Here is a 72,089-nt window from a genome sequence, read left to right as displayed (position 1 = left end):
TTAAGCAAGGCGATTGGATGGTTTTTACTGCAATGCATCTTGGGAGTCGTAGTAAATGTATCTTTCAACTCACGGTCCTGCAGCGAAGTTTTCGACTGGACACAAGGCAGATCCTAGCTAGGTAAGTTGTGATAAACTGTGGGTAATTTGCATGTTCACTGAAATATTAATTTCAGTGATATTAAACTGATATTAAACTTGAAATGTTTTCACAGAGCAGTCTGTGTACCAAGAGAACTACTTCTGCAAAAGTTTATTTAATTTTTTTTGTGATGTATTCTCATGTGTAAGACACTTGCTTGGCCACCCAGCTAATGTTAGTACTGCTTGCTCTATTTTAGCAATGTATCTTTTCTGTAATCAATTCAGGTTTTTTTTAACCCTATTCACGTAATTAACTCAATATTAACGACTTTAATCTCGTAATTGATTTTTTTTTTCTAAATATGGTGTAATACTGCCTCGTAATATAAGTTATTTCTTTGGTCATAAATTATTTTTGTAATCGTTTCACCAAAACAGACCTGAAATAATCCCTACATGTTCCATTTTCATTTGCAGAAATGACAAACCCAAAAACCAAACCATGCCCTTCCTGTCAGGCCCCAAACACCTGCAACAGGAAGACATGCAGTGGATGCCTGGGCAGCCTGAACCTAAAGGAGGGATTGAAAAAAAAAAACAAGAACAGTTTAAAAACAGTAACTGGGCTGCCTCTGTTAAAAACAACAGAAATGCGAGCAGGGTGGTTAATTCAGCCCAGTTGTCAGTAAGTTTAAAAGTTCTGATCTAATAAGTGGTTGGTCTGGTAGACAATTCTTTATTAATCACAGTTGTCAATGTTTTCTTGTATATCATGAAGTAAGAAACTAACAAGACATGTATATACACATAAAATATTAATTTATAATAGAGCATAAATAAAAAAGTTATTCACATCAGAATAACATCATCACACTAAAGACATCCAACTAGAAAAAAACTTGTTAAAAACTATTTTTATTTAAGCTACTTCTGATTTTTAATTTAATCGGCTATTAGACAAAACATCAAGATGGACTTTATCATACATTTACAGGTTTGGTCACCATAAATACTTTTTAACTATCGACAACAATAAAACAACAAAGATGTGAAACTTAAAGATTTGTTATACATCAATTTGCTTTTTTTTTCATTTTTCATTTTCAATTTTCCACCCTGATTTACGAATAAATTCTTTACAAATCCTACCATGTGAATTCATGGATTTTTTTTTCACATTCTGTCTCTCACAGTTGAAGTGTACCTCTGGTGCAAATTACTGACCTCTGTCATCATTTTAGGTGGGGGAACTTGCACAATCGGTGGCTGACTAAATACTTTTTTGCCCCACTGTATTCTGCGCTTATATAAAACAGGTCCGCGGCTCCGAACCGTAGTAAAGGGACCTCTTGCTAATACGTTGGGTTCATGTTGGGCTTGTAACCGAAAACTAACTTTACTTTGTTGTCTCGGTCAACTTTGCTAGCAAGAGACCGAGAGAGGCGTTGAAAGTCTGCTCCAACGGAACTTATTGTATCGGAGGAAAATACGAACACAGTGTACAGTCAAGTATTAGTAGTTTACTTGACTTGGCAGTTCATTCTCCCTGCAGCACAGACTACACTGCCCATGAGGCTACATTCTTTAGGGCTATGGGTGTAACACTCTACATATTGCCTTCATATTAAATTTTTTATTCTTTTTTAAATTATTCTCATCATCATGCGGGCCGCAGTAGAGGTGACATGGGTCCAAAGGCATGGAATTACCAAAAATAGAGAGGGCATAGCCTAACATATGAAACATATATTCTGGTCTTTAGGATGGGGTAAAATTAGATATCATGTTATTAGTTGACAAAAATAGGGTTCAAATCCAGAAAAAAATGTGTGAAAATCTAAGTACAACCCATTTGATAACTTAAAGGAGGACTTTTATCAGCAATAGATTGCTAAAAAATCATACAGAAAATTATTAGTTCAAATTACTTTCATGTCTTTCATGTTGTTGCGGAACAATTTGGCTCAGTCTTCTGTACTATATCGCCTCAGTTCATTGAAGTTTGTGGTAATTTGTGCACAGGTCTTGCAATGTCCCGTTTCTGCATTTCCATCAGGATGAGGTTTGGACTTTGACTGGACAATGGCAACTCCATAACCCTTCTCTTTTTTAGTCACTCTGGTGTAGATTTCCAGGTGTGCTTGGGTTAAATGTCATGTTGCATTACTTTGAATTTGTTGAACAGAAGGCCATATATTTACCTCTAGAAAACTTTGGTATGAGGAGTTTATAACTTGAAGATGCCCAGGTCATGTGGCTGCAAAACAAGTCTAAATCATCACCATTCTTAAAAGCTAGTATGAGATGTTTTTGCTGTTATGCTATGTTTGGTTGGCACTGGGCATGTAATAACCTATTCACTTTGGTCTTTGTTGTCCAAAGGACATTGTTCCAGTAGTGTTTAGAGCAAAAGAGCAAAGGAGGAAAAAAAACTATCAAAACAGTGTCACATTTGGTAATATAGATACATTTTTTCAAATAAGCAGGTCAGGGCACTCCTAAAAATGAAAATTTAGTGTGTCCATGTTCAGTCAAATTTTATAGCTTGTTGAATTAATTAGGTTCATAGCCATTACTCTAACCACGCTTTCCCAGTAGCTGCTTGAGTTTGGAGAAGAGAGGAATAAGTGCATAATTGATAAAATTATGAAAAAAGAAAAGAAAAAAGAAAAAGAAGGAATTATGAAATACAAATACATTTCACATTAACAATATTGCACACAAAAATGAGCATGCCGCAGACTGAATGAGAAACAAAGCAAGGAATTGTTAATTAATTTTGTTGATGCAGTGTTTTCCTTATTACTCCAAAAACAGCACTATATAACAGGTAACAACTGCTTACATGAGTAGTTACCACATGTCTATAGGGCTTTGGAGCGTGATGTCACGGGGGTGGGCGTGGAAAGGATTTTGGCCCGATCCGCCATTTTGGGGGTCTAAGTGAAAAAGGAGCGAAAGCATAGCCATGGTTCGTTCTTGCTGTGTGGTCGGCTGCAATGTTCGATCGCACGACCGGCACGGGAATAAGCTTGAAAAGGGTTTATCTTTTAATTCTTTCCCAACCTGGAAGCAACATGAGGCAGCTCGTGTATCGATGTTACCAAACGAAGGCGTCCAGCCTGGATAGCAGCTGTGAGACGAGCTGATATCCAGCTCTCTTCCATCTCCAAATATCTGTTGGTGCTCCAGACATTTTCATTCCGGTAAGTTCTAAATATGTTCATATCACTCTTTATAGCCTATTAGTTTTATTTTTGATGCGCTCTGAGCTCATAGCAAATTTTTTTTTTTGTCCCGTTTGGATCTATAGCCATCAGAATTGTTGTCTTGAGGCCAAGAAAGATGCCAAGCGGATTTATTTTACCAAGTGGATCATCATGGCCTTGCCATATTGGTCCATTTGATTGACCTTTATTATAATTATGAATTTATTTTATTTTCAGTTGCAAGAATGAAAGAAAGAGGGGGAGAGAAAGAAAACCAAAGGGGAGAAGAGACGGTGAGAAGGGGGGGAAGAGAGAAAAAAAAACAAACAAACAAAAAACAAAACTCCTGGGTCACCTGTATGGAGAAAAAAAAAACAGAGGAGAAAGCAAACAACAAAGAGCAACATAATAATAGAAAAAGAAAAGCACCATCACAATAAACTAGCTAGCCATAGATATCAATAGTTACTAAATAATAAACGATATTGTGCAACACGCAAGATAGACAGTGCACAGTGTGCTTTGAGGCAGCAGCCAAGAAAGCTGTAGTCCGCGTCTATGAATACCCATGTGTACACCTGTGTGGATCAGCATGCTTGCATTCCAAAGGTTTCTCCATGTAATGATCTGCTAGGGAGTGTGGGGAGCCACAGCCCCGTCCTTTATGGTATCAAGCAGGTATGGAGGAGATCAAAACTCCAGACATCCAGAGGCCCCCAGAACACAAGAGACCAAGGAAGACCCACAGAGGGGCAGCTATAGAGTGCCACACCGTGTGTGCAAAAGAGGGTACTACAATTTTTTAAAGAAAAGAGTGAGTTAGTGCCATCTAGTGGTAGGATTGAGATAAAGCGCCATCTGGCTCCATCTGACAGAGGGAGGTCAAGCATCATCCCTGGTGGACACAGGTAGAAGTGAAAAATAGAATGAAAATGAAATAAAATAAGAACCATTAATAAAAAACAAATAAATAACTTAAAATTAAAATAATAATTAATAACTCTTTTTTAGAAAGAGAAAAGAAAAACTAATTAACAAAGACCAGAGTAATTACAAAACATACAGAAAAACAGGCAATTGAAAATTTTTAAGTACTATAAGAAAGGAATTGACAATAATAATATTGAATTACAAATGAAGCTGAAATAAATAACAACAAAATAAAAGCAGGAAATGAATGCATAACAAACAACATCAATAAGGTCTAATTATATAGAACAAATTTAATAGAACAATGAAACAGAAAAGGAAATTAAATAACAACTAAGATTTCTCAAAGAAGAACCAGGACCTCCCAGAAATATAAGACAGCTCAAGAACTTTGTGAAGAACAAGATGTTGGAAGGAGAAAAGAGACGAAGATACAGACAAAATTGGAAAGACACCTCAATGAAATATGGAAAATGTGGGGAAACAGAGGATTGATTTCCACCTATCAACAAAGCACAACTCCCAAATAATGATGCAATAAAAGCCCTAAATGAGAATGCAAAAAAGGAACACAATAAGGCATGTTTGGCATGGGAATGAGGAAGAAAAACTTGGGGCTCAAGGAAAGCTGACATGAGTAAACCAAGAGGTCTTTGGATGACAATAACAACAATGTGTCGAACTATGGTTAAAGGTAAAAGACATAATTATTCAACACAAAGCCAGAGTTTGAAGGATACAAAAAAAACACAACAGCAATAGAATAATATTAAACACAAAGTGAACCCGTCTTCCTTCATTAAATAGGTTCTTTTAGATGTTAAGGAGGAATTGACTTAACCAGGCTGGCGGAGAATGAAGACAACCAGACACCTGCGGCAGATGGGGAATCAGTGAACTTTTATTGAGACAGAGACAACCTCTCAACACAGCTCACATCAGGAGATTCCTAATATTTGCTGTGAGGATGGGTATATATTCTCTAAAACTTACAGGAGGGGGTTGTGAGGAAAGTGCTGCATTAGCAGAAAAACAACTCCATAAAAGGAAATCGGCCTTGGGTGTTCTAGTCTCTTCGCTTGCAGATATCTTGCACCTGCAGGATGAGGCGATCGCTTCTTATCGCTCTCAAGGCCAAAGTCGTGAGCACATTTTTATTACACAGTTGCACAGTAACTTTAAAGCTGAACAATATTTAAAGCTGAATAATGTTTGATCAGATTATATTTTCTTCAAATCCCCCTTTTGACCCATCTTAAATGGGTCAACACACAAAAATAAGTAACATTCAAAGGAACACAGAGACGTGTCGAAGCCTGGCTCGAAAAACTCCTCGGGTCTTATCATTTGTCTTTATCTGTCATTGCAGATGAGGAGAAAAGAGTCCAGGCACCACCCTGCCCAGGGGTCGGCTGCAAGCAGTCTCGGTTCCCGACGAAAGCAGTAACAGCTGTCCTGCACACAAGGATACAACGAGTCAGTGCAACCAGGGTAGTGACACAAAATTAACAGTTCCTGTAACTCAGCAACCAAAAAGCATAAGTAATGATAAAAATGTGGAGAGTACAGAGTATACTATAATAATGAGAGATATAAACGTGAAAATGTGAAAGAATAAATCAACCGTAAAATAAACCCAGGACGGTAACTGCTAAGGACATTCAAAAGTGAATATGGTAAAACGTGAGGAAGGGGTGTGGAAAAAAACAATTTATATCCAGTGGTGGGAGTACACATTCGCTCAGGCTTAAGTCCGGAGACCCTGAGAACATCGCTTAACCCTCACAACCCGACCAGACACAGTTCAGCCAGATATATCCTTCAAGAGGAAGTGGGTGAGGGAAACAATTAATAACAAGTCTAATACAAAACACCACAGAGAAACAACCATTCTAGAAGCATTTAAACAAGAGAAAGACGATAATGTTCGTCACCCTCACGATCAGAGTTTTCATCATCCGTTGGCGAGGAGGTGGGAAGTTGACTAGCCAATAAAGGCATCTGCCGGGCGAGATCCTTATCCTCAGGAGTGAGAGCTGTAACAATCAGTCTCTGGAAGAGGGATCGAATGCATGGAATACAACAGCAACCGCAGGTGACTAGGACAGCAACAAAAACTGAGATGGAAACTAGGATGGAAGCTACAAGGGCCTTATATTTGCCAAACATGTTAAGCCAAGAGTCCCACATGGCAGTATCAACGCCCGAGTGTTCCTTCATTTTAACAGTAAGAGCTGTGAGACCAGTAATAGCTTTAGTGAGGGAACCATCAGGAGCTGTGTTATTGGGGATATAGGTACAGCACTCCTGACCAAAAAGGCTGCAGACTCCGCCTCTTTCTGCGAGGAGAAAATCCGTTGCGACCCTGTTTTGGAAAGCCATTAGGGAAGTGGCAGATAACTGTGCATGCACAGCTTCAAAACCATCTCGAGTGTAATTAGCCAACAGTTGCACATTAAAGTGAATGTAGTTAATTCTGTCTACATTCGCATTTATTTCAACCATCCAAAGTATCGAGGCCCATCCTGCTTTAACCTGGTCTCGCAGTTTATATTCATCGGGGACCCCACGGGGTATACCTACAGCATCAATATAGGTTGGATTATGAGCTGAACCTGGGATTAGAGAACGTTTAGAGCGGCGTTCAGAGGAGGATGGGAGGCCAACTTCGTGTACTTCTATAGAGAGATCTACTGGAGTGACTAAAACAGGTAAAATAAGAGTTATGAGAGCGCAAAGACCTGACGCATCCCGAGGGAAACCATCATATAACTTGTTATTGCCACACCACCACCACAAATCAGCCCTAGCCGTAGGTCGGAAGTTTGGTTTCATAACCGTCATCTCAGTGCACCAAGAAGAGTTCAAGCTACCTAGTTTTACTGCATTGCCAGTCAGGTTAATACAAGTGAAATTGTTCACAGCTACATCTGAAGAAAAGAAAGGTGGTTTATTAGAGACCGAGCGTTGAGTTTTAGGAAAGTGGTTTTCCAGATATGAGCAATGACCTCGTTTTGTATTGTTCATAAGATGCAGGAGGCATGCACTATTGACTGGCGCCGGTACCACTCTTAAAGTGGGGCGGGCTCCCATACACACTATGCAGTCGGAAGCCGTCTTGTCAGCAGCTTGTTCAGCTAGTAGTAACCAGTTGTTTGTTGCTCCAGAAATACCGGTTAGAATTTGGAAGAGGTCATCTTTAGACATTTTATTTGTGTCTACAATGCGTATTCGGCCGTTTCTCCCCCCGTTTGTATATGTCACCGGAGGGCCATTAAAGGTGGGGTTATCATCTTTAACTACAGAGCTTGGAGCTGCACCAACGCTAGGGCATATTTCCATTTGCCAATACAGGGCGGTGCGATCAGTCCAAGGGGCAAGTATAAATTGTTGACAGGAGGTCAAGGCCAGATCCTTTAGGGTAAAAATTAAGCCTGAAAGATCCGGTTTTTTTGCTATTCTGAGCATATTTTGGTTTCTCCAGTGCAAAGCCTGACCCCTAGAGTGCTTGGACCAATCGAGGTCCGTTTCTGACACTAAACTGGACCACTTCCACTGATGCCAACCTCCCAGGGTTATATACCACACTGAGGAGGAGAGATGTACTGCAAGGTTAAAAAGATCCCCCCCTTGGTCTTTGGTGACGGGAGTGACTGGGAAGCTAGCGAAATCTATTTCGACTACCCAACTTTTATTGTTGGGGACACAGATAGTAATCATTCTAGTCGTACTTGGGGTGCAGGAGGTAACCGTGTGTCGTTTCTTTCTAAGTGGATCGGGCGTGGGCAAAACTGGAGAGGAAGTGGTGGGCAAGACCCTAGGGGCTACATTTGTCAGATTGGGACTGTCAGAAGGGGGCGAAGCTTTTGAACTTGAAGGTGTCAGAAGTGTCGGGGGCCCTTCACAGATCACGATTATGCCAATGGGAATGAGACCCAGGGCCAGGAAGCAAACAAAGACGCAACATCTTTGCCTGCCTGTCATTTCAGGGGGAAAGGGCCAAGACATGTTTACTTAGCTTGGATGTCTTCTAATAGAGGATGATGGGGCAGAGAAAGGTGGTCCAGTTCCCCCCACCTCGCCAAGGGCGTGTTCTAGGAGTTAAAGAGCAACAAAAAGTATCAGTGACACAACTTTAAATGAGCTTTCAGCGGTTAAAACTATTGCAATGTAAAATGTAAATCTTAAAAACTCCAGCCAATATAAAAGCAAAGTCATAAAAGATGTTAAAAATAGAAAAATAAAAATGTTTAGTTCAGTATGAAGAACACCCCCTTTTGTAACCAGCCGGCTTGTAGGTTGAGTTTTGGCTCCCTCAAGTGGTTGGTGATGCTGTTGCAGCTCCTTCTGACAGGTCCTTCTGCACCTCTCTCAAGGTTCTTCCTGGTTCGGTGGCAGCAGCGCACTGTGTGTAATGAAACCAGGTGTCACCTTTCCCTTCGAGCCTGACAGCGTGGGAGGTCCGCTCTGTTATGCGGTAAGGGCCTGTCCAGCGAGGCTCAGCCCACTTTCTCTTTGTGACTTTCAGGAGGACGTAGTCCATTCCAGGTGTAGCCGCCTCTTTCAGCTCTTGCTGGTTTCTTTCCGCGACCTGTGAGGAATACTGGGCAACAAAACTGCGGAGCATGTTATAATATGTCCTCGGATCGAGGTCTGAATCAGCTTCATCCGACATTAACAGGCGAGAGGAGGGGCCAGGAAAAGGCCTGCCATGCTCCAACTCAAATGGAGTGTAACCAGAGGTTTGATTTACTGAGCATCTTATGGACATTAATGCAAGAGGCAATGCCTTAACCCAATCTAATTTGGTCTGTGCACAGATTTTAGCCAATTTAGTTTTTAGAGTTTGATTCATCCTTTCCACTTTCCCCTGGGATTGGGGGTGGTAAACTGAGCCAAACTTATGTTTCAAACCTAATGCGGCTTCAACCCTCTGCAGATCGTGGTTCCTGAAATGTGAACCATTGTCCGACCTTATGACCTCGGGAAACCCATGCTGTGGTATATAATGATTAATCAGACACTTCACCACAGTTCTACTGTTTTCACTTGCTGTCGGCCAGGCTTCTGGCCAACCTGAAAATGCATCCACAGCCACCAGCAGGTACCTGTAACTACCTACTCTGTCCACCATGTCTGTGTAATCAATGATTATTTCTTTCCCTGGGCAAAGTGGGATGGGGAAGTACCCTGCTATTGGCTTGAAGGCGGGCTTGATTCCAAATTGGTTGCACTCCTTACAGGTTTTAACCATGTATTTTGTCATGTCTTTTAGATAAGGGTGCCACCAGGCGGCTAAGTTCCTCATCATTTGTGCAGGTCCCACATGCCCCACTCCATGTGCCTCTTCCATTGCTGTCTGTCTGACCCCTGGCGGTAGAATGGGCCTTCCATCTGGGCCACGCCAAACATCTGTGTTTGTGGCCCCTCTTGTTACCCATAATGATTTTTCCTGGGGGCTGGCTTTGTCCTGTAACTCTCTGATTGTGGCTAGGCCTAGTTGTATGGGTGGTCTTTCTGGAGGGGGTGTGGCTTCTGGGTCCATTACCATAATCAGGGAGGGTAAGTAACCAGCTGTCTGCTTAGCTACTAAGTCGGCCTGTTTGTTACCTAATGCCACTAAGTCCAATCCGGCACTGTGTCCTTTGCATTTTACCACTGCCACCTTAACAGGTAACAACAGTGCTTCCGCTAATTCCCTCATTTCTATCTCATGTTTAATAGGCTTTCCGCTGGCTGTCAAAAAACCAGCTCTTAGCCACTGCTTGAGCTCCACATGCACTGCTCCCACAGCATAAGCTGAATCACTGTATATATTCACTTTCTGTCCCTTTCCCATCCTTAAGGCTTCAATCACCGCTCTCAGTTCAGCTCTCTGTGCAGACTGTTGTCCTGTCAACTGCTCTGCTTTCACTGTTTTCCATCTCATGTCTGTCTGTTCCACTATTGCCCATGCAGCCTTCAACATTCCACTTTCAGTTCTGAAACAACATCCATCTGTGAACCAATCTTTTTCTGCATCCATTAGAGGTTCTGCCTGCAAATCTGGCCTGATTTTCTCCTGTACCTGCACAACCTCTTCACACATATGTGGTTCCCCTGATCCCATGTGATCAGCCATGTTTATGCCTTCATGTGAGTAGGTGATGTGTGGTGCTTCCAAAATGGTACTGAGGCGTCTCTGCCTGAGTGAAGTGAGTGTGAAGGCCTGTGAGGAGACGTAGGCCACCACACTGTGTGATGTCAAAATTTTTAGTGGGTGGTTCATCACTATGTGTGCTGTTTTCTGAATGATTTTTGCAAGTCCAGAAACGTGTTGTGTGCACGGTGGGTGGCGTTTTTCAGTGTTGTCAAGCATTACGCTTACATATGTCAACACTTTTCTCTCTCCCCCTTTTTTCTGGAACAGGATACCATTGATATGGGTTCCAGTTCCAGAAACATCAAGATGAAAAGGCAAAGCATAATCTGGCACAGCAAGGTCAGAGGCGACAGAAAGCTGTTGTTTTAACTTTATAAACGCCTGTTCTGTTTCTGTAGTCCATGAGAGGGGAGCAGAGAGGTTTCTCATGCCTTGTTCATTTACCAAAACGCGCAAAGGGGAAGTAAGGCCAACATAGTCTGGGACATAGGTCCTGCTGTAACCAGTCAGGCCCAAAAATGACAACATGTCTTTTACAGTTAGAGGTTTTGGATGGTGCAAAATGGAGTTCCTGTGTTCTGGGGACAAGGAAATACCGGACTGTGAGACCATGCGGCCTAGAAAAGAAACCTGTTTTCTTGCAATCTGTAGTTTGTTTTTGCTCACTTTAAAACCTGTGTTGGCCAGGTGGTGAAGTACCACTCTGGTGGCCTCCAAACAGATGTCAGCCGTGGGGGCAGACAGCAAAAGGTCATCCACATATTGTATTAACATACAGTCAGATGGTAGTGGGCTGGTTTGTAAAAGTTCTTTCAAACACTGATTAAACAGTCCTGGGGAGAGGGCAAATCCCTGTGGTAAGCGAGTGTAACGCCATTGTCGGCCTCTAAATGTAAATGAGAAAATGTCACGCAGTGACTCACGAAGTGGGAGGCAGAAAAAGGCATTAGCCAAGTCAATGCAGGTGAACCAGGCATGAGATGGTGGGAGGTTGGTCAAGGCAACATAAGGATTAGGCACAGGCAAAGTAGGAGTGCCAAGTAAGGCATTAATCCTTCTCAAATCATGTGCCATTCTGAACTTCCCCGTGCCTTTTTTCTCAACGGGTAGGATGGGCGTGTTCCACTTAGAGCAGGAGGGCTCCAAGACACCGGCAGTGACCAAACCAGAAATTGTTTCTGCAATCCCAGCCTCAGCCTCCGGTCTGTGTGGGTACTGAGGCTGCCACAAAGGGGTAGCAGATGACAGTTGAAAAGAGACTGGCTCCACATCAACTAAACCTACATCTGTGGGTCCAAGGGACCACAAACAATCTGGAAGAGAGTCGAGTAAAGGCGCAGCATCACAGTGGTCTGTGTGTTCTCTTCCATGTGACCCGCTGACCACTCCATGTTGCAGTGTTGAGGAATTAAAGCAATCATTTAAAATTTGGTATGTCTTGGTAGATGGAGAAAACAAAACCTGTGGGAGTTTTGTAGGTGTCCAGTCAGTGGCCGCAAGGGAACGTTTAACCATTCCACCCAGCTCCTTAGCCTGGTGTCCAGGATGTAAGGCCAGTGACACATGGGGAGCTGCCTCATCAGACATCATGTACCACTGTAATTGATCTGTTGTAAAAGTAACCGCTGCTGCCACTCCCTCCGGTGCCGCAAAAATGCACGACATGTTCAGAGACCAAGCCCGCCCCTCACACTGCTTTTGGAACATGTGCTGGTACCAGGTGGTGTCATGCCTGTCATAAAACAGTGTAACATGAGGTGGGTCAGGGGGAGGGACATAAGGATGTAGGAGTGAGAGCCACGGCCGCCATTGCTGAAAAGCAGTCCAAACTCCTGGTTCAGCAGGTGTTTCAACTTCCAATAATGCCCAGTAGATGTCAGCAGAGTCCGCCAAACAGGAGGAGGGTTGCAGCAGAAACTGACCACCTCCCTCTGGCCCATCAGAGCAGGGAAGTACAACCCCAGTAGGGAGAGTCACAGTTAGGCCTTGTGAAGAGCAGAGTATTGTGGCTCCTAATTTAATCAACAAGTCTCTTCCCAGTAAATTCACAGGCGCCTGTTTTGAACAAACATAGCTGTGTAACAAGGTCTGATCTCCAACCGTTGTGGGGAGGGGCACGGTGTAAGGCAGAGTTTTAGGTTCCCCAGATATGCCCACCACTGTAATCACTCTGTCAGTAAGTCTTTCACGAGCAACATCCTTAATGGTGGAGTACGTAGCTCCAGTGTCCACTAAAAAGCTGCTTCTTCTTCTATCTACAGTTATGGACAGCATAGGGTCCGCCGTTGTCCCTTCACCGTCCTGGGCAGTCTGTGGGGTGTCCTATAGCTGGGGACCACCCTCGTAGTACTCCCACCCCATCACAGGCATCTGTGGGGCCGGGGGCACTTCAACTAAAGCACCACGAGGTCCACCTCTGTGGCCAGGATGCTGATAGGGCCCACCACGGGCTCCCCTGCCTCTTCCAGCAGCCGGGTTCAAAGGGCACGCTTTAGCCCAGTGTCCAGGTTGTCCACACCGGAAACAAACATACATCTGGCCTCCCCTACCACCTCCCATCTGACCCCTTCCCCTGAAACCACCTCTGTTTCCTCCAAATGGGGAACCTCTCTGCCCATAAGGGGCCGGGGACTGATAAGCACCATACTGGGGGGGCTGTGGATCAGTTGGCCATGGGTTCGGATACAAATCAGGGGCAACTGGACCAGGAGGGGGAGCCGCAGCGGCCACAAGCTGCTTTTTAGGCTTGTCACCTTTTCCACCCAGGTCGTTTTTAGCTTTCTGCAGCTGAACCTTCAACAGTTGCAACTGTAAATCTTCGACGCTCTCCGCTTTATCATCAGACTTAATCTGCACTTTGTTAAGATTAAAAATCAAATGTTTCTTCCAGATTGCAAAGTCACAGTCCTGCAAATCAGGATTATCCTCCATTTTCTGGCTTACTGACTCCGGAATGCCCCTCAGCACCGCCCTTCTAAACCACATGCTCTGTGAACAAGTCCTACTGGGGTGATGACCTGTATGGTTCACCCAGTCTTCAACAGCCTGATTTAGATAATGGGTGGGATTTTGCTTTCCCTCCCATTTAAATTTCTGTAAGGTGCCTTGATTTTTGGGTGGGAATTGTTTGCGCAGGGCCGGTCCAATAAACCTCAAGGCCTGCATTAGTGGCACCTCGTTCTCATGCATGGTAGTACCCGCATTTTGTTCCAGGTCCGCTGCCTGAGATCGGGATGTGCACCTAGTTATAATAGCTCTAAAATCTCCCAGTGCGAGGTCCTGTCCAGCTGTGTATTTATCCAAACCAGCCAACCAGGCATTCCCTCCCTCCGTTATGTCAGGGAGTTTGTCCACTAGGGCCTGGACATCTCCGAATGAATAAGGTTGATACACTGGTCTACGTTGCGCTTTAGTCTGGACCAGGGGAAATATGCCTGGAGGCTGAGGCACAGGGCCCTTAGATCTAGTCTGATATCCTAAACTGGGAGGGGTAGAGGGGGGTGTATTGTTAAGGCCACTGAGTTCATCATCAGTATCCTCAGTTTCTTCCCCGCCTGGTGGGGTAGCAGTGTCAGCAAAAACGTGGGCTAAACTCATCTGTGTTTCCGGATCCTGACGGCCCACCAAAGACATGGTAACTGTGACATTTGGTGAAGTGCCAGGCTCAGTTTTTGCAATAGCGGTCAGATCTCCCTTAACAGCGACAGGAGTGCTGGCAAAGGGGTTGGACCGGGAAAGAGGGGCTGACGCAACACGATTATTCACCTGGACCACTGACCTATGTTCATTTAAGCAGCTGCGTAATGCTGCTTCTTGATCAGTTAATTGTTGTTCAGTGGGTTCCTGTCTGTTCATTCGAACCGCAAATGGTGCGCTCGCAAAGGGGTCAGTTAGGCCCTCAGATCCGGTTCCAAAACAATGGGACATAGAAGAGGGGGCTCTACTACTAGCTGAGGATGTCGCCGACAGAGAGGAGCTTCCTGGGCAAAAATGCTTGGTATCTATGGGAGTTGGAGCTACGGGCGGTTCTTCTCCAATAGTCATTATTCCACCAGAGATATTAAGTACCGGATATATGCCTGCTGAGGGAGGAGTTGAGGCAGAATAGGGAGGTGGCTGAGACCTATTTTTCTTCATATGTGGTTTTGCAGTTTCCCATAAACACACCCAGTGATTAAATTTAGCTTTGCGGCCTGCGTGCTTATCTGCTTCCTTTCTGTGTCTCACCCCGCTCATCACACCTGCACCTGCTGCTGCTGAGTTGGCTTCTTCCTCTTTCTCTTTTGCCTGCATAGCCTTATTCTGCCAAATTATTCCCCAGTTACCACTACTCCCCTCGTCCTTTCCCTTTTCTTTCATTAACCTTTCAGCTGTTTTCCTCAATGACTCTTTCTGCTTTTTTGCTTCTTTAGGCTGGTGTGTGGAGTTGATGACTGTCTCAACAAATGTTAATTGTTCTCCCAATGTGCTAAGAATAACACCGGGACCCCAACCATCATCATTAGTTTCTCGATCTAATTCTCCATCCATTTTACTGTCAATGGAGGAGTGTTCTTTTATTGATTTTAAAGGAGAATTTGGGCCAGCTGGGTTTCTGCCTCTGTTAGGCACTAACAGCTGGGGCGCTGCTTTAAAGGTGAGTCAGCACTGAAATATCCCTTCAGGTGTTACCAAGCTTCTACCAAACCGGAGTCTGGCGGGTAACCTTGCCTAGAGCTTCCTGATAGGGGTGCTAGTTGGTTGTCACCTTGTTCACACGTCTCATTCACACTTCATACATTACCTGCAGTCACTCATTACCCTCCTTATGTATGTAATAAATGTGTCAAAAAAAAAATTCTATGTGTGGTGTATTATTTTAACCAAAAGAGGAACCTAGTTCCTTTAATTGTGTAATCTGTGAACAACGGAGAACCAAACTGTCCTGCCCAGTGTTCCACAGCAAGCATTCAGCGTGTATTTATGTGTGTCCAATATCAAACAGAACATCAAAACATTTAAAACACTAAAATCATCGGGGTTTTAAGAAGAGATCCGTTTTCTCCTATTGATCAAAGGGACCCCTCCTTTGGACTCCAACCAGTACTTCTCCTTTTTAAGTTTTAGAGGATCTTTTCTAATAAAGTCCTCTGGGCCTTCCTAACCCTTCTGTAGTTTAGAGAATATTACTAAAAAATATTCTCAAGGCCTTTAACCTTTTAATTTGTTTAGAAAGGCGTTACTAATAAACCCTTTCAAGGTCCCAGACCTGCACTGAGGTATGTATCCGACACCGGAGAGCAACCCGTCGGCTGCAACCGTGGTCAGACCTCAGTTCACTCTTATCTTTATTCACTTATTCACTTATTTCTTATTCACTTATCTCTTATTCACTTATTTCTTATTCACTTGTCTGATTCTCAACAAGCCTTAAGTAAGCCAGACAATTTTGGTTATGAATTACTAGGAGTTTGGACACTAAGTATTTTTATAATGTTCAATATAGCAGAAATAAAAGGTCTGCTTACCTTGTTTTTGTGTGCACACAGCTTTTGTCCAAACTCCGTTCACTCAGACCACGGCCGATGTCCTCCCATCCGTTCCAGTTGACCTGGAGCGGATCCTGTTCCGTGACGCCAATTGAAGGATACAAAAAAAACACAACAGCAATAGAATAATATTAAACACAAAGTGAACCCGTCTTCCTTCATTAAATAGGTTCTTTTAGATGTTAAGGAGGAATTGACTTAACCAGGCTGGCGGAGAATGAAGACAACCAGACACCTGCGGCAGATGGGGAATCAGTGAACTTTTATTGAGACAGAGACAACCTCTCAACACAGCTCACATCAGGAGATTCCTAATATTTGCTGTGAGGATGGGTATATATTCTCTAAAACTTACAGGAGGGGGTTGTGAGGAAAGTGCTGCATTAGCAGAAAAACAACTCCATAAAAGGAAATCGGCCTTGGGTGTTCTAGTCTCTTCGCTTGCAGATATCTTGCACCTGCAGGATGAGGCGATCGCTTCTTATCGCTCTCAAGGCCAAAGTCGTGAGCACATTTTTATTACACAGTTGCACAGTAACTTTAAAGCTGAACAATATTTAAAGCTGAATAATGTTTGATCAGATTATATTTTCTTCAAGTTTCAAGGTAACGAAGATCAGACCGTCAGCTACAGAGGCCACACCTATGGTTTGTGAGTCTGCACAGTGTCCCCACATGGGCTCCATGAGCATGTGTTTGCTAGGTCGGAGCTTGAAATCTTAAAATAAATAAATAAATAAAATCAATTACCGTATTTCCCGGACTACAAAGCACACCTGAATATTAGCCGCACAAGCTAAAATCAGGGGAAAATCCTGTTTTGTACATACATTAGCCGCACCTGACTAAAAGCCGCAGGTGTTTCAATGTTGACTTATCATATGTAAGAGAATATGCACAAATCAAATTGTCAGGAAAGAGATGGCTGTTTGGAGACACACCCCTTTTATTAATATTTTGAAAAACAAGTTATGGGTACATATTTGCATAACTTTTTAGGTATATGTACAAGTAGCGGTAATTACAAGTAGGAAACATGTACTGTGCTTCATAAACGAGTAACAAATGTAGTACATAACAATAACCTACAAAACACCAGAAAAATAGATTCAGACTACCTTTTAGGCTCAGGTGCAGTGACACGGCTTTAACAAGTAGAAAAATCAGTCATTCACCACCACTCTTCTTCCTGCGCAATAAAACCACCAAAGTCCTCTTCTCCAGTGTCAGAAACGAACAGGCTCAGGGTGGCTACGTCATCCACTCTCAGCTTCTTTCCTTCGTTGTCACTTTCAAAACCAAAGAAATCCTCGTTGTCAGTGTCAGAGTCGAACACCCTCTGAAGGGCCGTGGCGGTGTCCTCCTCTCCATCATGCAGCAGTCCAGCCCTTCAAATCCGTTGGTGATCGTGGATGTTTTCACACTTTTCCACACTGTCAGATTCCACCGGTGGAGTTGAGCATAACTTGCTTTTCGCAAGTTTATCGCCGCTCATCATCCACGCCTCCCGCTGAACGCATAGCGCTATTTTGTTTTTCGCGCTACTTATACAGCACTATGTTGCCTGGCGGATGGACACGTGACCGACATACCACTCTTGAACCCCGATACTGTGTGTCTGATCACATGCCCTTCCGCCAGGCAACGTAGTGCCGTACAACAGCGGAACAAACAAAACAAATCGTCTTACGATATGACAAAAATCAGGGACAATCCATAGAAAAGCCGCACCTGACTAAAAGCCGCAGGGTTCAAAGCTTGTGGAAAAAGTAGCGGCTTATAGCCCGACAATTACGGTAATTACTGTATTTCAACCAAAACTAAAAAAAAAAAAAAAAGTATTTGAATGAGCATTAAACAATCATGGATAGGATTGCCAAATGATTAATTGCCCTATCTTAGCATTATGCAGTTCTATTATTCCATCTCAGTGTACTTGAGTTGGAACACCTTAATTAACTGAGGAATTAACTTTTTTACTGCAGCTGAGTCCAATTTGATTTGATTGAGTTCATCCAACCGATGCAAAAGTTAATTTATACAGCTCTTTTATGGAGTTTTGAGAACCCTTCCCAGACATCTTAACGCCCACTCATATCCTGGGCAATCTGACCTCAGGAAATCTATTCCCTCTTTTGGTAATTGCACGCTGGTGGAAACCCAAACAAAACACACAATAAGAGGCTCTCATTCCTGTGTTTCAATCTTGCAGCCCATGTCACCTCTACTTGTTGCCCGCACAATGATGTGAAAAAATATTTTTAAAAAGTATTATTGAAAAAATTATTTAATATGAAGGCAAGAGGCAAAGTTTTACAGGGATACCATGTATGAAGCATGTAAATATAATAATAACCACTGCAGCCAAAAAGAGTGCCTGACGAGTCCAGTTGTAAGTAAGCTATTAAGACTCAACTGTTAGTGTTTGTGTTTTCCTCCGAAACAACATGGAAAAGCCTTTCAACGCCTCTCTCTGTCTCTCGCTAGCAAAGTTGACCCAGACAACAAAGTAAAGGTAGTTTTTGGTTACGAGCCCGACACAGAACCCAACGTATTAGCCAGAGGTCCCTTTACTACGGTTTGGAGCCACGGCCCTGTTTTCTATACGAAATCGCTGCAAAGCATGCAGCCTTACCTAATGTCCACCCTACTCTTACTCATTTTATATTAAGATTTAAAAATCTAGTTGGTATTGGTATGGCGAGTAACCTTCAGTAATAGTAATAAAATCACACAGCAATGGTACATTCATGTAGTTGTAAAAAGCATGATAATATATTAAGTAATCCAAAGTATTCCGAATACGTTACTCTCATTGAGTAACGTAACGGAATACGTTACAGAATACATTTTTGGGCATGTATTCTGTAATCTGTAGTGGAATACATTTTAAAAGTAACCTTCCCAAACCTCACATTACGACAAAACAAACTGCACAGGAACAGGAAACCTGCCCTCCCCCAGTGATATTCTTCAGTTGTATTTTAGTCTGTTACTCAGTCAGTGAGCAGCAAGACAACATGGTGATTACAACTCCCTGTTTCAGACTATGTGAGTAATTGTTGTTAGGTTTGGGTTTCTTTTTTTATATTTTCAGATTTACTATATATATGTCTGTACATGAAATAATTTATGGCTTTCCTGTGCTGATCTAGTAATACTTGGAGTTATTCTGCTGGGGACACATGTTCGAAATAGCTTGACCCAAAAAACGGGTGAGTACGTTAGAGACGTTAATAAAATAAATAATCTTTTTTTTTACTTTTTTGGGGGGTGAGTAAGTTCGGATTGACTTAAACATTTTATAAGTCTGTTGATGATTTTTATTAAAATCCTTTTAAGTTTAATCATCTTTTACTAACACATTTTATAAGAATTTTGATTATTCTGTTTACTATTAATCTTGTGATGTTTCTAATTTTTAGGTGCAGCTACTTTTCGTGTGACTCCTAACAGACTCCAACACTTTCAGTATGAGCCTTTATCTTTTGATTGTGAGAGCCCTGATGGTCCTATTGAACTGAGAGGAGTCAGAACCACTGAGGAACTGTTAGAACATTTTAGTCCAGCGTGTAACAGTAAAACAACTTCCTCTTCATGCACAATTTCTCAAACTTATGTAACAGACAGTGCAGAGTACTGGTGTGGGGTTAAAGGGGGTCAGAGAAGCAACAGTGTCAACATTACCATAACTGGTAAGTTCATCATATTTGTGAAATTAGTAAAGAGTTTTATTTTAAAATTAGGTGAGATTTATTATCCACTTTGTCTTGTATGGTACAGAATGTATTTGTCATTTACCTTTTTAAAAAAGTTTAAAAAAAAAATCCATTTTGCATTTTCTTCAGATGGTTCTGTGATCCTACAGAGTCCAGTTTTCCCTGTTTTTGAGGGAAACAATGTGACTCTGCGCTGCATAAGCAAGACAACTCACACCAACCAAAGAGCAAATTTCTACAAAGACGATGGCCTCATAGACCGGAGCCCTTCTGATAACATGGAAATTAACAGTGTTTCCAGGTCTGATGAAGGACGATACAAGTGCAGCATTTCTGGTGTTGGAACGTCACCAGAAAGCTGGCTTCATGTCAGATGTAAGACTAAAATTGTATTTACTTATTTCTATGTCTGGGCTTCATAGAGAGAGAAATGTGACTCTAACAATTAGATTTCTGCTTTTTGGTCTTTATGAAAATGTTTATGTTATAAAAATCACATTGAAACTTTTTGTTTTAAGTAGAAAAAAATGCACATGCAATTATATTTATAAAGTTGTGCCATTGCAGCATATTCTTCAGCAGAGACCCTGTCAGATGACTCCAGTTACAATCCTGTCTTAATCCTGCTGTGGACTGTGTTGCCTATTTTAGTGATAATATTGATGCTGCTGGTAGTCGGATTTCTTAATACTCGCAAACATCAAGGTAATTCGGTTTTTTCAGTTTGATTAATTTCTAAGAATAGTCTTCTATTCCCTGTTCATTTTTTTTTCTAATGCTGGGTTTTTCTTTCTATTCATTAGTTTCCTCAAAGACATCAACAGTAGCATCAAACTCAGATGAAGACCATCCAGGAGGTGAGAGAGAAAAATAATTATGACAATTGTATTACTCTATTTCATGCTTGTCACCAATTTTATGGCTTTCTATCTTTTTATGAATCAAATTTGTTAACCAGTCCAAGTCAAAGTCACAGTGGGACTGGATGACTTTTGTCTTAATCAGTATAAATCGATTAAAAGTGTATTGCTTGTTTGAGAGACTGAATGATACAATTTCCAGTAAGTCGAGATATAACAAAATTAAAATGAAAGCTAAAAGTGAAGTGTGGTATTTTTATGTGACATATGCTGCACAGAACGATTATTTTTGTGTCTGCTCAGTATGTCGTATGTGGGTTTTTTGTTTTAGACACTGCTGATGCTTTGATGATTTAAAACTGTCTTAGGTCAAACCACAGCACAAAGCCAGAAAAAGAAAAGCGTGAGGGCTACCAACAAAAGCTTTATTGTATAAATATATATATTCTAATACATATATGCATAATAACCTATCTTGCCTACAGATGATTCTTCCCCTTCAGACGATATCTCAGAACAACCTGTTTACACCACTGTGATCATAAACAAGGCAGAACAAACTCAAGAACGTGGTTCGTATGTTATGAACATTTGGACATTTTATTGCATTTCTTTCTTTATTTCCTGCCTTTTATAAACTTATGCCAGCACAGTTAAAGCACATTGCACAAATATTTACAGTGATCTTATATTAAAAAAAATTAATGCTTGCTTCCTAAAAGAAAACATATTCTCAATTTCAATGGCAGATTCAGGATTATCACGCTCCACACTGCCCCCGATTCCACCAGCAGTTGAAGAGTCGAGTTCTCCAGAGACGGTCATTTATTCACCCATCCAGAAAGTAAGACTATTTTTGCCTACAGTGAGCTACATTTTAGAATTTACAAAATAATATTTTTAATGTAAATAAATATTTAATTTTATTACTGTAAACCATATTTTATGGTCCCGTTTAGTTTATGTGATTTGCTCTGGTATTATCATTAGACCCAAGTTATATACCTTTTTTTATTCCACCTACTAACACTTAAGGAAAAAATTTAACTTAATGTGATGAAGTGATCAAAGAAGTTAAAATAAAAAATAAAATGAAAGATTACACAGATGCGTGACTGAGGAAGATGGCCTCCAATACTAATATATCTTTAATTGCATTTGTTAAAATAAAAACTAAAAGAATAAAACAATAAAAACTGACTGTGGCACAGCCTATTCTGTAACAGTGTCCTAAATTAAATAAAGCCACCATATATTGAACTGGACTTACCAGTAGCTGAGGACCACAAAAGAAGAAAATCACACATAAAAACCAAATCTACACCCTGTGCTGTAAAACACAGGAGGTGTGGAAAACGACCCATCACCGAAGGTCCCACAGCTACTGTTGTGTCCTCAGTTCACTGCAAGAAAAACAAAACAAGAACAACAACGACAAAAAAACACATTAAAAGTCATAAAAACCTAAAAGAACACTGATATATATTTCAACATTTAATACAAACACACAGACACACACACGCACACACATTTAAAAACAAAATTAAAACATACACAGGCCTAGTAACTGGCACCACACGAGTGAACTGTGGCCTGTACCGGTTATAGTTGTTCTGATATTTGATCGTAGCATACCCCAAAAAGGAATTCCGCGCAACTCCCTGTGGCATGTGAACTACTCTTTCAATGACTTCAGAATGCTCTTAAAAAGAAAATCATGTTACCACAGGATATTTGCAGTTCATATCGAATGTATACAACCTGACAGGCATACCATGTCAATATCAAGTCCGTCCGATTTATTTTGTCTTCCAAAATAAAAGCCCTTTGAAATTGCCCATATACAACCTACTCTTTCAATGACTTCGGAATGCTCTTAAAAGGAAAATTCATCCTTCCAGAGACTAACTGGAGTTTATGTTGACAGTATACAACCTCACAGGGATTCCATGTCAATTTTAAGCTGCTCTGATGTTACCTTTTAAAGTAATGGCCCTTCAATTAAAGTGCAACATGAATAATCTGACTAGCAGCGCTACAGAAAGTGAGAGCATGAGAGAGCAATGGACAGTAGCCCGTCTGGCTACATTAAGTTAAAAAAAAAAGAGCCTGAACATCAGGGCAACATCCTGTAAAAATTAAGTATTATATAATAGTGTTTTTTTCCTGTCTTACAGGCCACAATGAGCAAACTTCAAACACCTGAACAGTAGACTACAAAAAGGAGGCAAACCTGTCATGGTTCCTGGGTCGTTGACTGAGTGCTTTGAGTTTATTTCTCTTCATTCCCACTTAAGAGTTTTCTTAATTATTTCCAGTGTTCTTGAAATTCTAGTTCTAAGTTTATGGTAATGATGTAGTCCTTGAGTTTTAGTTAATATTTGTTTGTGCCTTGCGGTCCCTGTTGTTGGGATCTTGTGCTTTATAAATAAATTGAATTAAATTTCTTTCTTTTAGTATAACGATTTTGGTGATTTGTTTTTGTCTTTTGTTATTTTTTCCCAGACTCTTTCGTGTTTCCTGTGTACAGCTAAATTAGGTGTTCTCAAGTTATGATATGTCATGTCTTATTTTGCCAGTATCTCTGCTTCCCCAGCTGTGTCTCTCTCCCTGATTACCTCGTGTGTATATTTAAGCACTCAGTTTTCCTCAGTTCCCTGTTGTGTTCTCCCACATATTATATTTTTTGTTATTATTATCTATTGCTCTATTTTGTGATTTTGTTTTTGCACTTTTGGCTCAAGCCTAGCTTTGTTTTATATTCTCCTGTGAGTTCCAATAATAAAACTGTCTTCTCGAGTTTACCCTTTGTCTCTGCAGTCCTGCATATTGGGTTTAAAATCTGCCTGTCACACAGTGTATCCTGACAAAACCCACTTGAAGCCTTACTTGATATGTGCAGGAAATTAAGAAAATTTGCTTTGTTAAAAAATTAAGAAATTATCATTAGGTCTGAAACAGTATTGACAGTAACGGAACTTTCACATTTTGTATCTGTAGCTATCAAGGTGGTGGAAAATAAAAAGCTGTATTTTAGGCTTGTTTATGTTAATATTCAATAGTTAAGCGTACTTCAATTTTAACAATAACCTGCAACACACCCAGTGAGCGTTTTGGAGTGTGTTTAATAAACACATTGCAATGTGGAGAGAAACATCCCAACCAAACACTCGGATCATCCCTGGCCATGGCCACTGCCCCTCATCTTTTATACACACACAGACAAACGTCTTGATGCATTCTCAATCATTCAGGTATTTTTTAGCGTTTTTAGCTGTTGTTTCGTCTCTCATCCAAGTGACTTCTTCAGTCTCAGCTGGAGGAATATTGAGATTTATTTCATAAATATGAAATAGTTTAATTAATGATTCAGAAAAATAAAAAATAAAAAATAACACACTTACTGTACATAAAATTTAAAGTTTTACACACACACACAAGCTTTTGGCAGACCCTGGAGATGATGGGTGTGTGTTGTTGTTGGTCCGTTACACATACGGAGAACAACAAATTTATAACATACGAAGACCTGAAGTGACACTGAGGGTTAAAACAATGAAAAGTGTCCACTGAAGCCACTGTCTGCGCTTTACATATCCAGTCATCCACCCATTCACACACTGGTGATGGCAAGCTACATTGTAGCCACAGCCACCCTGGGGCGCACTGACAGAGGCGAGGCTGCCGGACACTGGTGCCACCGGGCCCTCTGACCACCACCAGTAGGCAACGGGTGAAGTGTCTTGCCCAAGGACACAACGACCGAGACTGTCCAAGCCGGGGCTCGAACCGGCAACCTTCCGATTACAAGGTGAACTCCCAACTCTTGAGCCACGATCGCCCCTCTTTTGTCCATTAGCTGTTATTATCCACCGCCGTCCTTTATACTGCTGTTAAATTGTGTGTAGATTTACTTTCCTTCGTCCAAACTTTAAACAAACTCTTTTTAGTTTGTTTTTGCTTTCTTTCTTTATCACAGTAGAGCAGGGGTGGGCAACTCCAGGCCTCGAGGGCCGGTGTCCCTGCAGGTTTTAGATGTGTCCTTGAACCAACACAGCTGATTTAAATGGCTAATTTAAATCTAACTCCTCAACATGTCCTGAAGTTCTCCAGAGTAGTGATGGGATTTCCGGCTCTTTTTAGAGATCCGGCTCTTTCGGCTCGGCTCACTAAAAAGAGCCGGCTCTTTCGGCTCCGAACCGGCTCTTCAGGTTGTTTTGTTGCTTTAATTAATTTATTATTCACAATAATATAAAATTATGCACAAAATGAATTACTAACGTAAAAAAGTGGTTTTATTTCTATATGTTTATATATAAATATATGCGGTGGACCCTAGAGACAAAACACGTACAAACTCCAAAACACATTTCTAGCATGAACTGAACTTCCAAAGCAGAGCTACTAGATCACTTAAATTACACAATTGAAAGCATGTGTGTATTGTTTGTGTATTTATACACAGGCACTTAAATATATTCAAATAATTTAAAAAAAAGTTCATCTACCTGTTACTATCACACACCAAATCCGGTCGTTGGTACTTGCTGGATTGTGTAGCCACAAGATAACAAAAGCTCAACACTGCGCCCAGCATGCTGGAGCACTTCTGTTGTCTTATGTAAGTGTTTTGAGTTTTTATGTGCTTCTGAGTTTTTACGTGTTTCGGAGTTTGTACGTGTTTTTACGTGTTTTGGAGTTTGTACGTGTTTTTACGTGTTTTGGAGTTTGTACGTGTTTTTACGTGTTTTGGAGTTTGTACATGCTTCAGAGTTCGTACGTGATTTGAAGTTTGTATGTGCTTTGTCTCTAGGGACCACTGTAAATATACTTTTATTTATTCACGCCACATAAAATGTAGTAAATAAATCATATAATACAAAAATCAACTATTCACATTTCAACTTTTAACTATTTAAATTTTCAGCTGTTTCCTTTTACAAATTTAAAGTGAAAACAACACAAAACACTGCAAAACACAATTAAATATAAATTATAATATGAAAACAAAAAGAACATGCACATTCTCTATCATATGGGCCCGCATGAATCCGCACTTTCTGAATCCTTTATCATCTGCAACCGAAAATAGTTGTGGATGATTACTATACCTTTCTCATGTGACGTTGTTGTCCCTGGCTCTCTTTCTCTCTTTCTCCCTCTGGCTCTGTTCCTGTGCTACTGAGTGTAACTACCGCCCCTCCCCCCTCTGCCCAGCGTAAAGCACAAGGCTCGCGTGCAGAGTGAAGCGGAAAAAAAGTGCGAGACAGAGGGTGAGAGAAAGAAAAAAAAAAAAAACCCGATAAGGAGCCGGCTCTCGTCGTTCACGTCAAAGAGCCGGCTCTAAGAGCCATTTCGTTCGCGAACGACCCATCACTACTCCAGAGGCCTGGTAATGAACTAATCATGTGATTCAGGTGCAGTGTTGGTCAAGTTACTTGAAAAAAGTAATCAGTAACTACTTACTGATTACTTCGCCAAAAAAGTAATCCCGTTACTTTACTGATTACTTACTTTCAAAAGTAATTAATTACTTAGTTACTTATAAAAAAAAAGATTTACAACCTGAAGAGGTGATAAAGCGATAGATCTTTCAGCCCAATTCTACTTTTTCTGCATAATCCATCATACAAAATGTAATCAAATGGAAAAGTCTCTTTTTTAAACTTGTTTTATCAGTTTTAATCTCTTAACTTTATGCATCAAGCAAAAATTTAATTATATGCAACATTCTCTGACTTGAATAAATTAGTTTAACATTTAAACCTATTTTCTGCACATTCCAGCACATAAACTAAAATATTTTTTGTGTTTACACTCACTCTTTCAAATAGATGCAAGTAAAACACAGCAGAAAATAAATAAAGTCAAAGACTCAGCGGTCCTGTTGCTCTATTTTCACCCGTAAAGCAGGACTGCGGTAGGCAAAAAAAAAAAAAAAGATGACAAAGGATGAACTGAAGCTCCGCCATCACGTGATGTCACATGCTGCTGTTTCTGATGTCACTTAAAAAAAAAAAAAAAAAAAAAAAAAAAAAAAAAAGGCAGCGGTTTACCCTGGTGCAGGTGTGCCGCGGTCAGTTGAAGAATCCGCGAGTTTCTCTGTGAGTTTCCCATTACGTCGTTGCGCACTCTGTGCTTGCTTGGAAGTTTAGGGGTTTTTTTCGCTGTAAAAAGAAGTTTTCTTCCCACGCACAACGGACGCTAATGTTTTTGTTACTTTTTATGGAATCAAACTCAAAGTAAGGTCAGTGCTTCCATGCTTTCATCATCATCATCATCATCATCGTTTATTTGTATAGCACTTTACGAACACACCAGGCAGACCAAAGTGCTGAACAACACAGATCAAAACAACAACCAAATTAAAAATACCATAAAATCATTACATACAATAAAATAAATAAAAAGGTGTCAGTTTCCTACAGAGTTAAAAGACAGGGAATAAAAATAGGTTTTCAATCTGGACTTAAAGACCTGCACTGATGACGCTTGTCTAATTTGGAGGGGAAGGTTATTCCAGAGCATCGGAGCCGCAATTGAAAAGGCACGGTCTCCTCTGCATTTCAGCCGCGACTTAGGGACCGACAGCAGCAGCTGCTCAGCTGAATGGAGCGAGCGAGGAGGAACATGTGGCTTCAGCAAATCAGATAAATGGACAGGAGCCAGACCATTTAAAGATTTAAAAACCAATAAAAGGACTTTAAAACAAATCCTAAATTCAATGGGAAGCCAATGCAAGGAAGCCAGAACCGGAGTGATGTGATCGAATTTCCTACTACCGGTTAAAAATCGCGCCGCCGCATTTTGCACTAACTGCAGGCGTGACAAGGTGCCCGACCCGACCCCTATTAAAAGGGAATTACAATAGTCCAGACGTGAGGTGATAAAAGTATGAATAAGAGTTTCCAAATTGGGTTTGGAAAGGAAAGGCTTAACCCTTCGACAGGCATCTGAGGTGATAAAAAGCTGATTTCACCACCCCATTTACATGACCTTCAAAAGTAAGCGCAGAATCAAGTTTAACACCAAGATTAGTGATTGAACTTTTCAGATGAGAGGTCAAATCACCAAAATCAACATTTGGAGAATCAGTAGAACGATGCGGGCCATATAAAATTGCTTCAGTTTTGCGACCATTGAAATTCAAAAAATTATTTGCCATCCATAATTTAATATCGCTAAGACAGTCAAGCAGTGATTGACATGGGGAGGTATCCAAATGACTAAAAGGTAAGTAAAGCTGACAGTCATCGGCATACAAATGAAATGACACTCCGTGTTTACGAAAAATCGCACCAAGGGGAAGTAAATACAGCGAGAAAAATAATGGCCCAAGGATAGATCCCTGGTGCACACCCCAAAGCAGAGGGGCCACAGAGGAAGCGGCCAGCCCCAGCTTGACACAAAAACTCCTTTCGGAAAGATATGATTTTATCCATGACAATGCCAGATCAGAAATTCCCACACAGTGATGTAAGCGGGATTTCAGCAGGTCGTGGTCCACTGTGTCAAATGCAGCTGTCATATCCAATAACACAAGCACAGCATATTTACCACAATCAGTAGCAACAAGAATGTCATTCATAACTTTAATAAGAGCTGTCTCCGTAATGTGAAAGGGCGTAAAACCAGATTGGAAGATTTCAGACAATTGCGAGTCGCTCAAATAATCCAACAGTTGGGTATGTACAATCCTCTCCAAGATCTTGCTTAAAAAGGGAAGTTTGGAGATAGGTCTAAAATTTGACATAGTAGAACTATCAAGGCCAGGTTTCTTAAGTAAGGGGTGTATGACTGCATGTTTAAACCCATTAGGAACTTGACCGGTTAACAGACTAGTATTGATAATTTTCAGGATATAAGGTCCAATGATGGGAAATACTTTTTGGAGAAAGCGGGAATAACAACATCATTTGGGGAGCTACAGGGCTTAGCATGTAGCACCAACTCCTCTAAGTCACGCAGAGAAATTGGTGCAAAAGCAGGGAATAGGCTTGAGCAAGGAGCATGCATGGCCGGATCAACAATAGGTGGAATCAGAGCCCTCAGGCTAGCAATCTTGTCCACAAAAAAGGTAATAAACTTATTGCACATAGCCTCAGAGGACGGCAAAAGGTTGTAACCCTCCAAGTTAAGTACAGAATTAATCTTATTGTATAAAACACAAGGGTTGTGAGAGTTGGCCGAAATAAGTTGAGAAAAGTAGGAGTGTTTATCGGCCTTAACTGCCCTCTGATAAGTTTTCCAACTAATCTTTAGGGCTTCCAGGGAGACATGCAATCTGTCTTTTTTCCACTGTCTTTCACATTTCCTACATTGTCTTCTAATAGCTCGGGTATGATCTGTTAACCAAGGATTAGTCTTAGATTTACATTTTCTTAGTCTCAAAGGGGCAACAACATCAAGCACACACAGCAAAATCTCCAGTGTTAAATTAACACTAGAGAGTGTCTATATGGGTCCACACCTCTGAGTGTTAAATACAACACTGTTGAGTGTTAAATTAACACTTTTGACAGTGTTATACGTTGAAAAGTAACCTAGTCAGTTTTGAAGATTAACAATGGCTAACACTGAGCAGTACTGATTTTCTAACACTGGAATATTTCTAACATTTCGAGTTATTTTCCAGTGTTAGAAAATCAGCACTTTTCAGCTGCTTCAAGTCCAAGTGAGCCTTAAAAACAACAGCAAGCCCTCCTCCGCGAACAGAAGCTCTCGGAACATTAAAAAAGGTACAGTCAGTGGGTACAAGTTCAATGAAAGCGCTTAACTAACTGGGAGAAATCCAGGTTTCAGTCAGGAAGAGTAAATACAGAACACGAGAGAGAAAAAAACCTTTCAATATGAAGGTCTTGTTGGCCACCGACCTGGTATTTATTAGACCCAGCCTGAGAGGGACTGGGTCCAAAACTTCCGAGGTATTAGCAACCAGATCCACCGGTCGAAGATTTTTCTTGTCAACTCCGCGCCAGCGCATATGCCGTAGAGGAGAGAGTTTTGCTGGACCATTTTCAAAAGACCCAACAACAGGAACCAGCCAGGAGTCCACCGGATCCAAGGCACACAATGGCACCAATAGTTGCGGACAAAAGCGGCGGATGCAGCGGAGCTCATGGGGAAAATGAGAAATCCAGGATTTCAGCTTCACAAGACGACCTCCACGGTTACCCCGTCTCCTGCGTCGCTTCCGCAGATCCGGTGACGGTGGTAGGGAACGCCAGTACGGTGGTATTGGTTCCAGATAGGGAGGAAAAAAGCCTTGGCTGTTGTAACCCAGTGAGTTTACACGACTCAGTAATGCACTACAACATGTTATTGTTAATTGGGATTTATCATTACTCTGTTAATCACTAAGTTGAGCTAAAGTAAATCAATAGTAAAAGATAAATACTATAAATATAAGAATAAAACCCAAAGAGTGTATTTAACACCCCTACTGGTTAGGAAGGAACAAGCCCCGCCTTCCCCTGCTCTGTACCATCACGTGCTCAGACACAGAGAGAGACGGAGGTGCACGAGACCATCGCTGATTTTCACCGCCAATCTTTTTGCTGGAAAATAACTATAAACTTGATAAATTGAGCAAATATCCATACCGGAGATCTGCATGGACCTTGGAGAAACGGACCTGATTTATTGTGAACATTTCGGACCTTGAAACCATTGCGATCTGCGCGGGAGCGGATGAAGTGGATAAGATCCTCTCTGAGAGTTGAACAAGATCCTCTCTGAGAGTTGAACATTAGAAGTGTGCTGGCTAGGTTTTCTTTGGGATCGTGAGACCTGGATCTCTTCTTGACGAGGAAGATGGCGAGCCTTTCAATTTGAACCGAACCACAGCCATTCTGAGTTGGCCCAGAAGGGCAGGTTGCTCTTCTCTCACGAACAATTGCAACAGTGCGGTAGGACGAAATCGCACCAATCACAAACTTTTGACCTATTGGATTTGACTTGACTGAACACTGACTATTAAGCCAGCAAGATTGACATATCTGAGCTCAGATAGGATTCTGATTGTTATTATTATTGCTGTCACTGTATTTTATTTTTTCATTCCTGTTCATGAAATGCTGTTAAATTGTTGCTAAATAGTTTAATACAATTCATAGCAACTTTACCTGTGGCTCCAGTCATTCTTTTCCGCGCAACTCACTTTATCCCTCCTACGAATCTAGCTATTGGCCCATTCTCTCCATCTTACTTTAATTTCCCCTAACCTATCCTGTACTAGGCTACACTGTCATATTCAGGCCAGTCAGACATCCGGATGGATAAACCTATTTCCAATAATGTCTGGCGATCATAGGAAAAAGTACAACACACATGTAACACAAAGTTAACTAAAAACAATAAAACAAAACAAATAAAGGAGAGCGATAGACGGCGTGCCGAACACACAGGCGCCATCTTATCCAGCTTTAAATGCTGCACGCTCACACTCTCTCCCACAATCCATATGTGATCCATTGTTGATCTGCGCACAGCTGTTGTCACTAACGGCGCACTCGCTTGCGTCACTGTCGTGAGACATTCTCATTTTTGCAATAGTAATCCCTTACTTTACTCGTTACTTGAAAAAAGTAATCAGATTACAGTAACGCGTTACTGCCCATCTCTGTTCAGGTGTGTTGACCCAAGGTGAGATCTAAAACCTGCAGGACACTGGCCCTCGGGGCCTGCAACTGCCCACCCCTGCAGTAGAGAGAGGATTTTTTCACTATTGGAATCTGACATGCTGTTTCATCATTTATAGTTTGTGTTTTGTTTTTGTTTTCTTTAATGCTGGTATCATTCTTTGCTTCTTGTCCTTGTTTAGGCTGATGTTCTTGTCCACTATCATCCATTAGACTGATTTGGGATTTCACCCTTTCTTCTGTCAGTGTTATTATCAAATTCTTCAGGTTGTGCTTGTCTCCCATTACCTGATTGGGTCTCTTCATTTCTGCACAGACCATTTGCTGTCTCTCTTGCTGGTTGGTTATTACTTTTGTTGTGTGCCACTTTGTGTTGTGTGAGGAAAACTTTTGTTGGAAATATCAAACTCATGTTCCACTTTGTTTTGACACGAAGATCCAGGTTCTATACCAACATGTGCAGTGTCATTCACTTCTACAATTTCTTTCTTCATCATAGATTCATTTTCTGGCTCTTCAGCAAAAGAGAATATTTTATCCATGCTTCCACTCTGTGATTCTCCATCATTAGGGAAAATTTCAATCTCTGTGTGTAGAAACAGATGGTAGTAGTTACAATTTTAAATTATTTTGCATATTTTGCTACACCAAAGGTATCTAAGTGAAAATGTACTGACAAGAAAATGTTCCTAATAAATGAATATATAATAATGACAATAATAACAATAGGTTTCTGGCCCAGCGGAACCAAACTCAATAACAGCTTCTAAGATTACCAACATAAAAGAAAGAAAGCAAAATATTTGAAATGTTCATTTTAAAACAGTAAATCAAAAATGGCTCTATAGGCATAAATCAGATATATATATTATGCAAACATACAAACAGTGCATTCTAACTATAGACCCTGTGCACGAGAAAATGCTAACTTCCTGGTTTGAGACCGGATGTAGGGTTGTACATTTCCGGTAGCTTTACTTTGCGGTCAATCGCTACTGCGAAGATATACTCCAAAATCATGTCCAGAACTTGAAAACAGGCAAATGTTCAGCATTCAAACTACAGGTGAAGAATAGTCAAACCAGATGTTTCCCCGTTATGTCGATATCAGCTAGTCAAGTACACACCGACACAGCATGTTAACAAACCGTGAAAAAAAGCCACACAAAAAATGAATAATTGCTGGTAACGGTTTCTATACATTAGTATTTAAGAAGGGTATGTTGTGACTTTCAAAATTACAGTGGCCCCTTGCTATAAGATGGTTCACCTTTCACCTCGCTGTTTCACAGATTTTTTTAGTGCAAGTTTGCACATTTTTTACGTCACATTGTGTCCTGCGTCCTGATCGCTGCAGACAATCTCCTCCGTGACGTCTCTCCTGTACACTACAGAATCGCTGCATCGAGTGTGACTCTGAATTGCAGTACTGGATGTCGACGAAACGTTTTGCACTGCCAAAAAATAAAATTGGCTACTTGATTTCACCTATCGCTGGTTATTTTTAGAACATAACACCCGCGATAAACGAGGGACAGCTGAGAAATATAACATTTGAATCCCTTTTCTGTTTTGCTCTGAGGTGCGGGGGAAAAATATCGACAAGTCGATGAACATCATTTACAGATATATTGGGTAAATGCCCAAGACATCTATAGAAATGTAAATCGCCCCTTGATTCATTCATTTGCTTAACTTGTTTTGGACTTAAAAAAAAACAAAAAAACAAAAAAACTTGTTTTGGACCGTAAACAAGGCGCGAATAGGACACCGGAAACAAAGCTCCCCACAGGAGTTTCCGCACCAGAAGTAGCATATGCTAACATGCACATAGTCTATAACGTAACATGTGAATAGGGCTTTGGAGCGTGATGTCACGGGAGGTGGGCCACGCCCCCTTCCGCCATGACAGTAGGCCAGACACAGGATACAGCTTCAGCTATGGTTCATATGTGTTGTGTTGTCGGTTGCAACGTTAGATCACATGATCGTGAAGGCAAGAAGCTGGATAATGGGCTCTCTTTTAATCGTTTTCCATCCTGGAGGCAACGTGAGGGATCCCATGTATCCGATATTACTAAACAAAGACGTCAGGCTTGGATTGCAGCGGTGAGAGTTCTCTGCAATCCCCAGCTTTTTGTTGGTTTGCTCGCAGCATATTCTTTCCGATGAGTTCTAAATTAATTCATATCACTCTTAAAAGGCTTTTAGTGTTATTTTCAATGCGCTGCGGTCATAGATAATGAGATAAAACTAATGTGTGATGCTGCAGAACCACGTCATGTTGACTGAGTAGCTTATGATTTGGCATTATTGCAGGCAAACCATGTACATGCACATGGGGCACGACAACATACCTGTGTCAGACTCGGACCGGCACGCAAGGCGTATGCAACGGAAGCGAAAAAGAGCACCCATCGGAGGTAAAGAACCCACCCCTCCCTCTAAAAACATACTAAATTGCTATCACTGTACACTAATCCGCACATAACTTCCAGATGAATCACACACCTGTCATTGGAATATTGGTGTACATTTACCTTATGTGTATGCATTAATTTTATCTTACAGGCTTTCGTTATGCAGCTGCAGAGTCTGAAGATGTGCCCCGTGCAGAAGTGATCGATGAAGATCTGACAGAAGACCAACAACAAAATCATAATGTCATGGAGACAGTGGACAGCAGTTGTGTTGGACAAGTGGAGGTTGAGGTACCAGATGCAAATGTGGACAGTGGTGATCAGACAGACAGCGTCACGGAAGCTAAAGGGCAGACAAAGGATTGTGTGTGCAATGAACAGGGCAGAGCAGAAATAAACCGGCTGTTGGAGGAGAACAGACTGCTTCGATCACAGTTGCAAAAGACAGAGCTGAATGAACATTTCTTAAAGGATGATACCAAAAAAGTAAGATATTACACTGGACTACCTTGTTATGCTGTCTTAATGTCCCTCTTCAACACTGTCAAAGATTTCCTGCCAATATTGAAGAAACTGTGTGCAGGCCACAATGCCTCCACAGTTTACTGAAACTTTTGGAAAACGAGTAGCCACCATTGTTGACTGTTTTGAGATTCGACCAGAAAGACCATCTAATTTAAAGGCACGTGCACAAACATACTCTCATTATAAGGGTACACACACCATAAAATACCTCATTGGGATTACACCCCATGGAGCTATTTCTTTCATTTCCAGGGGATGGGGGGGCGTGCATCAGATAAACACATCACAGAGAAATGTGGCATTCTTCAAAAGCTGTTACCAGGGGACGTAGTATTGGCTGACAGAGGCTTTGACATCAGAGATGCTGTAGGAATGATGTGTGCGGAGGTCAAGATTCCAGCTTTCACAAAAGGCAACTGTCAACTTGATGCAAGGGACATTGAACAAACGAGAGCAATTACCCACCTCAGAATTCATGTTGAGCAAGTAATAGGTAGTTTGCGCAGCAAGTTCAAAATGCTACACACTACAATGCCAATCCGATTACTCATATCATGTGAGGGTGAAGACACAACACTGCTTGATAAGATTGTTAAGGTTTGCTGTGTTTTGGTGAATATGTGCCCCAGTGTGGTTGTCAAACCAGGGCCAAATGAAACTTGCTCTTGTTGAATATTCATGCTGTGCTGTGTTGCATGTGTAGTTCATTGTAAATAATTGTACTTTCTGTAAAGTGGTTTCAATAAAACAGAAAAGTATGTTTTGGTTTTTCTTTTATTCAAGATCTGTTCACATGTACTTAGCAAGTACATAAACATGAAATGCAAACTATTTACATGGCAACACACAGCTGGCATCAATCGTGAACCACAAAATGAAACACTAATGGTTATTTAGAGCAGCACTTTGTTTGGAGAAGTATTTGCCAACAAGTTCAGGAAGGCACACTTTAAGTCTTGTGGTTGCTTTAAACGCGGTTCCAAGAAATCCACATCAGGGAAGATGCGTATCACAGCAAGGTCTCTCTGTGTCCACACAACGAGGTCACAGTGGTCATCTGGGTTTCCACTCCATTTCCTTTTTTCATACGAGTCCACATTACCGATGCACGCAATTTTTTCAAAGTACCGTCTCTTGGCATCTTGGCGCAATCGGTGGCGATACAACCCTTTGTCTTTCGCGCTGATTTTGAGCATGGTTCTGGCAGTCCCGATTCCAACACTCCAACACTATGCGCTTGTTTTGCTTTCTGGCCTACTGACATGGCACCGCGATCCCACAATGCGTGACGTCAACTCCAACGCCCTATAACGACATTTTATTGGTATTGTCATGAATCGCTGTGCGGCAGGCAGGAGTTGGACCCAAAATGCAGGACTCAGATTCAAGGGATGAACTCAAAATCACAGCTTTATTGGCTGGTAACAGAAAAACGAGCATACAAAGTAAACTAAGCTAAACTGGGAAACAATGGACTAAAACTCACAGGGAGACCCACACAGCATGAGGGACAACGCGACACTGACTCAGAGAAACACAGGGTTTAAATACACTGGGGAGTAACGAGGGGAATGAGACACAGAAGGAGGGCACAGCTGGGAGAAATCAGGACTGACGAGACAAGCAAAGCAGGACACATTCACCTAAGGCACGGACCTTCAAAGTAAAACAGGAAGGATCACACAGAGACGCGAACTTGACACAGTGGAGACAGCAACTAAGAAACACAGAGACATAAACCATAAGGCAGAGGACTCTAAGAACCGAGAGACACAGAGGGGAACTCAAACATGCAGACACAGACTTACACAGAACAGAGGGGACACTGAACAACATGAAGGGCAAGGGATCGAAACTAGAAACCATAGAATAACTCACACAAGTAAAATAATACAAACATCACAAAGAACTAAAAACGCTGGGTCAGGAGACCCAGGACCGTGACAGGTATGATGTTTGTGTATGTTTAGATTTAACCTTGAATAAATCAGCAACATATGACAGCACATGTAAACATTCAACAGCTAGACTTGGAGATAAACTGGTCTGGGCAAAACCAGCATCCAACCGTTTCAGAACTAGTGGTAACCCAGCGATGCATTTCACCAAACACAGTTTTGCAAATTTAAAGTAATACTGTCAATGTTATCTCCTGGCAATCCTTTCAAACAAGCCACAATTTTTTTTTTAATCCAATTTTGAATTGTTTTGTCATTAATCTGAACATTTAACACAGTTAAAATATCCGTGTTTCGTCAAATTGTATAGCTAGTTGAGTCCATTAGGTCCCTATCTAAAAGGAAAATTTCCCAGTTCCTTATTAACTTTTTGTTTTTCTTTAACCTACTAAAATAGCTATCTTTTATTACTTTTTCAGATCTACCTAACAGTTTACTGTCTTTACATTTTCTACAAACTATTGTTAAACTATAACTGGTGATATTACTTCTACATTCAAAAGGTCTTGTGCTAAGATAAAATTTGTAGTGGAAACCAAAACAGCACAGCTGATATCAATTTTAAATGCAGTTATCACCCAAAGAATATCGAAATGCATATTTGGCAGTGTGTGGTTCGAGGTTCAGCTGCAGGAGAGGGGTGGAGGAGTGGGTTCAGGGGACAGTGCGAGGGAAGGCTGGCTGACACAGTTGATAGCCATTACTCTAGCCATGCATTCTGTATTTCAGTAGCCACTGGAATGAGGAAATGGCAGACAGGCAGGGAACACAGTGACTCTAATCAGACGAGACTGGGAGGAAGCAAAACAGAAAACAAGAACATAGAACCAAAAACAATAGACACAACACAAGGAATATAAGGGAGGCACAGATAACACTAAAACACTGGATATTAATAAACACAAAATATAAACATGGAGTTCACAGACTCTACACAATGACAAATTTCTTCTGGAAATGCTTCCAAACAAGGCAGAATTTTTTATACTATTTTGAATTAGACTGAACACAGAGCAAAAGAAGATAAAACTACCAAAACGGTGTCACATTTGGTCATATGGATGGATTTGTTCAAATATGCAGGTCAGGACACTTCTAAGAATGAAAGTGAAAATATCTGTGTTTAGTCAATATAGGTTGTTGAGTTCAAAACGTCCCTATCTAAGAGTTCATAGCCCTTACTCTAACCATGCTCTCCCTATTTCAGTAGCTGCTGGGGTTTGGAGAAGAGGGGAGTAGTGGATGTAGCTGCAGACGAGGAACGTTTGGCTGCAGAGGGGGAGCTGAACAGCTGTCCACGTAAACACTCCGAGAAGAAAGCTCGCTGCAAATAAAATACATGAAATAAAAATAAAATAAAATACTGTTGTAAAGGACTGCCAAGTATCTGGTCATGTCCTGCTACAGTGGTGTTGACATCCAGGCTCAGCATGATGATCTGCCTGGTGTAGTTGTGGAGGCACTGGCTCAAATGGTAGCAGAGTTGGTAGCAATGCTCCAGGAGCAGGCAGCTGAGCATCGTGAGAAGCTAGAGAAACTGCTGGACTAGGTCGAGATGGTCCAGCAGATGGAAGTGTTGGCAAATCTTGTTGTTTGGTCCTGTTTCATGTCAGCATTGGGAGTGATTTCCCTGAAGAGCAGTCTTGTGACAACACTCTATGGTCAGCATTTGATGAAGTTGTGAAAATTTATGGTGAATATATACACATATTGTTGTAAATATACATTGGGTGCAAGTAGTGGGCAAGAATTGCTGATACTGGTACTGCTTCTACTACTTAAATTTTCAAAACAGACTTGTTACTTTTGCTTTAAAGCATTTGACGGGACTTATTATTTCATCACCGTGAGCTTTCATATATCAAACATATTTGAACCTAAACAGAAACAAATGAAAGGTGTCCTGTTCATGTTTTAATCACCAGGGGATGACGTATAAAAAGATTGAAAGAGGTAAAATTGTGACACAAAGTCAGGGGTTAAAGTGGGCTGTTTTTGTTTTTTGTTTTTTTGTTTTTTATTTCTGTATTTTTTTCTTTTTCTATTTTTTTTTGCACATCATTGGAATGACTCCAAATGTGTCCAAAAGACAAGCAAGCATAAAGGGCAGTTTGTGGCAGGTAACTTCTATTTCGTTTTTATCAGCTCAACAAATGTCAGCTAAAGGTCTAGCTGCTGTATTAGTAAGAAAGAGAGCTAACTTCACTCAGAGATGGAGAAAGATAATGAAGACAAGACAGAAGAGAAAGAAAAGGGGTTAGATTTAAAGGTAAGGACTACTTCATGGTGTCTGATGAACTGGAAATGTAAAGTTTACATGTAACTTAGTGGGAGTGTCCCCCCACAGAGGGACAAAAGGACCCCTGATGATCCTCTAATCGCCTGAGCCAAGGTGTGAAACTGGGTGTGGGTCCCAATCAGCCAGGGTTTCGGGTGGGCTCATTGTGAAACCTGGCCCCACCTTATCCGAATTCCTGAGGTCAGATGGCCCAGGATGTGAGTGGGCGTTAAGCCGTCTGGGGAGGGAACTCAAAACTGGATTATAGATGGCAGAGAGTTGGTGTCGTAAACCCCCGCCTCTGTTCAAAGATGGTCGCTCACAGTGGACATAGATGGCTTCTTTCACTCCTCTTTCAAACCATCTGTCCTCTCTGTCCAAAATGTGAACATTGGCATCCTCGAAAGAGTGTCCTTTATCCTTAAGATGCAGATGGACTGCTGAGTCTTGTCCTGTGGAGGTGGCTCTTCTGTGTTGTGCCATGCGCTTGTGAAGTGGCTGTTTGGTCTCTCCAATGTAGAGGTCTGGGCATTCCTCGCTGCACTGTACAGCATACACCACATTGTTAAGTCTGTGTTTTGGAGTTTTCTTTCGGACCTTAGAACTGAAGAAGCTTCTCAGATGAGAGGTGAAACGTCTTCAAGCAACTTAAAGAAGTCCAGACGCTTTTCTTCACAAGCTCCTTTGACTACAATGACCTGGATGACTGAGAACCTTCACAGATATTTTACATGTAGCTCCACATATTTTAAAATCAGATATTCGATCTGCACATGTGACATTATGTTTTTTTCATATTGTAAAATGTGCTGAAAAACAAACTGAGGTAGAATAACTGTGTTATTTAAAAGTTGCATGTTAGTGCAGTATAAACAGGTTAGTTTGCTGCACTATGATGGATTTAAAGTAAAGAACAGCGTGTGATTGCTGCACAGTGGCTGTGCTCATGTTAGGTTACATAAAGGGCAGCAGAAACTAATATGATTATTACCTGATGGTGCTCAGATTAATTCACTGAATTCAACCTTCATACCATCTAGAAAAAAAGAGAGCATGAACAGTGTACTGTCATTTTGGATTAAATCAGCCAGGGCAACTTATGAAACTTTTGCTGACATTTTGTTGAATTCAGTTGTGTACATCCACAAAGAGCAGTGAACCTCAGAGCAGCAGTAGTAGCCAGTAGCGGTTTTTGATACGGGCGACATGGGCAGTTGCCAGGGGCGGCATCGTGTGGCATCACGGGCATCGGCAAAAAAAACAAACAAACAAAAAAATTGCTCGTACTCATGCTGCCCCGACATCAGCCAGCGCATATTGGGAATGGCATAGGCACCGATCGGTTTTCTATCGCCCATTTGCTGGGAGTAAGGGCGCCCTCCGTTTGCGAGGTGCGCCTGCTGCTTGCGGCGCAGAGAGGAGAGAGCGGGGCGGTGAGGGATTCACTGGTGGCTGGAGCAGCATCTAATAACCAACTCGCAAAATAAAACAAAATAAAAACAAAATAACAAACACGAAAACACCAGACATTATGATACAGACTTATAATTTGCACCGATGTTTTTTCGAAATCCTATACGAGTGAGCGCGAGAGCCCTCGGTGCGCCTGCTCACTGCTGGGATTTCATACAACTGGGATTCACACAACCCACTATGTATTCATGAGTTGAATCCTGGGTTGTGCGAAATCCCAGAAATAAACCTTAGACAAAGTGAATCTGTGAACTAAGGTGTAAGTGTGTTAGGTTATGTTGTGGTGATCCTTGGGTTGAGGGATTTATGTTCATACTGGAGTGCAAAATGAAAACCAATGTAAGATGGACAAGAAAAGTTCAAAGTCATCAGGTCCTCAGTTTAAAAAAAAGAGAAAAGAAGAGGAAGAGAAACGAGCAAAAGATACAGGTAAGCAGATGTGTCGTTGGATAATGGCAGGTCATCCTGAAACAACCAGAATCAGAATACTTTATTAATCACTAAGGAAATAATGTGGATTACAGTTGCTCCAAGAAGAAATGGTAAAAATAACAACAGTAGGTTGTTTAAACTCCAAACAATATATTATGTTACAGATTTGAATATTAATTAGTCATTGTCAATTGTTCTCATTGTATGACGAATTATGATGGCCGATTGGTAGCTGTTTGCATGTAATGCATACTCTCTTTCTCTTCATATGTGTGTGTGTGTGTGTGTACAACAGCTTTATGTTAATGTACAATCCTTAATATGTTTTATGTGTGTGTGTGTGTGTGGGGGGGGGGGACTGTTCGCTCGGGGCGCCAAACAGGCCAGGACCGCCACTGGTAGTAGCCCAGGTCAGCTGATCACAGCCTGCACACCTATAAAATCTACTGGAGCTCTCAGTGGAAACTATTTTGAGTTATGATTCACTGACAATCAATTTTAGAGTTCCTCCAACTGCTGAATCCTGCTTTACTTGATCCTTACTCATTTTCCAATTTATAAGCAAAGTAGACCTCAACAATGTGGACATGGAAAATAAAGATATTATTTTCTCTCTTTTTCTCTGTTCATGTTCTGCGTAACTGATTCAAGCTGAATGCAATTGAAATAAAATTAGAGTAAATTTTGAATTCCCATTTATTAATTAATTTTGTTATTACATTAATATAGCACAAGGTTCAGCTATCCTTGTCCAAAAATAGCTGGTAGAAACATCCTCCAAAGAGATACTTTTTACGTTCATACTCAGAGCTTGTACTTTTTCACTTTTACTTCAGTAAAGAAGATGAATCATTACATAACTTTTACGGAAGTATTTTTTAATAGTAGTATCTGCACTATTGCCACCTCTGCTGATCATTTTTTGTTGACAGTGTCACACACATGATGGTGCTAATTAACATATGTTAAACAGAGGTGTTAATAATACTTTGCACACACTGTGACATTGTGTGCATTATAAGTGCACATATCAAAAGTATACTGGCTGTTTTCATCAATTATGAGGATCCATTACCTCCAATGATGTGTGTCAGTTGAAGAATGATAACCGTGTAGAAAAACACCGTGCTCCATACACTGAGTCGAGATTTACACAATCGTCTGCCCTTGTGCTGAGGCATGTTCCAGAGAAAATGTTGGCTCACTTTGCAGTCAGTACGTTACCAGTTGAACACGCTCGCCAAGTCCTTACTTCAAATAACCTGAACTGCGCCTGCTCAGATCTTATCTACCTGTCAGACTGTTAAAATCTACTCTGTTCAATGTTGTGTACTGAGCTGTAAAAAGCAGTACTCCACACCTGTATATTGGTCTAAAATGTTTTCAGGGACACACTTCTGCAGTATGCACGGTTTATTGAACCGGAAAAGTTGAGTATCACAAACATTGCTTTAATGCCGTGATAAGAAAACATTAGTCATTAATGCTTAAGTTAATAAGACAGAAAAATCTCACTATAGTTATCAATCCACTTAACAGTTTAACAACATTCACAACTATGTTATCTATTTGTGTGTGTTTGAGTTATTTTTTCTCTTTAGTTTTTGTTCATAGCTCCTTCTAAAATGGATTACATATGACTAAGAGGCTGTACATTGATCTTGTAACCACCACAATTATAAAATTCTGCAGCCATGCACCAGTAAGCTGCTTTATTAAACTCTGGCCTCATATAACCTGAAAATTTGACAGTATTTACTAGTCAGAAGGGGGCACCATAAGACCTGTTACCTGTCAGAACATGGAGTTTTTCCACCTATAACTATATAATTACTTATATAGTTATAGGTGGAAAAACTCCATGTTCAGGCACTTATTTGCATGACATGTAGCCGCTTTTTGATATGGAGTGTCCAATTCACAGTGCAAAACTTTTGAACCAGAGTATTAAAATAAATCGTAAAGGTGATACTGTATCACCTTAGAGCCAGATAAGAGACAGGGGACATGGGCCCACCCTCCTGTAGGCCAACCACCCACAGGAGTGCAATGTCTGCTAGGCTAGATGACCATTCAAATAGCGCTCCAACCACCCACAGAAGGCCAATGACTTTAAAATCCAGGCCCAAATACTACTGCCGAGCTGTGACTTTAATGTAGTACAGTGTCCTTCTTTAGGGAATCATTAACAGGAAGTATTTACAGAACACTACTGTAAGTGAATGCCATTGATGTGTTTCATCCTTTAATAAAATTATTAACAGAAGATTTGTCTTTTTAGATTACTGTTAAAATCAAGTTTTTAAAAGTATGCAGAGTATATTAATAAACCTGATGTTAAGACATTAGCAAACTTCTTGACATGATGTTGAACTATTTTAGTTTTCCTTTAAAGTTTGTTGTATATGTTGTATTTAAATGTTCAATGTTTCCAGGATTTGCTCTAAATGAGGTTTCTCTGGATCGTGTCTTTCTTTTTTTGTGTATCACAGCCAGGTGCAAACTGATTTTTCTCTCTCTTCCTCTACTTCGGTTTTCCTTCCTGTCATTTTGACATTTACCTGTGTGAGTACAAGAAAATAATTATTAGGATACAATGTGTTAAATTTGCTTAGATGAGAGGGTCCAGCTGTAGATCATAGGAATAAGGGAGGATTTGGCTGTGTGTTTTAGTTTGGCTTAGCTGTAGGCTTGAGAGTGTGTGTAATTGTTTAGAGGGAGAGGAATTTATGGACACTGGAAACAGGAAGTTACAGTTGGGGGTTGCTGATGCTTGTACCTTTAATAAAAGTTCATAATTGCCATAACTTGGAAGCAGGTTTGCAGGAGACTCTCCACCTTATCTGTAAATGTAAGACAATAACAGGCCAATGGCCCAGTGGATGCAGAGTGGGGGTCTCAGTGTTTGCAATATGTTAACTGTGTTTTGTATTTTGTCTAAAGGAATTTGGTGTAGCTTGGGTGAGGAGATTACTTTTGTGACCGACAGGAAGCCACAGATACAGAGACACATACATAGTGCTTTAACTGTAATACACCCACACCTACATGCACACTCACTCATGTGCACTTTTATAGACACATGGGTATGTGCACACACAGGCACTCACGTGCTCGTGCATACACACACAGACACAGAGTTTGCAGCACACCATGGGGGTTTTATGATGGGATCGCTTTTATAAAGCTGACTGTAACAAACAAAAGAGTGGAAGATCTGCAGAGGGACACCGGCCTTGCACGTCTCCCCTTCTAGAAGATGCATGCTTAATAAGATGAATAAAGGTTTTGTGAAATGACTACTGAGTCCGGTGCCGTCTCTGGATGTGAAACTAATTTCGTAACACCTGCTAAGAATAATGCAAAGGTTCTTCAGTGGCCATTTGAAGGTTTGCATTTGTGTGTCTTTTCCCTGAGAATTTGTTTCTGCTTTTTACTATTAGGTTTTCCAGATCCATGTATCCCTTTGGTCTTTGCACTTTCTGTGTTATTCTTACTTTCTGCAATGAGCTGTTCTTTCTCTTTTTTCCAGACTCATCCTTCATATGCTTCATTCTCTCCATGTAAATGGAAAAATTGCTATTTTGGTGAAATTCTCAGAAAAATAATAAAATAGCTCAATTAAAAATGTCTAATTTGTCAAGATCTATAATGCCAATGTATTGTGTATCTCTCTCTCTCTCTCTCTCTCTCTCTATATATATATATATATATATATATATATATATATATATAGATATATAGATATATAGATATATATTGGATTTACATTCTAAAACTCCAGGGCTTTTATTATTTTTATTATTTTTATTATAGCTATTATTCATTTATGTCACACAAAGCTGCATGTACGAGAAGTGCGGAAGTGAGAGGCTTGAGAAATGGGACCGTCTAGCCTTCGTCGAGCTGCTCAGGTTGCCTAGCAACCATGATACTAACTGCGAGAAACGTTTCATACAGCTTTGTTTGACATAAATGAAGGAGAAAAAATGTTTTTTGATACAAAACTCAACCTACAAGAACAGATCGTCAGTGTCCACTGAGAAACTGAAAACAGGAGATGTATCACTGAAACTCACCAAAGTAAGGCTGATGAAGGAACATACAGGTGCTTCATTCCTGAATTGATTGCAGATTTTAGTGATGAAGTTGTTATCGGTAGGTGGAAAAACTGTATATGCTGCTGAAAGTAGAAATTCATAGCCATTACTCTAACCACGCTTTCCCTATTTCTGTCATGGTTGTGGGCGGGCATGCACAAAAAAGGGCCCAAAATGCAGACTCGTGGAGGCAGAATTTAAACTCAAAGTCCACTGCTTTATTGCAGGCATAAGTCAAGAAACAGAACAAAACTAAGAGGGCAGGAAACTGAACTGGAAACAAAAACACACAGGGCAGAATGAGGGTACAACACGGCAATGAGCAGGAGCAGACACAGACACTAAATACAAGAGGAAAACAGGGCAAAGGGAAAACACCTGGAGGACACAGCGTACACCAATTAACAGATGGGACCAGGGAGAAAGATTAACGTAGGGCACAGACTGTCAAAGTAAAGCAGGAAACAAACTGGCACAGAACAAAACCAATACTAAACATTAGAAATCTCAAACCACAAATAACAATACACAAAACACTGGGTCACTGACCCAGGACCGTGACAATTTCAGTAGCTGCTAGGATTTGGAGAAGAAAGGAGTAGTGGAGGGAGCCGCAGCTGAGGAACGCTGGGCTGCAGAAGGAGCGCTGAAAAGCTGCCAACATAGACACTCAGAGGAGAAAGAACGCTGCAAATAAAAGACATTGTTACCACATTGCCAAGCATCTGGTCATGTCCTGCTACAGTGGTGTTGATTCCCAGGCTCAGCATGATGATCTAGTGCAGTCAGTGGCTCAGATGCAGAGTTGGGAGCAATGTCAATGAGAAATTGGCTAGGAATTAATAACCTGTTGGGGCTGTGTGTGGGGATGCATTCATGACTTATAATGTAATGTCTGCACTCAGCGGTGATGACATTAACATTTCACACAAAAATGAGCATGCTGCAGACTGACTGAGAAACAAAGCAAGGAGTTGTTAATTAATTTTGTTTAGTGTTTCCCTAACTACTCCAAAAATAGCACTATATAGCAGGTAACAACTGCTTACAAGAGAAATGGTAAATTGTTAGAAAGTATTTTATTCTGTTATTTATCTCTGCAATTGAGGTGTCCCTCCAAACCCCCCCAAAAGTAGGAAAGGTATGATTACAAGGCTTGTTACAGAATTATCTTTACTTTAAATCCTTGATAGGTTAAACAACAATAAGTAGCAATAGCATACATGTGGAGTGTGTATTCATTTTCAGCCTTATTATAACCCCAGTCATTTTCCTGTGGTTTGAGATCTTGGGATATCACATGTCCAGGCAACTAGTTGGACTCTTGGAAATGTAATAAGCACACAATTCATTTTTTCAAGTGAGCCAGAGGAACAGGTCCAGTAATGGGGACCTCTTTTACACCTTAATTCTGCAGACTCATATATTTTGAAGACATTATGACTAAACAAACTGCACAGGAACAGGAAACCTGCCCTCCCCCAATGACATTCTTCAGTTGTATTTTAGTCTGTTACTCAGTCAGTCAGCAGTCAGCAACATGGTGATTACAACTACCTGCTTCAGACTATGTGAGTAATTGTTGTTAGGTTTATTTTTATATTTTCAGATTTACTGTATATATGTCTGTACATGAAATAATTTAAAGTTTTCCTGTGCTGATCTAGTAATGCTTGAAGTTATTCTGCTGGGGACACATGTTCAAAATAGCTTGACCCAAAAAAGGGGTGAGTACGTTAGAGACGTTAATAAAATAAATAATCTTTTTACTTTTTGGGGGGTGAGTAAGTTGGGGTTGACTTAAACATCTTACAAGTCTGTTGATGATGTTTATTAAAATCCTTTTAAGTTTAATCATCTTTTACTAACACATTTTATAAGAATTTTGATTATTCTGTTAACTATTAATCTTGTGATGTTTCTAATTTTTAGGTGCAGCTACTCTTCGTGTGACTCCTAACAGACTCCAAAACTTTCAATTCAAGTCTTTATCTTTTGTTTGTGAGAGCCCTGATGGTTCTGCTGAACTGAGAGGAGTCAAAACCTCTGAGGAACTGTTAGAACATTTTAGTCCAGCGTGTAACAGTAAAACAACTTCCTCTTCATGCACAATTACTCAAACGTATGTAACAGACAGTGCAGAGTACTGGTGTGAGGATAAAGGGGGTCAGAGAAGCAACAGTGTCAACATTACCATAACTGGTAAGTTCATCATATTTGTGAAATTAGTAAAGAGTTTTATTTTAAAATTAGGTGAGATTTATTATCCACTTTGTCTTGTATTGTACAGAATGTATTTGTCATTCAGACTTTTTTTGTCAATCTATCTATCTATGTTTGTATATAGATATGTATGTAGACCATGCCTCTGAAGTTTTATTATATTCTATTCTCTTGTGAAGACTATACAATGCTATGCTTTTTCTTCAGATGGTTCTGTGATCCTACAGAGTCCAGTTTTCCCTGTTTTTGAGGGAAACAATGTGACTCTGCGCTGCATAAGCAAGACAACTCACACCAACCAAAGAGCAAATTTCTACAAAGACGATGGCCTCATAGACCGGAGCCCTTCTGATAACATGGAAATTAACAGTGTTTCCAGGTCTGATGAAGGACGATACAAGTGCAGCATTTCTGGTGTTGGAACATCACCAGAAAGCTGGCTTCATGTCAGATGTAAGACTAAAACTATATTTACTTATTTCTATGGCTGGGCTTCATAGAGAGAGAAATGTGACTCTAACAACTAGATTTCTGCTTTTTGGTCTTGATGAAAATGTTTAGGTTATAAAAATGATATCGCAATTTTTAATGTTTAAAGTCAGACAAATTACACAATTACACATACAAAGATATTTATAAAGTTGTGTCATTGCAGCATATTCTTCAGGAGAGACCCAGTCTGATGACCCTATTTCTACTCCTGTCTTCTTCCTGCGTTGGATTTTGTTGTTTATTTTAATGATGATACTGCTGATAGTCAGATTTCTTAATACTTGCAAACACAGAGGTAATCAGTTTTTCAGTTCACATGATTTATTAGAATAGTCTTTTATTCCCTTTTAATTTTTTTCTAATGCTGTTGTTTTTCTTCTATTCATTAGTTTCCTCAAAGACATCAACAGCAACATCAAACTGAGATGAAGACCATCCAGGAGGTGAGAGAGAAATAATTATAACTACTATATTACTCAGTTTCATGCTTGTTACCAATTTTAATCCAATTTGTTAACCAGTCCAAGTCAAGGTCACAGTGGGACTGGATGACTTTTGTCTTAATCAATTTAAATCGATTAAAAGTGTATCGCATGTTTGAGAGACTGAATGATACAATTTCTAGTAAGTTTATATATAACAAAATTAAAATCTTAAATTAAAAAAATAAAAGCTTAAAGTGAAGTGTGGTATTTTTACATGGCATATGCTCCACCGAGGGATTATTTTTGTGTCTGCTCGGTATGTCGTATGTGGGTTTTTTGTTTTCGACACTGCTGATGCTTTGATGATTTAAAACTGTCTTAGGTCAAACCACAGCACAAAGCCAGAAAAAGAAAAGCGTGAGGGCTACCAAAGAACAGTTTTATTGTATAAATATATATATTCTAATACATACATGCATAATAACCTCTCTTGCCTACAGATGATTCTTCCCCTTCAGACGATATCTCAGAACAACCTGTTTACACCACTGTGATCATAAACAAGACAGAACAAACTCAAGAACTGGGTTCTTATGTTATTAGCATTTGGACATTTTATTGGATTTTTATTTTTTTCTTTATTTGCTTCCTTTTATAAAATTATGCCAGAACAGTTAAGTCACATTCCACAAATATTTACAGTGATCTTATATTAAAAAAAATTTATGCTTGCTTCCTAAAAGAAAACATATATTCTCAATTACAATGGCAGATTCAGGATTATCACGCTCCACACTGCCCCTGAGTCCCCCAGCAGGTGAAGAGTCGAGTTCACCATAGGAGATCATTTATTCACCCATCCAGACAGTAAGACTATTTTGGCCTAAGGTGAGCTACATTTTACAAAACAGTATTTAATATGAAAATCATGTTTCCACAGACTAATTAAACAATAGGAGGGTTGTTGAATTCTTATGGAAGGGGGTGTTACGAACTTACATTTTCATGTGTTTGTTCTGTGCAGGTAATGCATCTGTTTATGCTAATTCAGCTGTGCCAGGACCCTGCTCCAACTGGTGCTTGGATACACCACCCTGACATGACTGGATCCAGCTGGAGGACCCGCCCATTAAAAGGAGGCTGGAGTGCCACGGTGGGAGAGGTCCTCGCGTTTCCCCTCACGACCCAACAGTGTACCTTTGGCAGCTGCTGGCTGCAGTGCTGTTTGAATATTGTGGAAGTGGAGTGGGTAGGGGTGAGCTGCCGTTTCTTTTGATCACCAGTTTTCTCCTGTTTTGAATTAGTTAAGGAGGTCAGACTCTGTCTTTATTTTTGACTTTGTTTTGGTAAGGTCAGGGGTGCGGGATTTGTGTACATTTGTTTTTGTTTATTATTTTGGCCTTGGCTCACCCTGAAGTGTTGACACTCCCGTTGTGTTGTTCCTCTTTTTTCCACTTTATAAATAAATCACATTACTAAGAACGGATTTGTTTCCTGTGGCTGCTTGGGTCTTGGGGGGGAGCGAGTGCCTCACTCATGTTGTTGCCTGGCCCTAGACTACTACATGTTTACATAAATCTTCGATCACTAGCAGTGTGACTCTGCAGTGCTGTACTGTATGTTTGTAAGTTTTCTCCCCCCAAAAACCAACAACATTTTGCACCGTCAAAGGCACCTGCGGTAGCGCTCAGAGCAGGATGCTGACCATCACACAAAAAAGTCAGACTTCTAAAGGAAGGTAGAAGTTAGTATTTTTTGGACCATAAGGCGCATAATAAAACGCATTATTTAAAGCAGGGAGATAAGTCAAACTTTACTCAACTCATTCTTCTTGCTTCCTGTACTTCCGTACCATTGATTCATTAATGTTAAATTCTCTCACAGCTGGTCTATTCCCATGTTCTGGTCCTGAAAACAGGGTTCAATCTTTGGTTTCATTCTACAATACTGGACTTATTTTTCTGTGAAGCTTTAAACTTTGATAGTGTTTAAACAAGAGAAAAAAGTGTGAAAATGTTCATGCCTGTCTGAGAAAAGTGTATAAAGTATGTAGTGAGGGGTTTTACAGCCTTAAAACATCTATAATAATTGTAAAAAATAAAACTGGTTAATACTCTTTCAATGACTTCAGAATGCTCTTAAAATGAAAATTCATCTTTCCACAGACTAACTGCAGTTTATATTGACAGTATACAAACTCACAGGGATTCTATGTCAATTTCAAGCTACTCTGATGTTGCCTTTTAAAGTAATGGCCCTTTGCAGACCCCACCCTCCAATTAAAGTGCAACTTGACTTACCTGACTAGCAGCGCTACAGAAAGTGAGAGCATGAGAGAGCAATGGACAGTAGCCCATCTGGCTACATTAAGTTAAAAAAAAGAGCCTGAACATCAACTTCCTCTAAAAGCTAAGTATTATATAATAGTATTTTTGTCCCCTTTCTTACAGGCCACAATGAGCAAACTTCAAACACCTGAACAGTAAACTGCAGAAAGGAGGCAAACCTGTCATGGTTCCTGGGTCGTTGACTGGGTGCTTCGAGTTTACTCTTCTTTGTTCCGATTTAAGAGTTTTCTTTCTTTCTTTTTTTCCAGTGTTTTTTAAATTATAGTTCTAAGTTTGTGGTAATGATCTAGTCGAGTTTCAGTTCATGTTTATTTGTGCCTTGTGGTGACTGTTGTTGTAATGTTGAATCGAACAGTGAATTAAATTGAATTAAACATTTTCTTTTAGTTTTCTGCTTTTGGTGTTTTGGTTTTGTCTTTTGTTATTTTTTCACAGGCTCTTCCATGTTTCCTGTGTACAACTAAATTAGGTCTTCTCATGTTATTATTTTGCCAATGTTTCTGCTTCCCCAGCTGTGTTGCTCTTATCTTGTGCATATATTTAATCACTCAGTTTTCCTCAGTTCCCTGTTGTGTTCTATTACACTTTTAATAAAAAGCTATATTTTTGTGTTCCATGGTTTTGGTTTTTGCACTTCTGGCTGAAGCCCAGCTTTGTTTTGCATTCTTCTGTGAGTTCCAGTTATAAGGCATTCTTCTCGTGTTTGCCCTTTGTCTCTGCAGTCCTACAGATTGGGTTTAAAATCTCCCTGCCACACAGTGTATCCTGACAAAACCCACTTAAAGCCATACTTGATATGTAAAGGAGATTTTAAAAAATTGCTTTGTTAAAATTGTAACATTTTAACAATCGTTATGTTTTTTTAGTAGAGTGTCTATGCACATTGCCATCCAATGTCCATTTTATTAAAATCAAAGCTCTCACATGTTATAAACGTGTAATTACATGTTGCTTATCTTTGCATGGTTCTGCTCCATGAGTGGTAAGTTGCCTGGACTCACAAAATTCACAAGATCACATGAGATTACAAGGGGTAATGGGAAAGTGTTTGGAGTGGGGTTTGGTGTGCAAATAAAGAATATGTTTTTTGTTTGGTTTGTTATTGAAATTAAAAAACGAAAATAAAAATTGTTGAAAAATAACTAATATTTGATTTATTTTCTAAAAAAGGTTTTGAAACTTGTGAAATGCTCATCACAGAAACATGTAAGAAATAACCAAAATGGGAAGTGAAGTCGAGCGAACACAAAATTTGTCACACATGTAAATCCTTTGCTGCCACTTGAAGTTAAATAATGCATCATTCATTTTCATTTTTTTTTAAAGAAAAAGAAACAAAAACAAGAATAAACTTGTTCTGTTCATGGGAAGTGTGGTTTGTGGCTCAGCTGCGGGGGAGGAGTGCAGCAGTGTGGGCAGAGAGCTGACCTGGAAAAGAGCTGGAGTAACATATGGAGCCAAACTGAGTGATCAGCTCTAAAAGTGAAACCCAGGAATCTGTGTGTGCCAGGATCACACTAATGTTTCTCAGGTTTTATTGCTTACCTGGTATTTAGATTTTTTTTTTAAATGTATGCATTATTTTTGTGCTCAATACAGACGTGTGGATTCTCCATTAGCCCTGAATGTCACCCCCCACCCCTCACTTTCTCCGCCTTTCACTAATTGTCACGATCTAATAAAGGCACAAACTTCAAATGAAATTCAAAGAAATCTGATGCTCCATTGTCTAAAATCTGCCTAAACTTCAGAATACCAGCAGCTAGCATCGAAATATTTCATATATTTTTATTAGTAGTAGTAGTATGTGAAAAGACATTAGTATGAGTGTTTGAATATGAAAACAATACTAAGGGATTCAGAGGAATATTTAGATTTATTTCATAAACATGATACAATTAAAATAATGATTCTGAAAAGAATTTAAAAAAAAAGATGAACACTCTCACACACACACACAAAACCTTTTGGCACACCATAGAGATGGTGGGTGGGTGTTGTTGTTGGTCCATGAGACCTATGGAGCACAACACATTTCTAACATACAAAGACCTGAAGTTGCACTAAGGGTTAAAAACAATGAAAAGTGTCCACTGCAGCCACTGTCTGCTGTGTTTTTAAATTTTTTTTGTGTTTTTCATTCTTCTTTTATTCCCGGTGAACTCAGCACTCGATATACACCTTGCTGCACTTTGGAAGCACAGGATCACATTTATGTAGTTTATGTAAATGCCTACACAAAAGATTACAAAACAGGTATTATTGAGGAGGTTCAACAGCAGGTAACTCATGTTTCAACTGATCAGATTGTTCCACTGGATGTCCGTCCTGACACAAGACCTAAGGGGTTTGTATCTCCCACTGGGATTTTTGCTTGTTAAGCAAATCTGCAAGACACCACACTATGGACCTAGTAACTGCAACCGTACACTGAATATAAAATATAAATATAAAAAAAAAAACCAAAAAACCAATCATTTTTTCTCTCTTTAAATATCTGTAATTTAGCCTTTTGTCCTTCTACCTTTTTTTACTTTCTTCTTTTCAGTAGGTGAACTCTTTGTGTTTTGTTTTCTGTTTTCTTTAATGCAGGTATCAGTCTTTGACTTGTGTCTTTGTTTAGGCTGATTTTCTTGTCCACCTGACTCTGATTTGGGTTTTCATCCTTTCTTCTCTCAGTGTTATTATTAAATTGTAAAGGTTGTGCTTTTGTCCCATTACCAGATTGGGTGTCTTCATTTCTGCACAAATCATTTGCTGTCTCTCTGAGAAAGTTACGTTGAAACCAAGCACACCATTGTTTTTCTTGTGACATTACCAATAAGTTTGATGTGTCACATGGCCCTCTTCCTATTGAAAAAACTAAACTAAACTAAACTAAAACTAAAGCAATTATAAATTATTTTGCTACACCAAAGGTATCTAGGTAAAGATTGAGTGTCAAGAAGTTTTTCAGATTAAGTGAATACATAATAATAATAATAATAATAATAATAATAAGTTTCTGGCCCAGCTGAAGCAAACTCAATAACAGCTTCTAAGACTAACTGTCATGGTCCTGGGCCATGTGGGCCCAGTATTCTTAGTTTTCATGTATTTTTGTATTTTGTTCTTTATTTAGGCCATGCTTCCTGGGTTGATCTGTTACGTTGTTCCTTATGTGTTTTCCCTTCGTGACTCTTACCCCCTGTGTGCCCCTCTGTGTATTTATGAGCCCTCGTCTCTCTTTGTGTTTTATTCTATGTTTTCCCCAGCCCGTTATGTCTGCGTTCTCCCCGTGCTCTCTCTCCTCCTGTTTGAACCTCTGTGTACTTCCTGTTTTACTTTGCCCATCTCCCATCAGTGTTACGTTCACTCCTGCCGTGTCTTGTTATGATTATCAGTGTCACCTGTGTTCCCCGTGTGCATCCACTTCCCCTGATCATCCCTCATGTGTATTTAGTCTCTGTGTTTCATACAGTCTGTGTCGCGTCGTCTGTGTTCCCACCCCCTGTGTTCCGTATTTCCAGCCATAGCCTTTCCTTAGTTTGTCCAGTTTAGGTTTCTGTTGAGCTACTACTCATATGCTGCCTTCACTCTGTTTTGTTCCTTTCATCAGCCATAATAAAAGGCTCGCTTTTGTTTAAATCCACTCCTGCATCCTCGCTTGTGTTCGCACCTGGGTCCACCATACACATTCCCGCACGGTCTGCCTCCGCAGACCGTGACAGTACGACGCGACTATGCCGGACCCAGCGACACACGAGAGGAAGATCATCCAGACGGTGGAGGCGCTTTGTACTAAATGGCTGCAGTGTTCCGGAGTGGAGGAACGGGAGGAGTTGGCCCGTCAAGTGGGAGTATGCGTGTCTGTATTTCCCTGGTTATGGGAGGCACTACACCCACTGATCGTTGACTTTCTCGTCACCACTCTCCAACTCCGTCCGCAGCCGCAGCGGCCCGGTGTGCGTGCGCCTTCGCCAGAGCCATGCTGTTGCGATGTTACCCCGCGGCCTCATGAGCCGGTAGCGGTCAGAGTCGGAACAGCGAGGCTCACCACCGACACACCATTGGCTCACACTTCATCAGCTTCCGCATCTTCGCCACCGCCTGCCTGCACGGAGATGCCCGAGGCTGTCGACTTCGGTGAGGAGGAGCAACAGCAGGTGTTGCGGGCGTATCGGGAGGACGAGCTACGCTGGAAGCCCTGGCTCATTTCCGAGGAGGAGCTTCCGCCAGCCGCCCCGCCTCGGACCGGCCGCCCATCCTCGCCGCCTCGATCGGACTACTCTTCTCCCGCTTCTTATCTGGCGCAGATGTGGTCGGAAGACGAGGAGCCGGTCGCCACAGAAATCCAAGTTACGTCCGCGTCCACTTCAAGACGAAAGCGGTGTTCTCGTCGCCGTCGCTCATCGCTACGGCATGTCTCGCCCTCCACTGAGCGACACGAGGAGGCTGTGGAGGTGATGACTTTCGACCTCGAGGAGCGGCAGCGCGCCGCATGCGCGCAACTGGAGGAGGAGCTACGGGGAAAGCCAGGGCTCGCTCCTCACTACGGTGAGATTTTCCGCGGGACACGCCTGGCCTTTGGGGGCCCCCGGAGTTGCCAGGAGCCCCCGCCTGATGCTCCGCCAACCCTTGCCTCCTCAGCCTCTGCGACGCCGCAAGAGGCTCCACTTTCCACGTTAACGGGGCTCACGGCCAAGAGGAAACGGCGCTCGCGTCGTCACCGCATCGCGCGACGACCGGAGGTGAGTGAGTGCAACCTGTCATCACCAGCCTCCATTGAAGCCATAGAAGATGAATTAGACTCAGAATTACAGAGCCACGGGTCAAATTTAACAGAGACACATAGTGTGGAAATGGCTGACTCTGGTACTGTGAATGGTGTGGTCTGTTCGTCTGGCTTCCACGAACAGGGAGTAAGACCCACTCAGACTGTGAGTTCCAACACTGGGGAGTCACAGCCGGTGTTCTTGTCACCGCCACCCGAACAGGTGTTTAACTGTCCAGCCTCTAAGCTGACCGGGGAATCCCCTGTTTCGTGTGTTTCTGTTTGTGAAAATAAAATCACTGTTTTGGAATTAGCCAGTGCTAACTTCAGGCTGAGTAATGCTCTGCTAACCAAGTCACAGCCAAGTGAATTTGTTTCAGAGAGGATCTTGGACAGGCCTAGTGATCTTGTAGGGGCCCCTGACACTACACTTGGATTGAAAGAGAGTTCCACAGGCCATGATGTTGCTTGTGTGGGGGTGGGGTGGAAGTGTTTTCTTCTGTGTCATTTAATGTGCCTGGGGTTCCATCTAAGACTGAGTTACCTGTTGCTAATGCCTCCCTTCCCGAGCCCGCTCCGCTCACCAACGAGCTACTTAAAGCAGGCCCCTGTGCTTCCTTAGCACATAAGGATTGTTTAAAGGAGGGTCATGACGTAAAGTGTAAGAGTATTGAGTGTGAGATGATGTGTAATCCTGTTTTGCATGCTGCTCCTATTCCCAATGAACTGAAAACTGAGAACGCTGATCATGAACTCACGTTGGAACTTAAAGATGACGACATAGAGTCAAATCAGGGTAACATGAGCTGTGTAACATCACCCGTCTCAGCTAGGAATGCTAGCACAGCATTAGCCGTACCCATTTCACCATACACACTACATAACACCCTTAAGTTACAGTCCACCTCGCGCATGGTTCCTAGTCGCTATAACACTTACTGCCATCATGCTAGTCAGTTCTCATCGCCCAGATTCATTCCTGAACATTTCATGTTTGCCCAGGAGTTTATCCGCGAAGGCTTAAGTCGTGTTTTTCTGGGGAATGTTGTAGTCCTTGTTTTCCCTGTGGCTGACCCGGCTTATCTGGGCCGTCAAGCTCTGTCATTGCTCGAGACTGAAGGGAGGAATATGGAAACAGGACTTTCTGTTTTAGAGCCTGTTATGTCAGCCTACATAAGTCTTGAAGTGAATGAGCTGGTCTTTGCCTCAGGACATCTGACATCTGTTTGCTTCTGGACTGTTAACTGTAAGATGTCAGGTGAACGCGTCCAGCCTCATGTCTCGTCCGCTGGAGGGTCCGAGGGGCCCGTTCAGCCTCCTGTCTCAGCTGGAGGGTCCGAGGGGCCCGTTCAGCCTCCTGTCTCCGCTGGAGGGTCCGAGGGGCCCGTTCAGCCTCCTGTCTCCGCTGGAGGGTCCGAGGGGCCCGTTCAGCCTCACGCCACGTCAGCTGGAGGGCCCGAGGAGCCCATCCGGCCTCAAGCCACGTCTGCTGGGGGGCCCGAGCCGCCCATCCGGCCTCAAGCCACGTCTGCTGGGGGGCCCGAGCCGCCCATCCAGCCACCTTCTGCTTCTGCTCCTCCTGGTCCAGCCCCAGCCCGTGTTTCGTCTGCTGCAGCTCCAGCCCGTGCTTCGTCTGCTGCGGCTCCAGCCCGTGCTTCGTCTGCTGCGGCTCCAGCCCGTGCTTCATCTGCTGCAGCTCCAGCCTGTGCTTCGTCTGGCCCAGCCTCAGAGTCTTCGTCCTCGTCTGGCCCAGCCTCAGAGTCTTCGTCCTCATCTGGCCCAGCTTCCGCCGAGTCTTCGTCCTCGTCTGGCCCAGCTTCCGCCGAGTCTTCGTCCTCGTCTGGTCCAGCTTCCGCCGAGTCTTCGTCCTCGCCTGGTCCAGCCTCAGCCTCTGCAGCGACGCCTGGTCCGGCCCCCGCATCGCCACCGTCTGGTCCTACCTCGACTGGTCCTGTGCCCACCAGGCCATGGCCAGCACGCCTAACACTGGAGAGCCGCCGCCGCTGCCTTCCGCGCGGTCGGTCCCCTGAACTGCTCCGTCGTCTCCTTCGCCGCCGCCGCCGCTGCCTTCCGCGCGGTCGGCCCCCTGAACTGCTCCGTCGTCTCCTTCGTTGCCGCCGCCATTGCCTTCCGCACGGCCGGCCTCCGGACCAGCTCTGCCACCTGTGCCACCCGCCTGGTCGGCCCCCCGACCGTGTGACCCGTGAACTCTTGTGCCTGTGGGCTCTGGGTCGGCCCCCTGAACCTTATTTGGACTATGGTCATGTGCTCCTGTGTTTTCTGTTGTTTGTTTTGTTTCCCGTTCTGGTCCCTCCGTCCTGGTCCCCCGCCTCCCGCCCTGGGTGGGTTGTTTTCTGTTTTTGTTTTGTTTCTCGGGTTTGGGCTGTCGGGAGCCAGCCCTTTAGGGGGGGGTGATGTCATGGTCCTGGGCCATGTGGGCCCAGTATTCTTAGTTTTCATGTACTTTTGTATTTTGTTCTTTATTTAGGCCATGCTTCCTGGGTTGATCTGTTACGTTGTTCCTTATGTGTTTTCCCTTCGTGACTCTTACCCCCTGTGTGCCCCTCTGTGTATTTATGAGCCCTCGTCTCTCTTTGTGTTTGATTCTATGTTTTCCCCAGCCCGTTATGTCTGCGTTCTCCCCGTGCTCTCTCTCCTCCTGTTTGAACCTCTGTGTACTTCCTGTTTTACTTTGCCCATCTCCCATCAGTGTTACGTTCACTCCTGCCGTTTCTTGTTATGATTATCAGTGTCACCTGTGTTCCCCGTGTGCATCCACTTCCCCTGATCATCCCTCATGTGTATTTAGTCTCTGTGTTTCATACAGTCTGTGTCGTGTCGTCTGTGTTCCCACCCCCTGTATTCCGTATTTCCAGCCATAGCCTTTCCTTAGTTTGTCCAGTTTAGGTTTCTGTTGAGCTACTACTCATATGCTGCCTTCACTCTGTTTTGTTCCTTTCATCAGCCATAATAAAAGGCTCGCTTTTGTTTAAATCCACTCCTGCATCCTCGCTTGTGTTCGCACCTGGGTCCACCATATACATTCCCGCACGGTCTGCCTCCGCAGACCGTGACACTAACAACATCAAAGAAAGTAAGCAAAATATTTGAAATGTTAATTTTAAAACAGTGAATACAAAAAGCCTCTATAGCCATAAATCAGATGTGTATATATAGTGCAAACATACACACAACGCATTGTAACAATTATATTCCATGTGTAATCGGTGCTGTTGAACTGTTGACTAGCCATGGTGTGCAAAATATTGCCAGAGCCATCAATCATGTGATTTTTAGAGTCACTTAAACTTAAATTAATGATATAACATGGTGAAATTCAAAGAAAACTCATTATCAGTATCCATCTGTACACTAAGACTAGGACAACAGCATCAGTCAAGGGGTCTTAAAACAGATTTAAAAAGTCTGACCCATGTTGTTTTTCTCTATTTTTAAACAAGAAAAGCAACAAAAGTAATAAACAAAAAGCCCAGCAATCAATACAGCAGTGCACTAATAGAGGATTATGGTCTACAGTATTGAGTGTTGCACTGAGGTCTAGCAGAATTAGCACAGAGATGAGTCCACTGTCAGAGGCCATAAGAAGATAATTTGTGACTTTCACTAAAGCTGTTTCTGTGCTGTGATGAGCTCTGAAACCTGAATGAAACTCTTCAAATAAACCATTCCTCTGCAGATGATCTGTTAGCTGTTTCACAGCAGAGTTCAGAAGCCTTGCAGCTTAAATGGTAGTTTGATTGGACCATGACTATCTAATAAAAGCAAAAGTTTACATTAAAAGAAAATGTATTTGTTCTTAGTCTGAAATGCACCTAGAGAGTTTAAACAATAAGACAAGACTAACGAATTTACATGAATCTTTAGATTTATTTCGTAAGCAAGTATGAACCTACAGTTTATATAATGATTTGGCAAATAATTACAAAGAAAAAAGAAAGGATAACACTATTACATAGTTTTCAAAGACACACACACACACACACACACACACACACACACACACACACACACACACACACACACACACAAAGAAAAATCCTCTGGCAGTGAATGGCAGACCATAAGGATCTGGTATAACTGTGGGCTTTTGTTGTTGTCGGTCCACATCAGCCAGGGAGAAGAAAAAATTCATAATATACAAAGAGCTGAAGTGACAACAAGGGTCTACTGCAGTCTGCTGTATTTTTTTTTCAATTTTCTGTTTTTTCACAGTTATCCCACTCCCAGTGAACGCAGCACTTGACCTACACACTGCTGGGTTTTTGGAGTACTCTAAAGAAGCACATTTATGTAGTTTGAAAGTCAAATATCAACACAAAAAATTACAATATCACAACCATAAATCAAGTATTATTCATGAGGGTCCAACAGCAGGTAGATAACGTTTATTTGTCTGATTTCTTCCACTAGATTCCTGTTCTCCTTCTGACATCCAACTGGAGGTTTTTGGCTTGTTATTCAAATTTGTAAAACACTACACTTTAGATCCACTAAATGCAACAGTATACTGGATAGCTAAAAATATATATTTTTGTCATCACCTCTTAATTTCCTCAATTTTATTGGTTCCTTATTGTCTTTCTTTAACCACCAGAGATTTGGTCTTGTCTCTTTTCTGCTATTTTTTTTTTTACTTCTATTTGGTAGGTGGACTCTGATCTGCTGTTTCCCTTATTTATTTATTTATTTATTTATTGTTGCTCGACATTTTCTACCTGGGCAATATTTTTGACTATCTATCACCCATTAGCTGTTAACTGCTGTTAAATTGTGTGTAGGTTGACTTTCCTGGTCTGAACTTGTTTTTTTGTAAACATTTAAAGCAGACTCATTTTAGTTTCTGCCTACCCCAACTGAGAGTGAGGTTTTCTTTATGAGTCTTCATCGCCATGAAACTTTGCAATCTCTTTGTGCATATACATATAGAACATTATAAAACATTATAAAATCATTTAAGCATGTGTTAGACTTCCCCCTGCAATCCCTTTTTTTGTGTGTCCTGCCCCTCCAATCCCTTCGTTTGTGGGTCTTCCTCCTGCAATCCCTTTTTTTGTGTGTCCTGCCCCTCCAATCCCTTCGTTTGTGGGTCTTCCTCCTGCAATCCCTTTTTTTGTGTGTCCTGCCCCTCCAATCCCTTTGTTTGTGGGTCTTCCTCCTGCAATCCCTTTGTTTGTGTGTCTTCCCTCTCCAATCTCTTCATTTGTGTGTCCTGCCCCTCCAATCCCTTCGTTTGTGGGTCTTCCTCCTGCAATCCCTTTTTTTGTGTGTCCTGCCCCTCCAATCCCTTCGTTTGTGGGTCTTCCTCCTGCAATCCCTTCGTTTGTGGGTCTTCCCTCTCCAATCTCTTCATTTGTGTGTCCTGCCCCTCCAATCCCTTCGTTTGTGGGTCTTCCTCCTGCAATCCCTTTTTTTGTGTGTCCTGCCCCTCCAATCCCTTTGTTTGTGTGTCCTGCCCCTCCGATCCCTTTGTTTGTGGGTCTTCCCCTTGCAATCCCTTTGTTTGTGTGTCCTGCCCCTGCAATCCCTTTGTTTGTGTGTCCTGCCCCTCCAATCCCTTTGTTTGTGTGTCCTGCCCCTGCAATCCCTTCGTTTGTTGGTCTTCCCCCTGCAATCTTTTCACTTGTGGGTCTTCCCCTTGCATACCTTTCAATGGTTGCCCCCCTTCATATGTGTGACCCTCCTCTGCGCTATTATGTTGACCTATGGTTTTGCCAGATAGAGCTGCTGTTTCATTATTTCCGTTCCCATCCACGTTCTCAGCTTGTGGTTGGCTTATTTCTCCTCCAGCTTCCTTGATCTCTTGTTTTTGGCCTCCACTCATTACAATCTGTGTGGTTATAGGTTTTTCTGACTGGTTTTCCTTACTGTCATGCTGCATTGGGGGTATTTCTGCTCTGTTTGCAGAAGAAACTTCCTTTGCTCTTTTTTCGCCATCCACCTCACCAGCAACCTGATTTTGGTTTGCCATATTTCTTTCTGATCCTGTGGGACTGACATTTTCCTTGATATTGTCCTGTTTCTGTTTCATTGTGTCTTCTCCCTCAGAATGAGTAGTTTTTTTCTCTTCTGCTTTAATTAGACTCTGATCGGCTGTTTCATTCGTAGTTTGTGTTTTGTTTTTGTTTTCTTCAGTGTTTTCTTCGTGTTGTTTAGGCCCATGTCCTTGTCCACTATTATCAGTCAGATTTGGAATTTCACAATTTCTTCTTTCGCTGTTATTATCAAATTGTTCAGGTTGTGCTTGTCTTCCATCATGTGATTTCCATACATTATTTGTTGTCTCTCTACCTGGGTGGTTGCTATTTTGTTGTGTGCCAGTTTTTGTTGTCTGCATGATATTTTTGTTGGAAACGTGGTCATTTTCCACCTCTGTTTGACACAAACTGACATGTGAACTGTCATTGACCTTTTCTTCCCTGATCAGAGATTCCTCTTCTGGATCAAAAGCTTGCATTTTGTCTTTGCTTCCAGTCTCTGTGAGGAGATACAATTAGTAATTTTAAATGCATTACTTTCCCACACCAAAGGTTTAAAAGTGAATAATTACTGTCATGAAAATATTATTATTATTATTATCGTTAAAAGTAGCAGTAGTGGTATTATTGAATAATAATAATAATAATAATAATATGTGTTTCTGACTCAATTGAAACAAACTTTTTACATGTCCTATCTGGCAGTATAAGAATCACAATTGTCTGAAGGACAAACAAAAAAATGCAAAATGAAAACAACACAGTAGAGAAACCACAACAAAAACAAACATAAGCTTAACCTTAATGTTTAGAGGCAGCAGCCAACCCAGACAGTGTGCGTGTGTGCACCTGTGTTTGTGAGCCTGCACACACACACTGTCTGGGTTAGCTGTGTTCATTTGGTTTCTCCATGTAAGTATTTAATAATAGGTGTGGGAAACCATAATCCTGCCCCCCAGGACATGAAGCAGGCATGGAGCTTCTTCTATTGGAGGGGCAATAGCTTCTAATATTATTGACTTTATAAGAAAATAAGCAAAATATGAAAAACACAAATTTTAAAACTGAATGGAAAAAAGCCTCTATAGACATGACTGTGTGCATAATAACATGTTATTGTTAGTGTTTGTGTTTGTTTGCAGTTGGCCTTAAACAACATATCAGCAACATATGAGGCATTAACAGCAGCATCTAGACTTGAATGTAAGTCTTGCTGGTCTAACCACACATTTTTGTCAATAATTAATTGGTGCAAATTTAATCAGATTTGTCTGACAAAGTAGGAGATTACGCAATATTTGGGCATGCATTAGAGTCTCACCCATGTTGTTTTTTCTCCATTTCCAAACGAGAAAAACAAGAAAAACAACAAAAGTAATAAATATAATGCCAACAATCATTGCCGCAATGGTAGATCTAGCCGAATCCACAGAGAAATCATCTGAAATAATAAAGCACATGAGATAAAATAATTATTGATAAGTTAACATATGTTTTGTCAAGTTTGCCAGTTTGTAGTTAAAATTTGGATCACATCATTAATTAAAAAAAAACTTAACCTGGGACATGTATCTTGGCTTCTCTATGCTGTTTGTTTTGTTGGATTCTACAGGTGATGTTCTTGCTGTGTCCTTTTTCCAGAGTCAGTCTGCTGCTGAGGGCATAGAGATCATCAGGACCTCTGAACATCTCTTTAGACCCAGCAGGGATGATCTTGCCCTCACTCTCCAGCCAAAACACATCCGGCTCTGGATACCAGCCTTTGGATTTACATTCTAACACTCCAGGGCTGACTTTGGTTATCTGAATATCAGCTTCTGTAAACACATAAAATTGCGACATAAAAGATAAACAGTAATCCAATTTCTACGTTCAGCAGCATATACATTTTGTTCACTTACCGACAACAAGTTCAACACTCAAATCTGCACTTAGTCCAGGAATGAAGCATCTGTATGTTCCTTCATCTGACAGCCTCACTTTGGTGAGTTTCAGTGATGCATCTCCTGTTTTCAGTTTCTCAATAGACACTGATGTTCTGTTCTTGTAGGATGGATTTTGTCCAATCAGATGATCTTCACCTGACCGCCACACATGGACAAATCTGGGATTCAGGTCAGATCTTGACCACTCAACCATCTCATCCACAGCATTCATGGGAGGATCCACACTGCATAGCAACGTGATGTCTTGAGTCTGACCAATTACTGCCATTATACGAGGCTGACTGTTTGTCAGAGATTCACCTGGGAAAGAAAAATGTGTTTTTGATCTTTATTTAGAATTAGAAAACAGTAAATGTAAACTTTATAAAAAAAATGCTTTAGTCACAGATTTGCATAATCTATATATCGAGTTGTATGTGTTTTTGGTTACAATTGTCTTTCTTTCTTTTTTTCGTCAGGATAATGAAAATAATGTGGTCTATAGGATGTTGTCAAATTAAATGCAATGTCAGATAAACTAAAACAACAAAACAAAAACCATGACATAATAAAGTCATAGCTAAACAGTGAATAAAAACAAAACTAAAATCCCCACAAATTCAACTTAAGTATGAATGTAGTACAGAAGAAAATATGAAACTCATGTGTGTCTCATAATTTTGAACTGTCATTCATGTGAGTGACAAAATAACTCACACTTCTGCTACCATCCATACTTCATAACATGAACCTGTTCACTATTTAAGACTGTTAAAATTCACTTAATTTAAAGTGAATAAAATAATACATGTGTGGTATAATTAGTAATGAAGAATTATATAATAATAATCACAGCAGGATAAGAGAGAACAAAATAAACATAGATTACTTGTCTCACATTTGGGGATATAGGAAAATGTAAAGACGGAAAACTGTTAGGAGGATTTGGAAAAGTAATATATGGCTGTTATTTTAGTAGGTTAAACACATGAAAAAAATAAAACGTTAGTAATAAACTTGGAAACTTCCCTCTTATACGGGACCTTCTTAACCTTAACGTGCTATAAAATATGACTAATCTAAAGGGATGCTTTCACTTTCATTCTTAGTAGTGCACTGACCTGTTCATTTGAACAATGGCACCACCAACTATTGTTAAACTGTAACCGTTGATATTATTTCAACATTTGAAAGACCTTGAGCTAAAATACATTTTGTGATGGAAACCAAATGTTCTTAGCACATCTGGTTGCAATTTCAAATACAGTGTTGTCATTCAAAGAGAATCCAAACACATAATTTAAACATAAATATTTAAGCAAAGCTTTTTTTTTTTCTATTGTTTACTTATTTATCACAGAAAAAAGTGATCACTTAATGAAGAAGTTATTCCAAGTTATTAAAATTTCACAATTTTAAAATAGATGAGGAACAATGCAGGAAGCTGATGATGCATTGTTAAGTGTTCTCCCCCAATTGATTCCTCACTTGTTCTCTATTTAGAGCACACCTTTAAATACATTATTGTAAAGTGGTATTTGTGTAATGACATTTTGCCATAAAGTATAATGCATACAATGCAATTTAGAAACACCCCTGTTGCTTCAGTAAACAGTACAAAACCCTACATTTAAAACATATGTATTTCATAGTTTATAGTATTAATATATAACTACTAATTTCATATTATTTCATTTTTTTTTTACTTTTTAATGCAACCCAAGAAAATACCTTAACCCTACTGATAAGTTCTTGTTGAAACTTTATTTACACAGAGGTGTTAATAAAACTGTAGTTTGTCCACACTATGACATTGTGCGTATCCTGAGTGTACATATCAAAAGTATATTGTCTGTTGTCACTAATTGTGAGGATACATTACCTGCATTGATCTGTGTCATTTGAAGAATGATAACTGAGTGGAAAAACACTGTAGTCCATACACTGAGTCGAGATTTAGAGGATCGTCTGTCCTTCTGTCGAGGCATTGTGAGCTGCAGAAAATTCAAATACACACAGTTGTAAGACATTTTCTTTCACACTGGAAATCAAATTATGGTGAGAAAAGTTGAGGATATCTTACTGTTGGCTCACTTTTTAATCAGCACATTAAAAGTTAAGTCCTTAAATCAAATAACTTGACCTACACCTGCTCGATCTGTCTTATCTACCTCTAAGTCTATTAAAATCTACTCTGTGCAGCAGAGCTGTAAAAACACACCACACCTATAGTCTGATATAAAATATTCAGGGACAGACTTCAGGCATGTCCACTGTGTTCTGAACTACATACGTTGAGTGTCACATATGAGATAAGAATACATTACTCATTAATGATCAAGTTTACACTAAAGAGAAATCTTACTGTTGTGTTTTAAACCAAGTTAACAGTTTAACTAAAATCATAAATATATGTGTGTGTTTTTTTCTTTATTTCTTATTTTTAGCTCCTTCTATAATGGGTTACATATAAATAAAAGGCTGTACTTTGACCTGGTTGCCAGGTAGCTGATTACCGCGATTATAAAGCACCTGTGAGGCAGTGATATGAGCTGCTTTATTGGACTCTGCCCTCATATAACCGAAAAACATGACCGTGTTTACTGGTCAGATGGGGGCACTATGGCACCTGTTATTCATGCTCACACTATCATATAATACTTAATCTCATGTGAAGTTTCACTCCTAGCTCTTTTTCCCTTTTTGTCTCTGATTTATTATCTGTGAATAAAACACTGAATCAGCATGTGTCTCTTGTGACATTTTTAGATTCCTGTAAATAACTACAGCACCAATTTTTCCTATTGTGGAAATGCTGCTGTTGTGCTAAGGAACAGCAACTGTAAAAATGTGTCAAAATTCCTAAAACACTGGAATCGAGGCGCTCTCATATGGTCTCAAAATAGCTGTGTTGTTTAATCAGGCAATAGGTAAATGATTGAAATCTGTAAAATAATTGTGTATTGGGGCAACATGTAGCAGGGAATCTTTGCTATATACTGTAAGTAAGCACAAAAGTATAAAAATATAAAGTACAAGTTAGGAATGAAGGTCCAGAAAGAGGACGCTCTGTTTGAAGTCATCAGCCAGCTGTTTGTTTCTTCTCTGTGAAGTCTGCACATTCTCACTGTCTCTGTGGAGGTTCTCACTTCCTCCAAAGTTGCAAACTTTAGTCCAATCAGAATCAATTGCTTATGGAACTTAATTGTGCCATATGATGATTATACTCTGATAGTCCATCACAGCTGAATCAAATCAATTGATGGGAATTAGCCTAAGAAAAATGTTACACTTTTTTTGTTGTTGTCTTTTTGACCCCCATTCTGTTCTATACTTATTGTTGAGAAATCCCGCTATAACCTCTTCGATGCTCATTTTCTGTTTAAAGGAAAAGTCTAACCCTCTACAATGGAGGCAACATTTAGTGATATTTATTTATTATTTGTTAGCTTTGCACAAAAATAGCTGGTTACTTTGAGTAAATTTCAGAGTCTGTATTTTTTCACTTTTGTTTCACTTTTTGTGTAAAGAAATTGAATCAGTAGTCCAACTTTTACTGAGTATTGTCTATAGGCTACTTTTGTCAACTCTGGTGTCGTCATTAGGATGAAGATTTGTGTCAGTGGATTGTACTCTTGAGGTTTATATTGTTAAATGGTAATTTTCTGAGGGTGTATTTCAGGTTCTGTTATGTAGAAAAACAAAACTAATATAACCCATAGTGTAATGGATTGCTCACTCCAGATAATAAATAATGTAACACATTACATTAAAGTATAATTTGAATTACAGCATGAGCCCACACTGATTAAAGCCACAATCAATAAATCTGCTTATATGACATAAAACACAATGATGAGGTAAAAACACTTTTACAGTTAGCCTTGTTTATCATGCTGGGGTTTAATTTTTAAAGCAATATGTTTCTTTTATTTATGAACAAACCTATTGTCTTTGTTAGTGAAGTGTGTTGTCATCACCTAAAGTGCAGTTTCCACCCAGGAAAAGCTTGACTATATAATGTAATTTTATCAGTGGCAATATTTTAACTAAAACAGAGACTATGGTGACATTATGGTAAAGTAGTGTGTTAATCTAATAATGGTAAAGGGAAAAATATTTCTGCTTCATTCCTTTAATATCAAACGATAATTCCCTCTACTTACACTTGGTAAATTCCCTTATGATGTTAAGCACATAATGTCTGTGTGGCAATGTTCAGTATTATTCCAGGTAGTTTTAATGTGAAACCTTGTTTTTTTTAAAGGAATTATTTAGCTTGTAGTTAAAAGCTTTAATTATTGAATAAAAGACTTAAAGGAGAATGAACATGTTTCATTTAATTGCTGGGAAAATCAAGGTAATACTGTTCCGATATCAAAAGCTAGTTTAAACTAAAATGTTATCTTAGATTTCTTAGATCTTAAATATCTAGTTGTAACTCACTGGTGTCACCTTAAAATCAGTATAGTCCGTAATAGGAAATGATCCATCCATCCATTTTCAACCGCTTATCCGAGGCCGGGTCGCGGGGGCAGCAGCCTAAGCAAAGAGGCCCAGACCTCCCTCTCCCCAGCCACCTCCTCCAGCTTATCCGGGGGAATACCAAGGCATTCCCAGGCCAGCCGAGAGATATAATAGGAAATGATGTCATAAGTAAACAGGTAGTTAGTCAGTGAATTGAGGAGAACGATTTTCAGGTGCAGCTACAACTCACGTATCTCCTAACAGACGCCAACACTTTCAATATGAGTCTTTATCTTTTGTTTGTGAGAGCCCTGATGGTTCTACTCAACAGAGAGGAGTCAGAACCACTGAGGAGAAGCATTTTAGTCCAGTATGTAATATTAAAAGAACTTTCTCTTCATGCACAATTTCTCAACAGTGCAATATCTAGCAGACAGTGCAGAGTACTGGTGTGAGGATAAAGTGGGTCATAGAATCAACAGTGGCAATATTACCATAACTGGTAAGTTCATCATATTTGTGAAATTAGTACATAGTTGTTGTTTTTTTAAAATTATGTGATATTTCTCATCCACTTTCTCTTGTATCGTACAGAATGTATTTGTCAGTTAGCCTTTTTGTTTTATTACTATGTATATATTTGTATTGTAAAAAGGTAATGTAAAAATATTGTATTTAAGCAGCATCAATTCAAGTTAATGTATCACAAGATCTTTTATTATTATTTATTATTCTATTATTATCTTTTAGGGAAGGGATTGTAACATTTAGTCCTTTTCCTGAATCAGTGTTGGTATAGTTTGTATAATAAATGTGCTCGTTGATAAATTAGATATTGATCTGAAAATTGTTTCACACACATCAATATAAATCACTCTTGGGGCTCCCTGGTGGTCACCAGTGATGGGAATAATGGCGTTACAAGTAACGGCGTTACTAACGGCGTTACTTTTTTCAGTAACGAGTAATCTAACTAATTACTATTTCTATCGTTACAACACCATTACAGTTACCAACAAGAAAATGCAGTGCGGTCGTGTTACTATTTTTCAACAAACAGATGCTTGAAGCTGTGTTCAGCTTACTGCATCTTATATCAGTTGCACAAAAGTAGCTGTCTATGTAAGTAATCTGGGCGCTACAGCTTTAAGCAGCTGTGCGCGCTCCCCCGGGCGGCAATCACTTTTTGGCACAACACCTGGAGCTAAGGGGGCAAAACAGTCGCAGGAGTGCTGCTGTTTGACTGAGGAAGAATAAAGTAGTCGTGGTAAGCCAGTCACATTACCACTTTAAGATGACAAAGCAACAAGGTGATAGATACCAGTTTTTAAATTGTGTTGATAGGCCACGTAAAACCGGAGTCATGATAAACAATATATACGCGGCATTTTTTTCCTCAATAGTTTCATCATGTTTACTGTCTAAGGACAGCACTAGCAAGCACTCTCTTCTTATGAACAAGAAATTAAAATAACAAAAAAAAAAACAGCCCTTTCGTGTTGGTGGAAAAATGCACCATGTCAACCAATCAAAAATTATATTGCAACATGACATTTGGTTGTTTAGGAAGAGGGAAGTTTTAGGAGTGACGGAGAGAGAGAAAGAGAGAAAGAAAGACAGCAGAAAAAGAGAGAGCGAGTTTTGAGATGTGAGAGATTTGTGACGTTTGGCGTGTTTGCAGTGTGTAGTTAATGTGTTGTCTTGTGTAGTTAGTGTGTAGTGTTGTGGATAGTTTTGTGTTGTGTGTCAGAACAATGAGGCGACTGCTGTCTCCAGGTAGAAACAAGAGTGATACACCTGCAGCTGTCAGACCTGCAGGTATCAGGCTGTGATGTTCTCCTTTATAGTGGACAGAAATATTTGGAGTGGCACAAATAATTTGTGTGGCATCTTATTGAATGCAGAACAGCTGATTGTTCTGTAAATAGTTTGAAATGGTTATTTTAAAAATCAAGGTAAAAGGTAAATGGCAGCAAATAACTTTGTTGTTTTCAAAACTTGTGCATATGATTTTAAAATTGACAATTTATTTTTGCATTTAAAGTTATAAAATATGATTCAATAAACATGTTTGTGGTTGTTACAGTGATAAATATAACTTTTTCTACTCAGATTTTATGTTTTTTGTCTGATTTTAGATCAACTGTGTTATTACAGTATGTCAAAATGAAAACATGACTGTAAATTCAGACACGTGAGGTTGTGCTGAAAAGAATGATACCAAACAAGGCAAAGTAAATAGTTTTTAAAAGTGAAATGTAGAGGAAACATCAGAAGTAGTTAAAAATGGCCAATTATACCCTGGACCCCAGAGGGTTAAAGGCTTTTTTTTTTTTAAAGTAATGCAATAGTTACTTATCAAGTAATTAATTACTTTTAGAATATTGTAACTCAGTTACTTTTTTGAAGAAGTAACTAGTAACTATAATTAATTACTTTTTTCAAAGTAACTTGCCCAACACTGGTTATTGGATAGCTCCATAATATAAGTGGCAAAAAGACAAGAATTTCATGCATTAGCCTACAATGGCAAAATGGTTGAAACTAATTCAAAACTGTAAAAATGCCAAAAAACACAACTTTTCTATAAAGTGAAATGTTGACATTGCAGGATGCATGGCTTAATATGACAACGGCAGAGAGATTAAAAAAATGTGGTTTCAATGGAAGTGAATTTTGTAGGAACTATATGATTATAAAATAATAATGCATTCAAACCAAATTTGTTTCTGTTATTTGATATGTCCAAGAATCTAATCACCCCCATTGTCCCACCCTCGTTCTATTTATTAGATGGAAAAATATTATTTTTGTATTAAAAAATTCAGAAAAAAACTAATTCAAATGTTTAAACTGGCATTTAAAGGCTTAAAATCCTGAAAATGTTCAAAAGTGTTCAATTTGATTAAGCGATTTATGAAAAAAAGCAGAAAAAATATTGTTTGGTTGAGGATTTTATGGCAGATTTTGTACACAAAGATGTTGAAATGGTGCAAAATTCATTAAGCAGAATATGGATGATATGTAAGAGTAAACGAGTTCAAAATTTTAACTAAAAAGAAGATTTCCTGCAAAAATTTATCTCACAAGCTATAACACAGCCAACATAAGGAGGGCATGAGGGTTTTAACAGTGTAGTAAACAGTAGTCACTCCCCTGTGGTTCACTGACAAGAGTAACATTTCTGACATTGTACTAATGCCTGACTATGACACTGCCACAACTGATCAAGGGTTATCATCAGGATAACCGGTTTTGTTTTTGTTTTTTCCAGCATGAATGGTGTGTCTTTGGGCTAGTGCTCCCTCTCCTTGAGCCGCTACTATATTTTCCTTTGAAAGTAGAAAAGCTCTCTAGCTTTGACTGACATAATGCAGAACAAACCTGATGACTTGATGATGAATTTAACCAAACACCTCCAAACATTCAGGATTTTTTCTGAGGAAACTGTTTCTGCCTCCAAACAGCTGAAAAGTCACGTTAACTGATGATTTTTACAGTTCAACACAGACAGGTGCAAACTCAGTTTAATCTCAGTAAATTCAACAAATTGCTTCATCACAGCTGAGCTTCTGAGTTTGTATTAAGCAGTCATTTTCAGAGGAGAAACTGAAACAATTCATGTGAGTCGACTCCACCCACTCAGCAGCAGTCTGTGGGTATGTGGCTGTCTTCACAGAAAGAAAATCTGAGAAACCTGCTGCTGCAGTCAGCTCTGTGTTTTATCTCTATTTGGCAAATTCATTAAAGAAAAGCATAAAGGCTCAGCTAAGGCTGGAGGTGACACTCACCAAGAACAGAAATCCGCTTAGACTATGAGCTTTTATTTTAAAATTAACCTACAGTAGCAGTGTTCTTTATAAACATAAACATAAACACAGCTTTTCTCACACTTTGCTGCTACATTTGGAGCTTTGAGGGAGCTTTTAATGACTGACAGACATTTATCATCTTGTATGTGCTAACGGTTTGACAGAGAAACAACAGTCTGACATTATTCAGAGTTTATTCAGTAACATGTAGAAAAAAATCCCTTTGTTTTTTAACACAGTTTTGGTGTTTTGGTATAAGGTTCTTGTTTGTTTGTTCTCTGACTCAAAAACAAAACAAAAAACAAAACAAACAAATAAAAGAGTATCTTACCACAGATAAAGACCCCAGGTTCCAACACAGTGATCCAAACTGTCGCTTTCAAACTGAAATGAGTTGCTGGAGGCCAACCAGGAAACAAAAACTGAGACAAGTATTACTGACTCACAGCAAACTGGACACTCCGGTCGGATCAGTTTCTAACGTTCACTGCTGCACATTCTTTGGTGTTTGTCAGATAAACACTGAGCATGATGAACACAGGGACGGTTGACCTTGATTGCATACTGCATTAGATTAGTACAGATCATGTGTAAACCAAAGAGGAGCTGAAAATGATTTCTGCAGTTTCTTTCACCCACTTCCAATGATATCAGTCCATTCAATGGGCCATTAGGGGCCATCTCTACCTGCCGAAGCAGGTGATTATAAAATACTACAGCCATGCTCCCGTGAGGCAATGATATGAGCTGCTTTATTGGACTCTGACCTCTTATAACTGAAAAACATGACAGTGTTTACTGGTCAGAAGGGGGCACCATGGCACCTGTTATTCATGCTCACACTATCATATAATACTTAATCTTATGTAAAGTTTCACTCCTAGCTCTTTTTCCCCTTTTTGTCTCTGCTTTGTTGTCAATGATGGCCTCTGCTGCCTTTTTGCCCTCAGTCTAACATATCTGTATTTATTATTGTAACACACTTGCAACAGTCTTCATAAAACTTACTCAATAAAGTCTGCTCAACACAAGAAGTAAAGTGACCTGCACAGGAAGAGGAAGACATGAGCTACATATATAGATTTAATGTTGCTTGATACTCTCAGTGAGAAAGCCAGAATGGAAGTCATCGCACTCTGTAGTAAACTCTGTGAGTACAGCGTTTGTCTCTTTGCCTCATGTAATTTGCTTGAATATAGAATCTTTTTTATATTTTATGCAGTAGTCTGTTCCTGTTCTACCCCAACATGTTTCATTTTAAAGAAAATATTAGTTGTGCAAATAATGAAAATGTAACATTTACTAACACCTCATTTGCAAATTATGTGTTACTTTTTAGCACTTGTAATG

General features: G+C 40.5%; 3 protein-coding genes and 1 pseudogene across 3 annotated transcripts; 2 read left to right on the top strand and 2 right to left on the bottom strand.

Moving 5' to 3' along the window:
* Positions 1–12,687: 12,687 nt before the first annotated feature.
* On the bottom strand, positions 12,688–15,163 carry LOC146635509 (uncharacterized). The gene has a single exon (XM_085347221.1). It carries the CDS (start codon positions 14,893–14,895, stop codon positions 12,688–12,690), a length of 2,208 nt encoding a protein of 735 aa, XP_085203347.1. The 5' UTR covers positions 14,896–15,163.
* An 18,275-nt stretch (positions 15,164–33,438) lies between these two features.
* Positions 33,439–34,729, top strand: LOC146635508 (uncharacterized; annotated as a pseudogene).
* Positions 34,730–37,408: 2,679 nt separating this feature from the next.
* On the top strand, positions 37,409–51,266 carry LOC146635507 (Fc receptor-like A). Its single transcript, XM_085350155.1, has 4 exons — positions 37,409–37,535; positions 46,231–46,500; positions 46,729–46,974; positions 51,175–51,266. The coding sequence occupies exons 1-4, from the start codon at positions 37,409–37,411 to the stop codon at positions 51,264–51,266; spliced, it is 735 nt and encodes a 244-aa protein (XP_085206281.1).
* Positions 51,267–59,523: 8,257 nt separating this feature from the next.
* LOC146635506 (uncharacterized) lies at positions 59,524–71,104 on the bottom strand. The gene is made up of 6 exons (XM_085350154.1): positions 71,071–71,104; positions 64,343–64,454; positions 62,437–62,781; positions 62,095–62,352; positions 61,857–61,976; positions 59,524–61,034 (listed from the first exon to the last, which is right to left on the bottom strand). Exons 2-6 carry the CDS (start codon positions 64,446–64,448, stop codon positions 59,524–59,526), a joined length of 2,340 nt encoding a protein of 779 aa, XP_085206280.1. The 5' UTR covers positions 64,449–64,454; positions 71,071–71,104.
* Positions 71,105–72,089: the final 985 nt, after the last annotated feature.

Source organism: Diplotaxodon limnothrissa, linkage group LG3 (genome assembly GCF_057381915.1).
Source record: "Diplotaxodon limnothrissa isolate DT_005_m linkage group LG3, D_limnothrissa_male_GT1.1, whole genome shotgun sequence".
Lineage (NCBI taxonomy): Eukaryota > Metazoa > Chordata > Actinopteri > Cichliformes > Cichlidae > Diplotaxodon > Diplotaxodon limnothrissa.
The sequence above is the reverse complement of the archived record's forward strand: the minus strand, read 5'-3'. Positions and strand labels throughout refer to the sequence as shown.

Coding starts and splice junctions, on each gene's coding strand:
- LOC146635509 (XM_085347221.1), bottom strand. CDS start 14,895: ATGGATGGAGAATTAGATCGAGAAACTAATGATGATGGTTGGGGTCCC.
- LOC146635507 (XM_085350155.1), top strand. CDS start 37,409: ATGTCCTGCTACAGTGGTGTTGACATCCAGGCTCAGCATGATGATCTG. Junction 46,501..46,728: donor TGTCAACATTACCATAACTG/GTAAGTTCATCA, acceptor CTTTTTCTTCAG/ATGGTTCTGTGATCCTACAG. Junction 46,975..51,174: donor AAGCTGGCTTCATGTCAGAT/GTAAGACTAAAA, acceptor TTTGTGGCTCAG/CTGCGGGGGAGGAGTGCAGC.
- LOC146635506 (XM_085350154.1), bottom strand. CDS start 64,448: ATGCCTCGACAGAAGGACAGACGATCCTCTAAATCTCGACTCAGTGTA. Junction 62,782..64,342: donor AATGACACAGATCAATGCAG/GTAATGTATCCT, acceptor TTTCTTTCCCAG/GTGAATCTCTGACAAACAGT. Junction 61,977..62,094: donor AGCCAAGATACATGTCCCAG/GTTAAGTTTTTT, acceptor TTATTATTTCAG/ATGATTTCTCTGTGGATTCG.